This window comes from Eumetopias jubatus, unplaced genomic scaffold, assembly GCF_037043125.1.
Source record: "Eumetopias jubatus isolate StellerSeaLion01/CBP00866 unplaced genomic scaffold, mEumJub1_p1.0 scaffold_4, whole genome shotgun sequence".
NCBI lineage: Eukaryota > Metazoa > Chordata > Mammalia > Carnivora > Otariidae > Eumetopias > Eumetopias jubatus.
In genome coordinates this window covers 104,838,127-104,900,021 of record NW_028274810.1, presented here as the reverse complement: position 1 = coordinate 104,900,021, position 61,895 = coordinate 104,838,127, and the positions used below count along the sequence as shown (strand labels likewise).

Here is a 61,895-nt window from a genome sequence, read left to right as displayed (position 1 = left end):
AAAAAGACAACATAGTCATCGCTTAAGCAGCACGTACGTCCTCACGCACTGAAATAAAGTTCTCAGACAACCATCTGAGCGGCCGTGCAGGACTGCCTCTGCCAGAGGCAGCCTCAGCTGGATTCTGCTCATAGCCTTTATTTTGGTTTTTATCAGAAAAGCCAGGACAGATGCTTCCAAGCGTGGGAAAGGAGTACAAAGGGATGGCAAACATCTTGAAGCAGGCTTGCATTTTACCAGATGACCTGTAGGCACGCAAGGAGGCAGTCATGGGATAAGGGAGGAGCGAGATGTTTGTGCTACTAATCGCCAGGTGCAGGAAGAGGGGATGAGGGTTACATTCTTTCCTAGCTCCTAACCTATGCCCTGCCCCTGGAGATGGTGGGATCCCGTTCCTTCTGGGCCATTGCTTTCAACAGCCAGAGACCAGGAACGCTGCTGACGTTTTCAGCTGCTTCCACACTCATCCCTTAGGGCTTACAATATTCTAAGAATAACTCCACAGTCCCCCTTTTTGTTTAGTGGGATATGGAGGTGGGCTGTTTAAGGGGGTGGCAAGGATCTGTGTGGTCACTACAAGTGTGTTTCGGGTCCTCTAGGCAGAACAGGAGGGGAGGCTTGCCATGATGACTATAACGAGAAAGGAGATTATTAAAAGCAGTATAGCCATGTAAAACCAAGAGTGGAGATTGAGCTCAGAGAACCAGTTTTTTGGATAGAGCCAGGTAGAAATATCATTGAGAGTATTAATGGTAGCTTGTTGACGTTCTTGTTGGAGTTCCTGTGTTTGTGCTTGTTACTTAAGTTTTAGATTTTCAATGGACAGGGATGCCTGGGTGGCTCAGTCGGTTAAGGGTCTGCCTTCGGCTCAGGTCATGATCCCGGGGTCCTGGGATGGAGTCCCTGCTCAGCAGGGAATCTGCTTCTCCCTCTACTCCACCCCCTTGCTTGAGTGTGCACGTGTGCTCTCTCTCTCTCTGACAAATAAGTAAGATCTTTAAAAAATATATTTTCAATGGAGAGATTCAAGGAGGAGGAAAAGGCTTGATTAAGATGAGTTTTCAGGGCGCCTGGGTGGCTCAGTTGGTTAAGCGACTGCCTTCGGCTCAGGTCATGATCCCAGGCTCCTGGGATCGAGTCCCGCATCGGGCTCCCTGCTCAGCAGGGAGTCTGCTTCTCCCTCTTGCCCTACCCCCTCTCATGCTCTCTCTATCTCATTCTCTCTCTCAAATAAATAAATAAAATCTTTAAAAAAAAAAAAAAGATGAGTTTTCAGTTGCCCCCAAGTCTTGTTATAGGGAATCGAAGTAATGAGTAGGAGGTAAACTCCGAGTCGCAAGTTAATTGGGATCTAGTCCACACTGCCTGTTGATGTTCTCCTAACCAAATTTGTTAATTTTGACCTGTTCTTCTAAATCGGTTGTAGTGTTTTGCATATGTGAATGCACTTGTGCCATTTGGAGGGAAGCAGCCAAAGATCAGCAGCGGTTGCCGTGGTAGCGGCTGCAGCCATGATGTCTAAAATAGCTGTGGGCCCTTTGACATCACCCCATGAGATGCCGTTGATAGGTGTTGGTTCATTCTTCCTTTCCTTGGCCGATGGCATGCCGGGTGGTGGGGTTACCGACATCAGGCTGAAGCATGGAAGCGGGCGTTTGAATTCCTCGTGCCAGCTCATGGTGAGGCTTAGTCAGCCAAGCGTGTAGCCACATCGGACCTTGTGGAGAAAGCACAGCAGCGTAACCTCTCCCCCACGTGAGTAAAGGTCCCGGGCCATTCCATTGTGGCCCCCCATTGGGCAGTCTGTACCATACTTGCAGTTTGGGAAGGGGTTCCTCAACCCGAAAATGCTTTGAATGAGCCGAATTAAAATGTTTGTCTAGTTGTGTGTGATTAATAGTAAACAGTGCCTTCATTATTCTCATTTGGGGGGCCTCAATCCCCCCCTTTTCTATGCAGAAGTAGTTTCAAGATACCATTGGCACGTGTGACAATGACTTGACCTGGAGGATTTTGGGGAAATGCCAGGAGAATGTGTGATTCCCCAATCATTTAGGAATTGGGTCATGTGATGGGACACTGGTACAAGCCAGGCCATTGTCCGTTTTCAGTTTTTGGGGGATGCCCATTATGGCAAAGCATTCCAAGAGATGAGTAATGACATGAGAGGAGCCTTCACTGCTCTGAGCGGAGGCCCATAGACATCCAGATTAAGTATCAATAGTAACATGTACCCATTGTAGTCATCCAAATGAGGGGAAGTGGGTCACATCCATTTACCATCGTCGATTTGTGGATAAACCACGGGGATCGACTCCTTCAGGGAGATGAGCAGAAGAAAATTGTTGGCAGCCGGGACAGGAGTATATGATGTGTTTTGCTTGTGAAAGAGAGATAGAAAACTGTGTAGCCAAAGCCCCTGCCCCTTGGTGAAAAAAGGAGTGAGAATCCAAGGCAGAGGAGAATGAAGATCCGGTCAGTAAGGAATCAGCACAATTGTTGCCCTCCGTAAGAGGACCGGGAGATGAGAATGACTGCGCCTGTGAAGGACAAACAACAGGGAGAACCTGTGTTGTAACGATGCCTGAGCTTCAAGAAACATAGATAGTAGAGGGCGATCAGTGTGTGTGTGTGTGTGTGTGTGTGTGTGTGTGTGTGTGTGTGTGTGTGTGTGAAGAGTGGTGGTAGGGAGGTCCGTCAATAATTGTGCCATGAACTGGGAGTCTGTTATTAGATTAATAGGTGTTTGAGAAGAGATCTTTAGAGCAAGAATGGCAGTAGCCAATTCTGCTCTGTGAGTGGGTGTGGTAAAGGCTTATAGGCATATTTTCATGTATTCCCCTGTTTTTATTAGAAGTGAGAGAGTAGGAGAACAGGTGGAAATATTTGAGGTTCTGGATACGTTTATCTGAGGGCAATGAGAAGATAAATTGACCAGTAAAATTAGCCATTGCAATTTGGAACTTTTTGTCATGTATCCATAGATTATCCATTTCTTCTTTGCTGATGCCTAAGTAGATAGATCGGGGATCAAAGCCAGTTAGCTGAATTATTCTTTTCCGATCTCTCGTGGGAGCTGTAATCAGAGAGAGGTGAGAGGCGACCCTATGTTTGGGTTGCGCTGGGACGAAAAGTCATTCAAGAACAAGGTATTTATCAGGCAGGACTTGGCAGATTATCCCCGTAGGGGCGTGAGGGGTGTTCAAGACAAGGAAAGTTATGCTGGCAGAGGGATCTCTGCGGTCTAATGAAGCAGAGGTTAGTCATTGGGATAGGAGATCTAGTTGTTTTTTGCTCGAGGCGTCATTGATCATGTGGACGCAGGGTTTGGATCTCCAAGTTAAAAAGAGAGGTCAATTGGCGAGTAGGAATTTCTAAAGTGGGACACAGCTGATTAATGTGTCCGAGGAATTGCCGCAGTGAGCTAAACGTTAAGTGGCGATGGAAGACGGAAAACGGATAACGATCTATCGAGGGGTGACTGTCTGCAACATGAGCTTGTACCCCAGATGTTTCCATGGAGCTGTTTGTATTTTCTCAGGAGCGATGAGCAAACCGGCGGCAGTGACTGAATCAGTAAGAAATTGTAAAATGTATGGAGAAGGTGTTATTATCTGAAGCAAGCAGGATATCATCCGTGTAGTGGTAGGTATTTGTGGGAATCTATTTCTGGCAGGTCAAAAGGCTGCACTAACAACAGAAGACTGACACGTGGGGAGTGGGGCTCTTCATCATTCCCTGGGGCAGATACTTCCATCGGTGTCTTTGTACTGCTCTGTGATTGTTGATCGTGGGGACAGAGAAGGCAAATTTTTCTTTATCCTCAGGGTGCAAGGGAATAGTAAAGAAGCAATCTTCGAGATCAGTCACAATGAGATTTTGAGTTGAAGGGGGTAGGGAAGGATTTGGAAGACCAAAGTGCAAGGGCCCCGGGGGAATCATTTGAGCGTTAACTGCCCGTAAATCATGTAGCAATCTCCATTTGCCTGATTTTGGGCGGATACAAAAGATAGGAGCATTCCACGGGCTGGTAGAAGGTTCTCTATGCTCACGACTTATTTCCATTAGGGTTAGTAGGTGTTTTAGTTTGTCACCTTTTATAGGCCATTGCTCCACCCAAGCAGGGGGACCTGGTTTTTCCAAGACAGCTTGAGTGAGGGCGGTTTCTGTAGCGATGGCCGTCAGGATAAATTTGTCTGTAGGGGAAGAGTCCATTGCTTTAGTAAGTCTCTTCCCCAGAGAGAAGTGGGGATGTTTAGAACAAAAGGTCTTACGATGGCCCGGTGCCCTTCCAGATCAGCGCATACAACAGGACATTTACTTTGTAGGGGACCGTCTTGGCCCCCTGTTGCGGTAAGAGTTTGTGAACAGGGCACAAGGGGAATTTCTGTTGGCCAATCTTGGGCTCGAATGACAGCTACGTCGGCCCCAGGATCTATTAAGCTTTTAATAGTTCTTTTTGCAGTTGTGATTTGTAAGGTGGGTCATGTGTCCTGTATGGGCCACAGCCCAGAAGGCTTCACGCTTCGCACTGGTACTGCCAAAGCCCTTATCATGTCTTCGTATATTTTGACTATTTGGGGGCCCAATAAGGAAGCAGAAGCAATTGTGCTACTTCAGGCTGTGCCCATATCTCGGCATAAGTAAAGAAAGTCAACATTATTTGGATTTTCCCTCTATAATCGGAATCAATAACCCCGGGGAGAACGAATGTGCCTTTCATAGTTGCGCTAGAGCGCCCCAAAAATCATTCCTACCTTTTTGACAAAGGACCAAATATGCCTGTTGGGGCCCTTTTTACTTCCCCAACAGTATTAAGGGTCACACCACAAGCAAGAGGCAGGTCCATCCTGTGCTGATTGCAGCAGCGGCGACCAAGTCTATCACTCGGTGTCATCTGGGCTGAAGGGGTGGTTGGACATTTTGGGGGTCCATTCCTCTGCGTTGACATTTCACATTTGGGCTTTTGGGTTTGAGGATTGGTTCCGGGCTTGCATCGCTGGTTCCCGCGCCCCTCTTCAAGTTTCCCGACAGCGGGTTTCCCTGCGAGTCGGATTTGGAAGGGCATTGGTTAGTCCAGCGATAATCCCATTTTACATTTGGGGCATTTTTGAGTGGGACTTTTCTGCTCTTGTTGTCGGCATTGTTTCTGAAAACGTCCCTCTTTGTCGCGTTTAAAGTATTTTTGAGGTCTTAAAGCAGAGGTGAGCAATACTGCCTTATGAGACTCTGTGCCCACATTTTGGCAGGCTCGGATCATTTCCGCAATATTGGGGCACTGGCCTCTTCACATTTGGCAGTCCTGATTGGCATTTTCATCAGCCAGTTGAGTAGTTAGAAGTGTTTGTGCATCAGTATTATCCACTTGCCTTGCTATAGCGGTTTGCAATCTCTCTGTAAAAGGTATATAGAGTTCACTGGCTCGTTGCTGAATGGTAGCGAACGAGCCAGATGGGGTAGGAGAATCTGGAATCCGGGACCGTGCCTTAATGGCAGCGTCTGCTATTTGCGGAAATGCCCTTCGATCCATAGCAACTTGGGCGTCCACAGTCCTTAAGGCCCTTCTCCTAATAACTTTTCAATTCCAATAGGTATGTCATTTGTCAAGTTGTCCACGGCAGTTATCTGAACAGCACCTCGATATTCTTGCAGCCGTAAAGAATATCGGACAGTGTTAAGAACCATTTTGACCAATGTTTTCCAGTCCCAAGGGGTCATCTCCTACCCACCGCCGATCCCTTCTGTGATACTCTTTGTGAAAGTACCTGAGAGCCCATTCTCATGGATGCTCCGACAAAGCCCCTTGAGGCCCGGGGACGCTAAGTGATCGTGCCGTGGAGCTTGTCCCTGGTCTCCGAAGACAGGACGTGCTCCAATAAAGCCTTCTTGTTCTTGGGCTTCCTTTTTTTTTGGTATTCCTTTAATATCTTTTCTACCAAGGGAAAGGAGGCACTCTCCTCAACAGCTTTATTTTCTGCCTCTAGGGAGGGTGGAGAGGGAGGAGGCAATTTATCGGGGGGGGGGGGGATATTATTGGAGCCTCCGGCGGGGTGGTAGGGGCTACATTCATGGGGCTGTTGCCGTGACTGGGGAACACGTCGGCGGATCTGAAGGGGGAGGAATGAGGTCTTGCCGATCAACCAGTTTTAGCTGGTTTTTTTCTGTAAAGAGTGGACAGCTATCCGGCAAAGATCCCATGTATGCAAATGAGAATCTGTAACAGGACCCAGTGCATTTTTCAGCCGTCTGCCCACACGTTCCCAGTCCTCAACGAACAGGAGCCCTAGGGCATGTACCATGGGAAATGCTGATCTATTACTGACAACAATTGTATTAAATCCTTATCAGTTACTTTGTATCCTGTACAGTGCAGAAGCACAGGTAGTTGCTCCTTATGGACAACCTGTTGCCTACTTAAAGGTGGTCCCATAACTAACACGTTTATAACAGACAGAAAAACAGATCAGAGAGAAATTCAAAGTAAAATCCTGCACGCCTGAAAGAAAGAAAAATGTGAGTTCAATTGTCACTCCGTCACAGGCATCAAGGGCCGTACTTCCTACCTGGATGAGCGCACGTCCTGTCTCGGGCTTGAGGAGTGACGTGCAGGATATCGAGTCCTGAAAAAGTCCCTGTTCGGGCGCCAAATGTCGTCCCGCACTGAACTCAAGTCCTCAGACAACCATTTGAGCGGCCGTGCAGGACTGCCTCAGCTGGATTCTGCACATGGCTTTTATTTTTTTTATTTTATTTTATTTTATTTTATCAGAAAAGCAAGGACAGATGCCTCCAAGTGTGGGAAAGGAGTACAAAGGGATGGCAAATATCTTGAGGCAGGCTTGCATTTTCTCCAACGACGGGTAGGCACGCAGGGAGGCAGTCATGGGATAAGGGAGGAGCAGGAAGTGGGGGGGGATGAGGGTTACATTCTTTCCTAGCTCCTAACCTATGCCCTGCCCCTGAGGATCGTGGGATCCCGTTCCTTCTGGGCCATTGCTTTCAACAGCCGGAGACCAGGAACGCTGCTGATGTTTTCAGCTGCTTCCACACTCACCCCTTAGGGCTTACAATCTTCTAAGAATAACTCCACACACATATACTAAAAAGAAAATAGCGTTTCATTTAAGAATGTGTATTACTCATTGCATTTTTCCACTTGCATATTGTTTAGTGTATTTTAAATATTTTTATAAATTTTATCCTTGTAACTTAACTATTGCGTGATTAATTATACTCAATCTTTACCTTTATGAATTTACGGTTCATTTAATGTTTGTAATTTGTTTATACATTATTTTAAATGCATTGGACATTAAGTTGCCTTGGTATTTGTAGCATATGAATTGTGAACCATTTTTAGTGAAAATACTGCTTTTATGTGAAATAAACACCGATACGCTACTATTGTTCTTTTTTTTTCTGGTATTGCCATCACTAATCCCTGTTTAACTTTTTCTGCATATCTTCCAGGTGGTGAGCGCCTTTTTGAAAAGCGAAATAGATGTTAGGCGTGTGGTGTTCTTACATGTGTGGTGGGCAGAGTGACGGCCCCCGGAGAGGTCCATGCCCTAGTCTGCAGAACCTGTGAACGCAGTAGGTTTTATGGCACAGGGGACTTGTAGTTGCAGACGGACCTTGAGACGGGGAGACGGTCTTGTGGGCCCAGTGCGATCACAGGGTCCTTACAAGCAGAAGAGGAAGGCAGAGACCGAGGACCAGAGGGATGGCAGCGTGAGAAGTTGGGGCGCGTGGCTGGCCTTGAACAGAGGGGCCCTGAGCTCGGGAAAGTGGGGGCCTCTGGAAGCTGGGATATGTTGAGGAGTGGACTCCCCCCGGGAGCCCTGCACCCAGCTGAGCCCCGATCTTGGTCCCTCCCGTGCGCCATGGGTCCCTGCCCTCGCGGTAACTTGTTGCAGCTGCAGAACGCTGCAGTGCTGTGTTCTGGAATCACTTACCTATTTGCACTCACAAAGCCAGGTTAGAGGCCTGCTTGGCCCTTTCCTAATGATGCGTAGGAATTCCCTGTGTCTTTTGGGTACGAATTCTTTGTTGGTTGCATGTTGTAAATAAACGTGTTCTTCTGGTTTTCTATTTCTGTAAAGGCCTCTTGACGCGCCTTTTGACACAGACTTCATGATTGTAATAGAGTCAAATGATTGATCGTTCAGCTGCTGTGTTTGTGTCTTGTTTCACAAGTTTCTGTCTCATTCAGGAACAGAAAATACAAAACATCTCCAAGTAGGTTACAGATGGCAGTGTTAAAAAGCAAAACTTTTAAAACTTTCAGTAGGAAGAACATGAGTGGTGATTTTTTTCTGTCCCTGGCTCTGCTCCTGGCCGGGCCCCGCCCAGGCCGATGCTTGGAGCTGGACACCTGCAGGCTTGCCCTCCTGCCCCCCCGGCCCAGGGAACCCTCCACCCCCTTCTAGGATCCTGGAATTTGTGTAAACAGCACCCCCAAGCTGCTCCCTACCCCACGGGGAGAGAAAGATCTCTATCCAGAACCCTGGCAGTGGTTCCCACAATGTCCCCCACCTCCAGGCAGGACACTGCACCCCTCCCTTTGCCGGACTGGTCCCAGGACCCTGAGAGGAACCAGGGACGCCTCTCCTGGTGAGTCCACAACCTGCGGGACCAGGGTCACAAAAGGGCGTTGCTTGGGGATGAGCTCCTTCTGTGCACAAGGAAATCCACCCAATGAGGTGTCTGACCTCAGCCCTCCCCACTCTCCCTGCCCCTCCCCTGCAATCCCAGCACTAGCGGGCTCAGGTGGGTGGGCCTGGGGCCTGGGAAGTTGGGTGGAGTTCTGAGGCCTTCTGGGCAGGTGGTGGTCCGTGCCTCAGTCTCCCTGCTCCCTACCCCTTGCAGGTACAGCCTAATAAGGGAGGAAGGGCTGGGGGGCGCCCCTCAGCTTAGGGGCGGGCTCCCTCCCCAAACCTGCAGACCCACTGGCCAGGTCGGGCCTCATCAGCACCTTCTCCTCGGCTCCGCTCCATAGAGGGCAAACTGAGGCAGGGATGAGATGTTGTTCACAGGCCTCCCGGGTCTGTCAGGATCCAGGGTTCTCATCTGGGCCCGCTGCCTTCCAGGGAGCCAGCATCCCTGTCTGCCATTGAGGATAACCTCACTGGCCCCACGTGGTCTTCGTGAGCATTCTGAAGACCCCGAGGGGAGCAGCTCGGAGGGTCACTACTCCAATAGCGTTGCAGATGCAGGGGGCTCAGCCCGCAGCCCAGCTGATGCGGAGGGTGGGTGGAGGCCCCCTGGAGCGGCTGAGAGCCAGGAAGCCTTCTGCGCACACACCACCACACGCTCAGCTTTCTGGAGCGGACCTGGTTTTTAGGAGCAAATACTCATCGGCACAAAGGAACACCCAGCTCCGGCAGCCCGCGGAAGGAAGGGCTCCTCCTCCTCCCGCACCTGGGCAGGGGTGAGGGGAGCGCTTCTCCTTCGTCCTACACGCTGCGGCGCACCTGGCTCCTCCCCCACGCAGGTGCCCTAGTCACCAAACAAGAGAGAACACTCTTAAGTCCTTGTCCCGTCAAAACCGCAGTGCCCTCAGCTTTACGTTACTATGTATTCGTGGACATTACAGCTTCAAAATGGAAGCGATTTTACAATTCCCCAAACTGCTAAAAGCTTAAAGTCACTCCACACATGAACAGAGAAAATCCTGCCTTTTTACTCATTTGAAAGCAAGATCGCCGTCCCTCTGGCCAAGGGGGCCAGGCGTGGAGATGTCCAGTGGGCACCGTGAGGCCGTCTGAGGAACATTCCGGTTTCCTCCCACAGGGTAAAGCTGGGCAACCATTTCCTCCAAGTCACATGGAGCTGACGGTCCTTCAGCTTGTTCAGCAGGAAGGTCATGTCCACACACACCCTGCATCGTGGGGCCGGGCTCTGTCCCTTCCGCGCCTCCCCCGGCCGAGCCCCTAGCCTGTGTGCCAGAGTGGACCGCACTCTGTTTGCCTTTTAATATTAATCTTGAAATAAAAGGGACAAAACGCTCTTTTAGTGATCTTTTTATTATGTTCATATGCTCAGGGTGAAGTGACCCCTAGCCCCAGAAGTAACAACAAAAATATATTAGTTAGATATTATAATTCTGGTACCCGAAATAAAGACAAATAGAAAACTATGTTAAAACATTAAAAAGTTGCAAATTTTCATTAAAAGTATTTACATGTGTATTCTGATGCCAAATTTATACACATTTTTTAAATTAGCTTGATAAAATATTCTGAAATATGAAAATAATAGAAATAAATAGTTAAATATCCACAACATATTCAGTAATGAAAAGTCAATTATTAATTCCTGTTCCAAATTTACATATTTGTTTATAAATGGCCAAGGGATCTTACAGTTCCTTCCAAATTTTTTATCTTTTATTTGTGGTTCCTTAATAGTCTATAACTCTGTAAGGCTTTCAGTGGCCACAAGTCACTGCTAGGGATCATTTCAACATAAATGCACGATTCTTCCGTAACCAACGACGCTAATTGGTCTTAAATGCACCCGATTTTGTCAATCACTAAAATTAAGTATTTTTACAAATATTTTTTTAAGTTACATGTTATAATATATAGAAAATAGGACACAGATATTTGAAAGTTTTGATCGGAGAGGAAGGAATGGTTCCTTCACTAACTCGTGTCACCACTGCTCTGGTTACGGAAGCGGCTGGTCTGCACGTGGAGGACGGGCCGGCAGGTTGAGCCGCTGTTCCCAGGCCAGGAAGGCTCGTGGGTCATCGGTTGGCATCTGCACTCTGCTCTGTCCACTGAAGGTTTATGTTATTTCTCCCCATATACTTTTTATTTTTCAATTGGTTATTGTTTTTAAAGGTAATTCTCTCAGTCTTATTCTTGCTGTGTATGAGAAGGTATTAGTTCGCCCAGGATGGAGAGAGTCGTGCAAATTCACAGTCACGAATGTACTCAGGGAGTACACCACTCAAACAGCTGTTAGGGGTCTTCTAAAATACACTTTGCTGTTTCACACGGTTGGGAACTCAGAATACTTACGCACTAATCATATAGTCCACATTTCATCCATTGCACCCAGTTCTCGCTGGTGTTTGGAGAGCCTGCTGACGCTCGTGAGGCCGCACGGTGGGAAAGGAAGGGCGAGCTGCCTCGGGTCCCCGGGGGAAGCTCGGCGGCGGGGAGTACAGCCCTGCGCGGGGGGACACCGGGGCGCCTCCCGGCAGACTGCTGACGCACACGGGCTGGTTGCCACAGCCGCCTGCAGGGGACGTACGCGGGCCCACTGCCCGGGGGCCCGATGGCTGGCCAGGAGCGAGGTCTGGGTTCCTCATTTGAAGTGGTGTTTGGTGTTTGAAGCATCACAGGACCAACTTACGGTCCCAATTCCAGCGTAGATGTGTGAGGGGCAGCACGACAGGCCCGAGGCAGACGCTCTGCGGTCTGGGCTGGAGGCTCGCTTGTGATGTACATGAAGTAGAAGCTACTCCGTGCCAGAGTCCGCAATGCCACATCTGCCTCTAGGGTTTAGGAGAGGGTTGCTCGACCGAGGTGGTCAGGTGAGCTCAGGACAATTAGGGGACAGTCACTTCATAATTCTGTCTGGGGGCTGCCCACGTGTAGGGGACGTGAGCGCCCTGAGCACAGCCCTGACTCGGAGCCGGGGGGACTGCCGCGGACCCCACGTTCCTCACGGGCCCCGGCACTCCTCACGAGTGCCGCAGGGGGACCCATGCGCGGTGACCTGTGAGAGTGGGGAGCGCGGGCTCCGCGGACATGGGTGAGGCGGTGCGCCGGGCAGGGGCGGGCAGACGGCGCCTGGGGGCGGGGGAAGGCGCCCGATGAGCCTCGTGCACGCCGTCTCTCTCCTGGCCGGTTACCACTGCCGGGGCGCCAAGGCCCGGAGGGCATTCTGCCACGGGTGAGGGAGACCAACATGCACCAGGTTCACAGTGAAGCCTTTATGGAAATGACGGCGAGCACGTGAGGGAGAGCGCTGTGCTCACACTACAGCTTCCGCAACCTGACCCACCCGGGCAAGGGTGTCGGTGCCCTTCAAACACACTGATGCTCTTCTGTTCCCACTGGGCTGGGAGGTCAGACACCTGGCTGCTTGAAGCTGCGGAGGGCTTGGTCCTAGCCCCGGGATGCAGGTTCTTTGGTCGGCTGTGCAGCTGGCGCGACAGGTAAGGACGAGCGGGGCCGAGAGCGGAGGGACAGCGGGGGCGGTGGACGGGTCACCATGTCCAAGGACAGATTTTAGGAGAGATGGTTCACAGTCAGGAAACTTGCTCTGTCCCTTGTGGGGACAAAGGAGACAGAACGCGTGTCATGTCACTGCTTTGTGTATGTCCTGCCAGAGCTTCTGCTCAGTCCCTTCGGGGTTGGGATCTTGCTTCCAACCTTTGATCCTGAGGTCCCTGATTTGGCCGTGGCTGGGCCTTTACCTGCTGGACACACAGACACACAAAACACAGGCCCCGTGTTAGGAGGGAGACAGAGACACGAACAGAGCGTGTGGCCGCGGCGACGGCACAGTGGCCCCTCTGTCCGCAGGGCCCGGGCTGAGCAGGGCAGGCGCGAGGATGGGCCGCACCGGCTGAGGAGGACGTGCACGTGAACCGGCAGAGAGGAAAAAGAAGCTCAGAGGAGGAGCCTGACGTCAGGGATGGAGGGAAGAGAAGGGAGCCGTTCGCCAATTGCTGGCTTCAGAAGCTCAGCTCCAGAAATGAAGAAAGGGGCGGCCGTGAGACTAGAGCTTCGTTTCTGGGCAGAGGAACCCGGGCAGGCCCCTCCAAGTGCCCGTATTCCTGGTTTATGGAAGAGGCTGCTGTGGGGGCGGTGGGGGGGTGGCCCTGTCAGCCGCGCACAGCCCTCGGCACAGCGCCTGCAACGGACGGAGCCCAGTACCCACGTCTCCTCACACTCGTGTTGGTGACTCTCTTGCTTTTACACACCCCAAACATAAAGCTACGCATCCAACAGTGTTTTGGTTGGGAATAATTTTCTAATGAAAAATACCATATTTTCCTCTAAGGCATTCTAAATCTGACATAAAATGTTGAAAATTATGATTTATAAAACAGGTAGTGGCATTGTCTGTGAATCTACATTTAACTTTGTGTTTCTGAGTACTCTGGTTTGGTGATGCAGAAAGAGGCCGAGAACAGGGTCTGCACCCTAAGAACACCTGGGGGGCTGGGTTTGCTGCCTCCATGACGCTGCTGGGGAGCCTCCAGAAAGGGCAGGATCCGTGCAAGCATCTAGTGCTGACAGAGTTCTGGTCAGGCAATGAGCCTCCTCACTAAGAGCCGGAGACAGGACACAAAGACTAAGCGACAACGGAGAGCGGGGACCCCGCCATGCGGGCACCGACGTGCAGGAAGGCGCGGGCCTTACCCGGCAGCAGAACAGGAGCCTTGGGCAGCACGTGGGTCTTACGCAGGTTCATTGTGCAGCCAGCGGGGCCCATGAGGTGAGCTTTCCACGCCTGAAACAAAGGAGGCACACAGTGAGTCAACCAGGCAACCGAGGGAACAATCGAGATGAGCTCCGCCAGAGCCGAAACCAGGGGCAGCTGCAGCTCCTGACCGACCCAGCAGACGGAGTGTTGTCATGGACTGGGTGCCACCGTGTAGGTTTGGGGAGCGCATGGAGCTGTGGGTGGAGTCAGCGTGGCCGACGGGGGGGGGGGGGCGGGGTGAGGGCCCCACACCCAGTGTGGCCTCTGGGTTCCAGACAAGAGACTGCAGGCACCCGAGAGGTGGGATTTCCACACCGTGCCGGGCTCGGCTTCAGTCATGAGAGGGGACCGGCGTGCTGTGGTCTGGCCTAGACGCCATCTGGGGCCCCAGCACGCGGAGGAGCGCAGAGGCCAGACGGAGGCCAGAGCCCCTCACACTCACCCCCCGCCAAGAGCTGAGCCCCCCGCCCCCCCAGAGGGTCCACGGCGCTGCGGGAGGAGGAAAGCACCTGAGCAGGCAGGTAAACAGAGTAACTGTTCGGGCAGCGCTGCCACAGACCGGGGTGCTCCCCGAACACCCCCACCCCCTGCCCACGTCAGGCCCTCACCTCCTCTCCAGGGGAGAAGTTCTCATGGCACAGAGGGCACCGGTTTGCCAGCTTCTCTGGTTTGGCAGCTGAAATGGTGTCAATAAGACAAGATTTAGTTCCTCCTGTGAGACCTGCACGAGGAGCAGGACACACCTGACCGAACACCCCCTCTGCAGCGGGGCCCCCCAGGCCAGGGGCACTAGGGACATGGAGGGCACCGCCTGGGCCCGCACTCACGGTTACACTCCTTCGTTTTTATGTGTCTGGGCAGCTCTTCCTTCAGAACAGCCTCGCTGCAGCGGTAACACTTTCCAAACCCATCCTTCTTGTCGCATTCTGTCAGCAAGTGCTCCGTCAGGCTGGAGATCTCCACCACCTGCATTCCGAAATGCAGAAGGAAGCACGTCTCCGAGAACACTGCAGTGTGTGCTGCCCCTGCCAGCCTGCACGACCCGGGCTCGCGCACCTTCGCTCAGTCCTCACCCCGCTAGCGCAAAGGGCTTGTGCCATCCTTCCTGGTGCTCTGCTTAACACCCTGTGTCCTCTCATCATGTTACTGTGGCAGCGCCTAAAGGCCATGGCTCAGGGTGAGGCTGGAGGAGTGATGGTTAATTCCAGTGGGACACGTGTAGTAAAGCCACAGGACAGCTCAGCCGTGCGGCCCTCTGGGTTCCAAATCCCAGCTCCCTCACGCTTGTAGTGTGCGCAGGAAGAGTGGTAGGAGACTCCCTTGCCACACTGGTACGTTTGGCAGGAGTGACTCATACGCATGACGAAACTTCATGCCACAGACTCACACACCCTGCTGGGGAAGCCAGCACCTCCATCGGGGTCTAGAGTCTGCACTGCCTGCCTGAGGGTATGAAGGGGTCTGCCCACGCGAGAGCTTGCAAGAGCCCCAAGGCAGAGGCAAGAAGTCCCTTCTCTCCGTTCTCCCCCTTTATCAAAAGAAAGGCCACTGCATCAGAGAAGAGATAAAAATCTGGGGGGTAGGAGATTTCTTAAACAAGCTACACGAAGTGTCAACCATGAGAAAGATGGACAAGGTGGACAACGTTAAACTTAAATGACACATTAAGATGACGGACAGGCTGGACCCCAAGCGGGAGAGGCCGGCTATGGCATCTGGGGCTGGCAAAGGACTCCGGTCCAGACACAGCAAGAATGACCACAGATCAGTAGAGCAAGACTGGCAATCTATTTTAAAACGCGAACCAGAGGGCGCCTGGGGGGCTCAGTTGGTGAAGTGTCTGCCTTCGGCTCAGGTCATGATCCCAGGGTCCTGTGTCCGGCTCCCTGCTCAGTGCGGAGCCTGCTTCTCCCTCTGCCCCTGCCCCCCGCTGCCCCCCGCTTTCTCTCTCTCTCCCTCGTAAAAATAAATAAAATCTTAAAAAACAACCCATGAACAAGAGACTAGAAGGTATTTTCTAAAAGAGGGCCGTTGAGCAGCCAGCAGATGGACGGACAGATGGACAGGTGCCGCACCTCACCATCTGCAGAAAGCGTGGAGGTGGTGAGGATGGGGAGCAGCCCCCCATGCCCGGGCTGGTGCGTGGACGTGTGGCCCCTCCGAGCACCACCTGCGTCAGCCCTTCAGCCCAGTGGGGGCGCGCCCAGCCACTCCACCCCCGGGGTACACCCCAAATGCTGCCTTCACAGGTGCACTGGGAGACAGACGCCAGAATTATTCATGGTAGCCTCAAACTGGACACAGCCAATTTCCAAAAACAGTAGGATGGGGGGATAATTGTGGACTGTTCAAACAATGACTGCTACACAGCAGGAAGACTAACATGACATGAAATAATTACAGCTTGTACGATTCCACTTACATAAACTCAAAAAGCAAGAAACACTGACTTGTGGTGCTGGGAATCGGGACGGTGGTGACTCTGGGGGGAGAGGTGGTGGCTTCGAGGCTTGGGGAGCTGGGGGCACAATTCTGTGGGGGTTCAGGGGCTCAAACACTTCTGACTTGTATATGGGCACCTCGTCAATAGCGCATTGTTTACGGCCTGAGGGTTTGTGGCAACTCTGCAGCGGGTGAGGCTGTTGGCGCCATTTTTCCAACAGCATTTGCTCACTGTGTGTCTCTGTGTCACATTTTGGTCGTTCTCACGGTATTTCAAACTTGTCCGTTATAATCACATTGGTTATGGTGACCTGTGGTCAGTGAGTAGGGCTTGCGGAACGCTCAGACGGTGGCTAGCATTTCTTAGCAGTGAAGTATTTTTCAAGTACTTACGTTGTTTTTTGGACGCCACGTGGTCACACACGTATCAGACCACAGTACAGTGCGGACATAACTTGTGTGTGCCCCAAGAAGCCCAAAACGTCACTGACTGGCTTTAGTGCGGTTTTTGTTTTCCTGTGGTGGTCTGCAGCAGAACCCACGCGAACTCTGCGGTGTGTGTGCACGTTTACGTACGCGTTACGTACTTCGGTGAGAATGAGTGAGAACACACCAACTGCACACACAGAGGGGGCTCTCCATTCAGCTATCTTCCCCAGGTCTTTTCCTCTTAGAAGGCGGCAGCTCGGGCTGTCCTTGCAGGGACTGACCTGTTTGCAGTGGGCGCACCTCGTCAGCATGAGACATTGCTTCCAGTAGTGCAGGTCCAGCCCCTCTTCTGTGAAAGACTCACTCCTTTCCCCACAGAAGATACACAAACTGGAACAGAACAGAAGCCAGAGATGAAGGCACGGGGGGTCGTCTAGAAATATGCACACCTCCTCTGTCTGCGGGCGGCCTGGGGTCCGCGGGGGGACAGTGCGCTAGTGCGCAGTAGGAAGAGCGGGTGTTTGTGACAAACTAGCTCAAGGTCCCTTCAAATTCTAAACTGTCAGCATAATCAAGCACAGACACTATTTAAGTCACAAGAACAAAGATATTTTACTGAAATTCCTGTAGATTTGCCGTGGTGGCTGCACAGGGGAAAGTATTTTGCTGTCACAATATTCTGTGCCTTTAACAGCAGTTCTGACAAACGGGCTGCTCACTTCTCTGGGAGTAAAGCGGGGAAGGCATCCTGACTCTCCCAGGGCAGGGGGAGCGCCCGTCGGTCCGGAGGGCCATTCCCTACCTTTACGAATGACCGAGAAGAGCCAGTTAGCTTATATAATCCTGCTGGGCTCGGGAAAATATTTCCTTCGCGGCACCTGCACGCGGCAAGCCCTTCGACCCTCACAGCAAAGGCTAAAGAACCTCTACTCACTTATCCAAATAGTGATTATCTGGGACTTCTGGAGCTGGCGGGGGTGCTGCTTTCCCTCCTTGTGTGTCTGAAACGAAAATAGAAAGCATTTAAAATAACCTTCTGTAAAAATTATTTTCAAATTTTTAGTAATCAGTTTGATGTGAAATACATTTAAAAGCACCCAAGTTGAGGGGCGCCTGGGTGGCTCAGGTGGTTGAGCATCCGACACTTGATCTTGGCTTGGATCATGACCTCGGGGTCGTGGGATGGAGCCCCGTGTTGGGCTCCGCGCTTAGTGGGGAGTGTGCTTCTCCCTGTCCCTCCGCCCCTCCCCCTGCTTGTGTTAATCTTACAATCCCTGGATATTTGCTCAGGGAATGAGGTGGCCGCTGCAGACAGTCCCCATGCCCAGTACCTACCCTGACTCTCCGCCTCCACCGAGGGGCCTTCTTTCCCCTAAGAACAAAAACAGAAAGATCAGGGACAGATGGCTGCACAGTGAGAGTCTGTCCAGGACGCATTCTGATGCCAAAAATAAGTTCTTCTGTTTTCAGACTTTTTACCAGCAAGTAACAGAGCTCTATGAGCCGTTAACGTCTAAATGTGTGTCCTCCCCTCACAAGCCCCACCACGGGCTCCTGCCTCTGCTGCCGCTTCCCAGTAGCTCACCCTCCGCAGCGCCCATGGGCTCTGGGCAACACGTGACCATCACCCTTCTCCATGGATGCCTGGGGCACCCCAGGAGCCCCATTTCCTCGGCCGCCTCCCCGCTCCTGGCTCCTCATGCTAGGCACGCTCTTCCTGGTTCCCGGGCTCACAGCCCCCGGTGCGGATGACCAAGGGTTCAAGCCTTCTCTCCTTGGGGGTCCCAGGACCCAGCTTCTCCTGACCAGGCCGAGCCGCTGCCCCAGCCCGCACCATCGCAGATCAGGCTCCAGAGCCCCAGGCACACGCTGGAGAGACCTCTGACGTCTCACCTTCTCCCCACTCAGCCTCCACCAGCCCGCCAGCAAGTCCCAGGCTGGACTTCGAGCACACCCAGGCCAGGCCTCATCTTGCCGGGTCCGGGGGCCTGCTTCTGGGGGTCCTCCCACGCAGTGGCTGGTGGGCCTGTGAATGCCTCGGCAGGCTGATTTACTTCTGCTTGAGACCCTCAGCCAGCTTCCTAGGTCACCTGTCCCCTCATCTCGAGTCTGCAGCGCCTACTGTGACCTGGCTCCAGCCGTCCCTCCAAAGGCCTGGTGCTCAAGCTCTGGCCCTCTCCTCCTCTTGCCTGGGCTCTCCCCTCGAGAGGCCCTCCAGAGCAAGGTGTCAGCCAGCAGCCCCTCCTGGGCTCCGCACTCACTCGTGTATCTTGATCACCATCCGACGCCCCTGAAAGAGGCGAGCGTCCCCAACGATGGAGACTCTTGTCTGTTCTGTTCTCTGGCGCACACTGTCCCCAGCACGCTTGTGGACTAAACGGGTAACGTGCCATAGCGCTCCCACGCTGAGGCAGCCCTCAGTCTGATGGGCTGGGCCGCGCTCTTCCCGCCAGGCTCCTGCCCTGTGTCAGACACCCTGCGTCTGGGGTGCTAAGGACGGAGGGGAGCGCCAAGCTGTGGAGCAGGCAGAGGGGTCCCTTATGAGCAGCAGAGCGTCCCTGCTGGTGGCAAGCCGTGGCCGGGCTCAGGCCTTCCTGCTGCAGCTCTCCCCCGCCCCAGAGCTCTGGCGGCCGCGTCAGCACGTCTCCTCCCTGGCTCTCTGAACACTGCCATCGTCCCTACAAAGTCCAACTGTGTGGTGAGCGCCTCACAGCACCCCTGAGGACCAACCAGCCCAGCCTGGGGGTGGGGGGTTGAGGGCCTTCCCAGACTTTCAGTTTCAGAGAACAGGGACAGTGGGTGGCCCTACACGTAGCATTTAAGGGATGTGTTACAAACATGGGTACCGTCTGCTGCATTTGTAGAGAATCAAGCTTCATGTCAGAGTAAGTGACTTACGTCACAGCCAAGCACGGAGCAGGGCACACACACCAGAACACAATCTTAGAGCTGGGGAGGGTTAGTAGATTAACATGAAGCTGGCACGGGCATCACACGATTTATGTGCCTACACAGAAAGCAAACTCAGCAGGACTGGATTTCAGGCATCAAAACCTCTTCTTAAGAGAGACGGGTTTGGGGGCACCTGGGTGGCTCAGATGGTTAAGCGTCTGCCTTCGGCTCAGGTCGTGATCTCGGGTCCTGGGATCGAGCCCTGCATCAGGCTCCCTGCTCAGGGGGAAGCCTGCTTCTCCCTCTGCCCCTCCCCCTGCTCATGCTCTCACTGTCTCTCTATCTCTCAAATGAGTAAATAAAATCTTTAAAAAAAAAAAAGAGACAGAGAGATGGGTTTGTGTATTTTGCAGGGAGACAATGTCAACAATGCCAAAAGCTGGATGCTTTGAATAGCTCAGAAAACTGATCAGTAATTTTCAAATCCTTTTTTCTAAAACTCGGGAGCAATCAGGCAATCTAAAAATACTGTCATTCCCAGAAGCTTTGGAGCTGGATGGAGGGCACAGTGCTAGTCCTGTGACTGTACTTAACGGCACAGGATTGCACACTTGAACATGGTTAAACTGGGAAGTATGCTACAAATATTTCACCACAGTAAAAGCAACAAAGAGACTCCATCGTCCTAAGCAATCATTCCAGGACAGCGGGCCCACGTCCGCCCCCCGCCCCACGGCCCACCCTGTGTTGCTCTTTCTTTCACTGTCTCTTCCTCTTAGAGCAGTGGCCCTGTGGGGGTGGGGCGGATAGGACTTGGTGGTGTTCCCTGCTTATTTCCAGAGCCCAGCACAGTGCCTGGCACAGAGCAGGTACTCAGCAAACATGTAATGAATGGAGATGAGCTGGCGAATGCACTCCGGGAAAGCTGGAGGAGGAGGCTACCCAGCACTGTTTCCACAGACATCTATGGGGGGGGGGGGGGCGCGTGGCCTTAGTGACGCCCACAGCATCTGGGGCTGGGCTCACTGCAGCCCGGTGCTGCACTGGGCAGGAGAGAGGGGTTTAGCAGCACAGCCCAGCTGTCTTGGCTTAACCACTGAGAGGTCTGTCCTTGGGGCAAGTCGCCTTAGTTTTAAAAATTTGTTTGCCCACTGGGGCACCTGGGCGGCTCAGTGGGTTAAGCGTCTGACTCTTGATTTTGGCTCAGGTCATGACCTCAGGGTCGTGGGATTGAGCCCTGTGTCGGGCCCTGCACTGGGCGTGGAGCCCGCTTCAGATTCTCTCCCTCTCCCTTCCCTCCTCGCACTCATGCTCTCTGTCTCTCCCTCTCTAAAAAATATAAATAAATAAAATAAATTTGTTTCTCTATTTGTATGACGTCAGGGAAAGTCGAGTACCTGCCGGACCTGCTTTAGCAAGCAGCTGTGAGAACAGGACCCAACATGAATGTCTTAAAGAACCACCCCTGAGGGGCGCCTGGGGGGCTCGGCCGTTCAGCGTCTGCCTTCGGCTCAGGTCATGGTCCCAGGGTCCTGGGATCGAGCCCCGCATCAGGCTCCCTGCTCCGCAGGGGGCCTGCTTCTCCCTCTGCCTCTGCCCCTCCCCCTTTCTCTTGCTCAAAATAAATAAAACCTTAAAAACAAAACAAAACCAAGCCCCCCTTGACTCCGTGGTGTGAGGCCCCACCCCAGGAAACCCTCCACGGCCCTCCGGCTCTGTCCTGTTCGCCGCAGCTGCCAGTACCTCCCAGATCATCACTGTGACTTTGGGCCACAGCCACTGCAACACCCACTCAGTTGTGTTTTCTCTCTCTCTCCGAGCCGTGGCAAGAACGCTCACCGCGAGGTCTACCCTCCTAGCAGCCTGCGGTGGGCAGTGTGGTCCCGTCAACAACAGGCCCGGTGCCGCGCAGCACACTCCGGAACCTTCTCCTCCCGCACCCCTGAAACCTCATGCTCCGTGATGAGCTCCTCCCCACTCCCTCTCCCCTTTTCTTTCAACTGAAGGACGTGAATGACAAAATAAACGTCGTGAAATTGCTGTAAATCCCAGAAACAGGGCAGTCACTCTCTGAACCCCCAGACAGCGTCTCCCAGAGGCTGAGGACCAGGGGCTTCCTGAGGGGGAACATTTCCCTGAAACCTGCCTTCTTCAACGCATGGGAATCAGATCTTCACATACAAGCTATTTTCCTCCTTTGCCTCTGAGGGAGGCTAGGAGCTCCGAAGAGGAAATCTGTCCCCCACCTCCGCCCTGTAGCCCTGGGTTTTCCTAAGCAGCAGCAGCAGCACTCCCTGGCGTCAGTATCTAATTCAAACCAGCTGATGGAAGATTCCTTTTATGTAACCCCAAACCAGTTTTAAAAAAGCAACAAAGCCTACAGATCTCATCTACATAACGCCGTGAAAGGAAAGCAAGCATGCCGTGCATGTGTCTCGTCGGGCGAGCAGTCAGGGCGTCCGCGCACGCGCAGGGGTGAAGGATACAGTAGCTTTCCCAACCTGGGCTTCGGCCTGAATGTCCTTGAGTGCGGCCAACTGCCCTTGTAAAGCTTTAATTTCTTCTTTCTTTCGTTTTTCTGCTTCTTCTGTAGCTGCTTTCTTCTGTGCCTGGTATGAAAATTATTTTTCCATTAGAACAGCTATTTAGGGTAGTCTTAGAAATTGGGAGAACGTTACAGCATATGAGTTATGTTTTTCATAAGTTATGACAGTCACTAAGATTAACAATATAACTGGGATCAAAGTACCTTCACCAAATTAATCTGATAAATGTTTACGGACAGATAGAACCACACATGTCCTCTCGTCTGTCACTATTCCTATTTACAGATGGGGAAACTGAGAGTCTCACAGGCAGAACGTGGAGGAGCTAGGATCTGAACTCAGGGAGACAAGGTTTCCCTGGTTTCCTGCACAGGAAGCTCCTTCAGTAATCTGTCGGTTTATTCGTGACCAAATAACTTCAATAGAGGATTAAGTCATAATTTCATAAAAGTTGACTTACCCTAATTTCAGCTTCTGTAGGTCTGCCATCTATTTTAGCAAATCCCTCAAAAATTGTTTTATAGAGAACATTCTTGCGGATGCTGTTGTCGTCGGGAGGGAGGTACTCTAGAATAAAAGCCCGGTGCTGTTTATACATGTCCAAAATAACTCTAACCGCTGTCTCTCGAACCTCATACACTCTGTGCTCCAGGCTGCTCACTGAAAACTAAACACAAAGTTGGGAGGGGTTCTTGTGGTTACTGATTCTGACAACAACAGAGTTTATTTTTCCCCAGCATAAAAGAAATACAGGCACATTATAAAAATTTGAAAAAGAAAAGAACAACACCCACAGAATTCTGGCTATTACGACACCGAGTTTTTCTCACCATGTTTCCCTCACACACGCAGCGGAGCTCACGTTGGATTATATGTAAGTTTGTGTTTTGCTTTTTTCCATTTAACATGCCAACAAACATTTTTTAGGTTATATCCTTCTGTAGACTTCATATTAAATATTATAAAATATTCCAATCACCGAGAAGAGGAAATAAAAGAAACTTCACGCATCCACCAACCACATTAACCGATGTTATGATTTTGCCATGTTTGTTTTGGATCTCTAAGAAATGAAACACCGTGGTGATGGAGTGAGTCCCAGCAGAAGCCCCCCGGGCCCCACGGTCTTCCCGTGCTCTGAGAGGGCACGGCTCTCCTGAAGCAGGCCTGTGCGCTCCCACCCAGACAGGGGTTTACGTGTGTGTGTGTGTGTGTGTGTGTGTGTGTGTGTGTGCGCGCGTGCTGGGTACACACATGGGGTTTTTGTTTGACGTTCTAAATAGTATACTGTGCTTATCTTTCTGAAACGTTCTTTCCTCCTACTCCACATTTCTTTGTCAAGGACGTTTGTCCATCACGATCCATTTCCGCTGCTCTACAGCGTTGTGCCATGACACGTTCGTCCCAACCCACGCTGTCGATACCACGCTCAGTAAACTGCCATCTGCCTGTGGGGCTTCGGGTGCCGGGCTCTCACTTCCCGCAGCCTCAGCCTGCCATAGGCCATTGGTTTTACCCCAGATGACGGCGCTGCCTCCAGGACTCCCACCCTCTGAGGGTCACCTCCCACCTTTCCCACTTTTTCTAGTACTCCCTCCCCAGATAATTCCTCAACCCCATCGGGGCCTCTGGCGCACTCTGGACCCAACACTGTCTCCTCCTGTCTGTCACCTCGCTCAAGCCTTTCCTGCCCCATGTGTCCATGACTAAGTCACTTCTGGGACCCCTTCTTCCTGTGTAGTCATGTGCCTGCAGCCTTGAGAAGCATGCTGACTGGCCCCATGCCAGACTCGCCATGACAGGTGCCCCGGGGGCTCCGGGCAGTGCACAGTGACCTGACCTGAGGCATTTCTGGCCAGTTCACCTTCTTAGATGTTAAGGGGGCGTTTCATACATCCTTCTTGTCTCTCAAACCTCCATTATCCAGTTGGGCTTTGAGCGGACTTCATCCGTGGAGAGGATGCGTGTTCCCCGCTCTGCGTGCAGCCAGCCCTGCTGCATACACACCAGAGCCCAATCCCACTGGCCACTCAGGGACTTCGCTCCTGCAGTAACCAACCCCTCCAGCACGCAGGCGTGATGTCAAGCACAAATACAGACAAATACAGCTACGTGCTCGACAGGCCGGCTGCTCCCCCCCCCGCCCAGGCACACCTATACCGCCTCCCCTGGCCCCGTGCGCTGAGGTCCAGGGAAGGGTGGGCAGGAGCGGCCCGGCCCATAAAGACCCCCTCACCACCCTCCACTCGCTTCCTCCATTCGGTGATCTCTGAGTCGTGTGAGAAAGCTGGTGGCGTCCTACTGGAAGGAGTTGGAGGCCTGAAGGCTGGCGTGGGGCAGAGCACCCTCTCTCCTTGGTAGCTGCATCGGCCGCGAGGGAGAGTGACCAACGTTCCCTGCGCCTCACCGCTGCAGCAGAGCTCACCGGGACTGACGCCAAGGCTGGCGTCTTGAAGCGGGGCGCCAGGTAATGGGCATTCATGTGTGCGGGGCAGGCTTCATGTTCTGTGCCGGGCAACAAGAAAACTGCACTTGGAGGCAAGACACAGGCTGGTCCATGTGACTGCAGGGCGAGTCAGAAGGGAAAGTCCCCTGGGGAGCTGGCAGTGGCTAACCAGGCAAGCGATGACGGGGGCTGGACCTGCGTGCAGCAGGGAAGCTGGGAGGCTGGTCGGCGTCTGGATATATTCGCAGGAAGAGCCCACGGCATTTGCTGAGCCAACAGAAGAATGGTGTTGCCATTTACTGGTGGCAACAGGGAAGGCTGAGAAGGAGCAGGTCAGAGAGGAGGGCAGGCGCTCCATCTGGACGCGGGGCGGACACGGCTTGCAGGGGGAGTCAGGCGTCCAGGGAGGGCACACACAGAAACTGTCTTCCACGGATGGGTGGGAAGGCGCAGGTGAGGTCAGCGAGGGAAGGTGTGTGCACAGGAGTGAGAAGAGGAGGCCTGGACGCTCCAAAGTTAACGAGATCAGGAGGATGAAGAAGAACCAGAAAAAGGACTGAGACAACGAGGCCAAGCGTGGGGTAAGAGGGGCGCAGAGCTCCAGAAGTCTAGGGAGGGAGTGTCTGAAAGGCTTACTTACTTCAGCGTCTAAATCATTCGTCCGCAGAGAAAACACATGAGTGGAAGTGGCCTGACATGATCCTGCCTTTCCTGATGGCACATTTGATTACGTGAGGACCTGGTCCAGGTCTCCGAGTCGACGCACATGTGGAATCCACGGAGAAGGGAGGCCCTCCCTTCCCAGGGGGACAGGAAGGAATGCGGAGCACTGATGCATGGGCTGCGCCGTAACGCGCCGTTGTGAGGGCGCTGCAGCTCCTCGTCCGGCTGAGACGCCGGCTGTATGCTCAGAGTGCGCTTCTATCACATTCGAAATTAGGGAGGGGGGAATCCTGGCTCTGGCAGACAGCTTCTCTCCCAGGATGTCTGTGGTTTCATCAGGTCGTCCGTTCCTGCTGCTCTACATGTCCAGATACTTGATCCCCAGTGACGCTGCAGCTCTTACCGACCGGATTCTTCCTAGTCTGTCCGCCACCACGGGCCAACGTCCACACGTACGTGCCGACTCGCGGCAGAATGAGGAGCAGGAAGCCTTTGTTAGATGAAACAGTGACTGGTTTTCTGAAGTCATTCACTCACTCGTTCATTCAACGAACACTGACTAGACGCCCACCATGCTCCAGGCTCATCTCAAGTGCTTGGCTCGGCACCAGAGGTGCGCTTACCTTCATCACGTTATCGATGGTGAAGCCCGTGCCCCTGGTGCCCAGGTCTTTCAGAAGCCGGGCCAGGAGGCCTATCTGACTCATCGCCAGATGATTCGAAGAGTTGGCTTTTAATGGCTGCACCAGGTAAGATGGAATAATTTGGAGAGACCTAACTTCTTTGAACAAGGCCATTTCCTATAAAAACCAACATGACTGTGTTAATTTGTACTAGAAAATGCTAGAGGCAACTCAGTATACTTCAGTATAATCCTCAAAGTAAAAATTGAAGGAAAAAATAGGGAATAAAAAATAGCGGTAAAATAATTTATCTCTAATAACCTCATTATTTCTATTTAAGATATAATGATTAAAAACAAAACCCCAAATCATAAAAAACAAAACCATGATCACTCACAGATAAATGAAAGCTTTACAAGAAATGTGATCTAAAACTTAAGATTTCATTTCTCAGGATTTCCCCACTTCAGAAAAAAGGTTTTCTAATTTCTAAAATTCTAGAACAAATGAGTATTGTGTTAGTCTTTATGAGATTGGCCAAGGGGGTAGCCGTGCACAGTTTCTGGCTGACGGGACTGCTGGTGGGCTTACGGGAGAGCATGAAGTCCCACTGCCAACGAGTAAGTCTTTCTATAATTAATGTACTTAGCATTTAAGCAGCGAGACACAGAAAGAGTAACGATAAAATACTGAAGCATATGGGTTGCAATATAGAAAGCAATCAGTTTTGGGGGCGCATGGGTGGCTCGGTTGAGTGTCCGACTCTCGACTGCAGCTCAGCGTCATGGGATCGAGCCCTGCACTGGGCTCCATGCTCAGCGGGGAGTCTGCCTGGGATTCTCTCCCTCTCCCCTCCTCAGCCCTTCCTCTCACTCTCTTCATAAATGACTAAATGAAGGACTGACACACTCTCATTTTCAATGTTCCCTTTGAAAGGTGCCACCTCCCCCAGATCTTGAGCCACACTGAGAGGGAGTATCTTGTAGGACTTGAGCATCACTTACTTTTACCTTCCTGTTAATATAATGTACTGCTTTTTCATTCCCCCCCAGAACTCAGGTGAAAGGAAATGAGATGAGTGGTTCTTCATACTGGAAAAACGACCCCTCTGAGAAACTAGGAAAGCTACGGAGTCCTTCCCAACAGAATGTTGTATAGAATCTGAGGCATCCATAGACTTGCTGAAGCCGAAGCACGGGCCTCACTCAGGGGAAGAGATACCAAGATACCTCTCTTGGTATCCCCACAATACCCGGCCTGGAAGAGGCATGTTTGCTGAACGAACAAAACTATCTAGATCAAGGCCATTACACATTTATTATCTCTTTACCCCTAGTTTTCTATTCTGGTTTAATTTTCCATATATTTTTACTAGAAGTTACTGGCATACGTTGAAGAAGAGAAATACTAGACAAGTCAAATTATACTTTAGTCGAAGGCAAACTTCAGCTCTCGGAGCACCAGGCAAGAATGACAGGGAGTCACGAGGAGCATCAATAACGCTCTTGGGAGAGACAGAACCTGGTAAGGTACTCAGAAAGTCAAATAGCGTAGTAACGGGCTCATTAGTTACTGTTTCAAATTTTATGGTGAAATTTGTACCTGAATAAAGTTTGAAGCTATGACTCGGAGGCGAGCAGAAGAGTCTCCAGTCCTGGTGAGCAGGATGGGGATGGTTCTTTCCACACAGTGAGCGGTTTCAAGCTTACTCAGTTTGTGTTTAGGAATATATTGCGTAATTATCATTTTCAACAATTTCAAAGAAGCCTGAAAAACCTAAGAAAAAAGCGGCAAAAACAGAGGAGCTCCTGTAACTGTATTTCAGCAGCAAAGAAAGCCTGACATTTACCGCCAGTAACAAATGTGAACGTTATGCTGGAGATTCCACACTGCCAGCAGGGCCGGTGAGGGTGAACTGAAGACTGCTTTTCTAAACGCAGCGCCTCGTGTACGGAAGGTGTGTGCTCTCATCTTGAGTGTCAGAAAGAGCCCCATGTTGGCCTGGAGGCCACACCCCGAACACTCCTAACTGCATATGTGCAGGCAGTGTGCACCCGGGGCGTGCTCACTCTTGCGGCCCCTTTCAGAGTCAGGGGAATCCAGGAATAACCTCAAGCCCCTCAGCTTCCATGAAAAATAAAAACAGAAACTGAGCGTTTAATCAGTCCCCATGAGTCGGGCCTCAGTGGACCCTGGCTTCTAGGGCGTGGGGAAGCCGACCCCGTTCAAGGGCAGGGCATGCGGCCAGGTGAGGACAGACTGCGCAGGCTCTTCACTGACCACACTTCTTGCTAGAGAACCTTCTTTCCTAGTGACACACTGTGCTACCCCCGTGGCCACCCGACTTCCTGAGGCACCTCACCCGGGGCCACGGGGGGCAGAGGGGACTCACCGGGGTCACTATGTCTCTGAGGGCTCTTCTCACGAGAAAGACAGACGCGCGCAGCATGCTCTTCAGCTCTTCCTTCGGGGTTCCAGCGGGCGTCTCCATCAGTCGCTTATACAGGGCAAGCAGCGCGTCCTCCCGGTACGACCACGTCTTGGAATAGGCCCCGGCGACCTACCACAGCCCGGAGGCCGGCCTGACTCAGAGCAGGCGCGTCAGTGATGCCACCCCACCACCCAACACCGTGCGACCCGACACATGGAGACAAATCTCTTGTGGGACAGAATAAGTATGCGTGTTTAAGGAAGTGCCTTTCCTAATGTGGAATACCGAAGACCCGTAAGACATGGGGACATGAGAAGTTCCGCCAAGAGAAATGCTGGGAAGCTGGGAACTAGGGAAGAACCCCCTGGGCTCATTCCCACACGGAGACCCTTCCATCTTCTGCTTTGCTTTGCCACCATTTCCCCTGGGATGGGCAGGTGTTCCAGAAAGGGGCAGATTTTCAATCCCAGCTCTGTCAGTACTAGACAGAAACACCCAGTCTTAAATGAACACACGTTCATAAAATCGTAAATTCTAGCTTCTGTTTCTGCTTCTGTTTTGTATAATTAATGATTATTGAAAGACTTCAGCTGAATACTGAGGCCAAAAGGGGAGCCAACAATATCACGGACAAAGCCGAGGGCGCCTCCTTGCCTGCCTCCTCCCCGTTCCGCACACCCGTCCTCGGCACTCGGCCTACCAGGCTCTCTCCCAGCACGTCCACGGCGGGGCCGGCCTCCCTCAGGGCCTTCTCCGTCAAGGGCTCCGGCTCTCCAGCCGCACCTCCTCTGGGAGCCTCGCTGACATCACTGTCACTCTTTTCTGGCTCCAGGGCCACTGCTGGCTGCTTCCGCGAGGCAGGGAGGGGCCGCTCGTCATAGGGCACAGACTGGAGCTGCAGGGCAGGAAGGGCGGCTGCAGAGCTCCCCAGGTCTGTCCGCCTGCCAACACCACATCTACACTGCAGGCCTACTGCTCTGCACGATGGTAGTTGTATTGGATCAGAATAATTTATACAGGAGGATTCAACTGAAAAAATTAGGTCACGGTTTCCATTCCTTTCTAAACTCACCGTAGATCCAATAGAAAAGCGATGTAGATTCGGCCTCGGTTACTATTTACCGCCAGTAATTACAGTTCAGCGGACAGGTAGCTTACAAAGTAAAAGTTATTGCGTTTTTTCTTGACAAGGCTTCTGATTTTTTTCTTAGTTTATGACTTATAAATATCAGGCCTCATTTTAAATGTGTTCATTATCTGGCAGACGTACACTAAAAACAGGCAGCCAAGCTAACGACCCTTCAACAGCCTTCCTGTGCTCTGGGCGGGCAGCTGTCTGTCCCCCCTCAGCCCTGCAGGTGCTCGCCGGGCCCCCTGCCCAAGCAATGGGCGACCCGACAACCCCACCTCCTGGGGCTTCCATCCACACGCAGAGACAGAGATGCACACCTGAACATGTACGCAGGTGGCAAACTTTGGGGAAATTAAGTGAGAAGAGAGACTCCAGAGTCATTTCCCGAGGCAGGTGTCACTGCGACATTCCCATGTAATACCCACTGAGATGTTAAGTGGGCGTATGCTATGTGTGCGAGTGAGGGTCTCATATTCTAAAATCTACTCTGCTATGAAACAAAAGATGCTGACATGCTGACAAAGGAGACGTTAAGACCATTTTAAACCAAAGTACTGAGTATGACTTAAAGCCATGACGTCACAGACAAGATGCTCCCGGCGGGGATGACGGGGACCCCCAAAGCTGTGCACTGGGAGGCCAGCAGCACGAGTGCTGTCCCCTCTGGCTTTCCTGGGCCTCAGGCTGCAGCGGACATGGGCCCGTGCCCACCTGACACCCTGCCTTCCTCCCCAGAGCCCACCGGCCGCACCGCCTTGCCCGCCAGCTGGAGCCCCAGTGAAGCCCTCCTTTGGTCCTCGTCATCACTCAGAGGCCGGCGTGTGACCGGTAACTCAGAATGGGACACGCTTGCCCCTCTCAGGGGACAACGTGCAGACGTGAAGCTGACGGCCACGTGAGAGCTCCAGCTCCAGGGTGACTTGGAATCACAGGAAATGGAGTGGAAAGACAGGAAGAGAGTGGGTGAGGACGACACTGTGAAGCTACTGAACCCTTAAACCTACACGAGCTCTCCAGCCCCGAGGGGCCCTAAGACCAGGAGGCCCCCAGTCTGAGCTAGCTTTTCTGCTACTTACAACACAGCAAACCCTCAAAGCTCAGTAACCATACATGACTCGTATGGAGGCCCTACTGAAGTCAGTTCTGTCACTTTACAAACATGGTCTTATTTATTCCTGGAAACAATCCTTCAAGCAGATATTTGTACATTTTTATAGAAAGGAAAGCAGAGGCTCAGAAGGATGGGGTGTCCCGGACCACTGGCTGATGGGGCAGAAGCAGGCGGGAGGCCTGCACATCTGACTGTAGACAGGGCCTCCCAGGGGGGTGTCATTACCTGCTGGAACATCTGGGCAGGAAGGTTCTGCGGCTGTGTGCCCTGATCCATCCCCTGCACGGGGAAAGCCTTGGCACCGTGTGGGTCCTCCGCATGTGTCTGCTGAATAAACTGCACACAATCTGAAACCGAGTTACCTACATGGGTCTTGAGATGAAGGTCTGTGGCGCGCGGTGACAGGTCCACTGTGGAGTGCTGAGAAGGGCCCAGGGCATGCGCTGGAGGCTTTTCCTGAAGGAAAGGCTCTGCAAACTGGCTTTCTGGCGCCCTGTCTTCTTGCGGGAGGGACGGCACTGGCTGTTGGTGGCGAGGACTGGCAGAGTGAGCAAGGGGCTGGAGGGGCAGGTCGGAAGGCCTTCGCACCTGGGGAAAAATGGGACACTTCACTCCCAGTGCTGTTGCCACACCATTCTGGGGGGGGGGGAACGCGACCATTTAGGAAGGCAGAGAGACAATCTGCATCAACGGTGTCCCCCAGTTCTGTCCCAGCCTTTCAACTACCCCTCCATGGTGGCCATGTGCCCCACAGAGCACACCGGAGTGCCTGCGTGACAGCAAGCACAGCGCCTGCATCACCCAGCGTGGAAACACGCACACATACCTGCCAGCAAAGACATGGTGCGTGGGGTAGGAAGCACCTGGGCGGGACCCCAACCCTGGCGTGGCCGTGTATCCTGTGGCCGCAAAGCAGGCTGTTTTGTGTCATCACGACACAGTTACTGTGGGTCATGGCGGTAAGCGTGCCGGACAGACGCTCTCATTTAATGCACACCCCTTTTACCCCAAAACGGGAGATAGAAACTGAGGCAGAGTGGCTAAGGAATGACCCGGAGATCCCACCGCCAGCAAAGGGGCCAGGTCGGAGCCCAGGCAGTGAGGCTCCGGAGTCCGCACCGTCCCGCACGACTCTGCCACATGGGGTGAGCACCAGCTACCTGTGGGGTGCTAAAGGTGAGCGGCGGAACGTCTCCCAGGACACACGGTCTCAACAAGCCGAGGCCGTTAGGATTAACGGCACACGACCCTCCTGAGGCCATCATGGGGCGAACGTGGGGCAGCGCTGCCTTCAGTTCGTTGTACAAACGGGGAAGCCGAGCCGGGGAGAGGGGGGCGAGATCCGCTCTCTCCTCTGCCCTGATCTGCCTGCAAGTGCGTCCAGCAGCAGGCCCCACAGCTGACGCCACCTGTCTGAACCGGCACCTGCGTGTGACGGAGCCATGCGCACGGCACACACGCACCACGGACACACGGGCGCTGTGGGGCGTCTCCACGGCCCCAAGGACCGCTGCCCGGGTACCTACCGGCTCGGGGTCCACCAGGCTGTGTAGCTGCAGCTGCTCATACACCTGGCTTCGGAACTGCTCCATCTGCTGCTTCTTCTCCTTGGCCAGGTCATAGTCCTCCTTCTCCACCGCACAGCGCTTCTCCACCTCGTACCGCCCGAGCCGCTCTCCGACCTGAAGCACACGAGGTCGCCCTGCTTCAAATGTGCACCCACCCCCAGCCGGTGCAAAGCGAGGCCTGGGTGACGGGGCTGCTGCCCGCGTAGCCTGCTCGGAGGAGGGGCCAAGCTGGGCCACGCAGGGGCGGCTAAGAAACTGCATGAATCCACAGGGACGGTAAACATCTTGTGTTTTTCTACCACTTTGGGCGGCAATGTGGCGTCTGAGGATGACGTCTGAAGAGGCTGAGCGTGTGCCTTCATTTACATTTTATTTAGGGGCTCATCCGTCCATAACTTTATTTTGCTTACCCCCTTGGACCCACGCTATTACCCATAGCTTTTAGTGGTCTACGCCTTGGCTGTACCAGGGCCAGGACCACTGCCTGCCTTCTCACACACTTGAGGGAGGACTGTTCTCTCCAGGAGCAGTACCTTTTGCAAATCAGCAATAGCTTGTTTTAGCTTCTTGGCATAGTCGTAACGTTCCTTTTGGACAGCTTCACGTTTTCTTTCATCTAATTTACGTATAATCTGGGCAACTTCTGGATCTTGGTACATATCAAAAGCTAAGTCATCTAGTGGAGAAATATAGTCAGATTTCCTAAAGGAGAGAAATGAATATTTTAGAGCTGACTTTGCCATAGGTGACAGCGTGGTGGCAGAGGGAGCCCTAGGGGCTCATGATGGAGGTACAGGTGCAGCAATGGCAGCCCCCACACCTGCTCCCGGAGCATTCTTGCCGGAGAAAGTGGAGGCTCAGAAAAATCGGGAATGGGCTTCAGGTCACCCAGCTCTTACGTGCAGGCAGGTCTCTCTGACTCCGCAGCTTGTGCCCCTGCCCATTACTGAAACCGTACTGGGGGCATCTGAGCCTTTGGTGCATTGGTTCTTCCACAAATATTTTGAGTGTGGACTCTGTGCCCAGCTCTGTTCTGGGCACCGGGCACATAACGGTGCCTGTGAATCACTTGTAGACTAGGGGAAGCCCAAGCCAAAGCAGACTGCCAGGCCCCATCTGTAGAGAGGCTGACTTGGTGGGTCCCAGGTGGTCCAGGTGTCCACATTCGACACCAGCGCCACAGGGAGCATGACAAGCACGAAAGATGCAGATGGGCCATGCCGGGGCCTCGGCTCACAGGGTCAGGCTGCACGATACCCCAAGTCCTGGCTGGATCAGAACAATCCCTCCAGGAATGAAAGATCTCTGTAGTGATCTGAGTAACCCGTTCCTGGTCACCACTTCATTCTTTCTTTCAAATTCTACAGCAGGCTGGCAGCTTTGCCCTGGGTCTAACACTTCGAATAAAGCCTAACCACTCAACAAAAATGCTGGCAGAGGACACATTTCAAAGTCTCTGTCTGCCGTATCAGCTACATAAAATAAGCCAGGTGTTAGGTTTGACTTGGGTATTTTTATATACAGGTAAATTTTATTTATTTATTTATTTAGTAAAGATTTTATTTATTTATTTGAGAGAGAGAGAATGAGAGACAGAGAGCACAAGAGGGAAGAGGGTCAGAGGGAGAAGCAGACTCCCCGCTGAGCAGGGAGCCCGATGTGGGACTTGATCCCGGGACTCCAGGACCATGACCTGAGCCAAAGGTAGTCGCTCAACCGACTGAGCCACCCAGGCGCCCTACACAGGTAAATTTTAATGAAAATATTTCTTATCATAAAAAATTTCGTTGTCTAATAATAAATTGAAACAGGACACATGATGACATCACTTTTCAGAATGATCAAACATCCCCCTAACACTTCCCGACTCCTGGAAATCAGGCTGTTTGCTTACAGCACCCCCACCGGGCCTGGGGGTTGGCTCAGCTTTGGCAGCTTTGAACAATATCAATTAATCTCAGTGAGGACCAAACAGCAACACGCTTTGGTACTGGCACAAGGTTAACTATTTTTACCTAAATACATACTATACTTTTAAGTCAAAGTTACTTTGCCTTGAAGTCCTGGAGACGAAAACAAAGAATTTATTATGAAAATGCTACAAAGAAACACATGACGTCATCTGGCGTGGGAGTCACAGCTCCAGGGCTGTGTGTGGGCAGCTTCCTAAGAGCCGGTCTTGCCCTGCCCACGACCGCCCCCCAGCGGTGACCCTGGCTCGGCCCAGCACACAGCCTTCCACAGACGGCTCTCTCTTTACCCTCAGGAAAGCCCTGCAGATGAGTCAGGATAGACAGACCGCGGTCTGCCAGTCCAGGTGGCTAACCTGATAAAGAACTGATTTAAACAGAGTCCAAATAACCCAAAGAACTTCTATGGGAGATCCTAAAACCGACCAGTGGGATTGGCTGCCCATGTTCTACCAGCTGCAGCTTCACTGAGGGCAGAGCCAAAGAGCTGACCCGGGGTTGGTGCCGACGGACAGGGAGAGACAGCGTGGCAGTCCCCACCTGGAAAGGTAAGGGGGGCACTGCCGTTACTGTCAGGCACAGGGAGAGTCTGCGGGAGACCGACGGGCTGCGGAGGGGAGAGGTCACTTTCCTCACTGTTTCATACACATTAAGGGACTGCCTTTACTTTCTAAGCACTCCCTACTGACATCCACCCCGTGACAGCCAGGCTGGAGGCCCAGGGAGGCTCGACAGGAAGCAAGGCAGTCCAAAGCAATGAGAAAGTTCTTCATTCTTAAGCCGGGCTCTTGTGCTTGCATAAAATATGGAGAGAGTCTCTCTGTGGTCACTCAGGAGCCACTTGCTGTGCTAAGTGTGTGCACCAGTGGACAGTGAGCCTTGCTTCTGGTGGAGCCTCCCCTGGACCGGCAGCCTGGGCTTCACGAGGGCCCCAGGCTGAGTGAGGTGGGAGCCACACCATCATGGGGTGGATGAGAGTGGGGAGGGCTTAAAGCAGACATAAGATGAAGGCTCTAGTAACTGATAATCTGGGTCAATTAATTCCTTTAATTCTTACCTACAAAGTTGTCTGTGCCAATAAAATATCAAAGGATGGCCGACAGATCTTTTACCTGCATGTAGGAACTTTCTAGTAATACCTGAACACACAAGAAATGGAGCGGTCTCCAAAGGGCAATAATTAAAGATGTGCTAAGTAAAACAGTGACCTTAATCTTTAAGTGTATTTAAGTCAATCCCATTAGTGGCTTAACTAGCTCAGAACTGAATTTAGAGGCTCTCGAACCCTCAATCCTCTAGAGCTGACTCACACTTTGGCAACTCTGAGGGGAGTCTAGGAGCCGATGGCCTTGTGGGGAGGATTCTTACCCAGTACAAGTTCCTTCCAGAGCTGGGTCCTCACTGTTGTGCCCCAGATAATGATCAATCAGCTTCTCTCTCGAGGTCTTTGGGAGCAAAAAGTTCTGGTTAGTGTCTCAGAGGAAAACAGGAACAACACGAAGCCTTAACTAAGAGGTGGCGCGATATATAGATGTCAGCAGGCTTTGAGAATCTTAGTCTTTTGGAGAGACAGTTAAAATTCTTGAGTAAAAGAAAGTTTAATACACTACAGCTGCTAAAAATTATCTGCTAATTATTCAACAATTTTATAAAGATTTTCAAGATGACACTTTTTGTGACAAAAATAATCAATCCCCTCATTAGAAATACATTTTCTTCTTTAAGAATGAAACGTCCCAAACTTACGATATTGCTTTCATCACTGAAATCTGCAGGGTCTCCAATGATATTTACTGCAACCAGAGCAACCTAAGAAAGAGTTAACCAATCGAAATTAAGTATAAAATGTTTGTGATGACTTCCCCCCTTTATTATAAACTGCTTGCTCTTACTGTCATCAAATGGGACGATGTACACCAAAGCACATTAATTGTAAAATGTCAAGCTATAGAATTATTATTATAGTTTTTGTAAATTATGTAAGTTAATATTCTAATGCCTAATCAAATGGTTATTTTAACGTCCAAAGTACATTAAGACAATAACGGCTAAAAGCTCCACAGTTTTAACACAGCATCACATCAAACCCTTCCCTCATAGTCCAGTACGGGGACCCATCTATTCAATCTTGGTAAACGGGACAATGGACTGAAAGCCTGTGTTAACACAGCTCAGTTTGTCTGGGTCTGTGGCTCTCCCTGAAGGGGGAGGACTCCCCTTCCCACACCCTCTCTCCCTTGAGCATCACTGCGGTGGAACTAAGTGAGGGGGTTTTACTGGTGGGGCCGACGGAGAAAGCGGTTAGCGATCAATCTTCAGGTTCACGGTCAAGCACTACTGTGGTGGACCCAGCCACGGAACTACATCCCAGAGCTCTCCTCAACTCACAGTGGAATGTTCCACTCCTCTTAGAGGGGGTGGGGAGTGTTGTCAATATCCATGCTAATGAAGAGTCCGCTTTGGACACAACTGATTTTTACTACATGAATCACGCCAAAAACAAAACTAAAAGAAAAGACAAGAAAAAGGAACAGAAAGATGGGACGGGAGGGAGGGAGAGAGAAGAATGAGGACTTGAAATCACATCCCCAAGTCCTGCCAGGGGACTTATCCTGCAAAAGTTTAGCGCGTTTATCTAGAAAGAGTGTCACCTAACAGAAACAACACAAGCCAGCTAGATAATTTTAAATTTTCTAGTAGACACAGTAAAAAAAATTGTAAAAAGCAGCAGATGACATTGATTTTTAAACCTAACATCACCACAATATTATCATTTCACTGCTTAACTGATTCTTTTCCTCACACAAAGCCTCTGAGTTGGAGTGTCCAGTTAGCCCGAGCGGCCCATCACACTTGGGTTGGCCAGGTGCCCAGCGCGCTCCCGCTGTGTGGGGTGGTGGCTCCTGATCGCACCGCACGGCTCCCAGAGAGCTTAACGTTCTGCCATAAAAGTTACCATCTTAAAAAAAGATTTGAAATGCCTTTGCCAAGGGGCGCAGGGTCCTGGGATGCTGTGAGGAGGTGGGGAGCAGTCAAGGTGAGGGCGCGCATCTCACCTGATTGTATATGTTGTACTTGTTGACGTGGTTCTCGTGAAAAATCAGCTTCAGGAACTGTCCTACTGCATCCACGTAGACGGACTTCAGCTCCCGGGCTTTGCAGCCTGTCTTCTCATTGTCACAGAGAGAGATGTAGCTGAAAGGGAGAGCACACGCCGGAATCATGCCGACAGAAAACGTGTGCGCAGCAAAACTGAACTCAACGGGTTTTGGTCCGAGTCAAGTCTAGAATGGAAAAACCTTGGGAAAAGCCCAGGAACGGTATTCTAACCCGTTCTCTTGAAACAAGTTGTGCATCTGAGGAGCAGAGGCGAATGGTGCTGACACCCCAACAGTACTGCTTACCGAGCACGTCTCCGCTCAGAGGCAGCGCACCTGACCCCCACGGAAGTCTGACCAGGACCGGGAGCAGGGCGGTCCCTGTGTTCCCACCGCTCAGACACAGGGAGAGTCGGGCCAAAAGTTCCCGTCACGAGCCTTCGGTCTCACCCTTACCCAAGTCTCCGGAACCGCTCCGCCTGGTAGGGCACAAAGTACTCGGGCAGGCTCTCGCTGATGTAGAACTCCACTTTACTTGGGATCATGTACTGGTGGGCGAGCAGCTGCAGCTTCCTGATTCGACACCTCTCCACCATCTGAAGGACGATTTCTTGTGGAAACTGGCAAAATCTGAAAGCAAACACGCGTGTTTGTCACACAGTTACTGCGAGGGTTTCCGGCTGTGTGCATGGCACCCCGCATGCATCGAGGTGGTCTGCAGGGGCTGGCGCCAGCGCCCCACGCTCGGTGGAGCTGAAGCTGCAGTTCGGAGTGCCACCCGATGCTTTTGGCAACTGGAAAATGGTCTGAAATGAAACGGTTTCAAATGAAGTTCAACACAAGATAAAAACATCAATCTTAAGAGGCTGTACTGATGGGAAAGACAGAGCCAAAGGATTTTGCCCAGGAACCCAAATGCTTTAGGAAAGCCACCTGCTCAGGGAATCCGAGTGATGAGTGCCTACCATGCATGCTCAGTGGTCTGCAGGAGAGGCCTACGACTGTCCACAGGGAAGCTTCTAGTTTTTGCCTCCTAAGTGACAGAGCACATTAACCACCTACATGAGAATGGGTTGGAGAACCGCGGCTGCAGGATCTGATCCTGACTGAGCAACAGAGCACAGTGCTCAGACCGCGGATACTACGTACGCTGAGCTGGCAGGCGCTGGGTTACTAGAACGGTGGGGCGTCGAAGGCCCTGGGAGAGGGAAGCAGCCAAGGGTGGAAGAGCTGGAAAGGGCCCGGCGGCCTTGTGGGTGAGCCCACTCCTGCCCACTGGCCATGCTCCAACCCCCTGCCACCTCTCCCAGCAGCCCCCCACTCCACTGAGAAAACAGGCCTCAAATGGGACTGCTCCCCGAAAGGAGCAGCATCCCTGCTGGTGCCCCATCCCCTACTCACTCCCCTGAATGGCACCAGAGCCTGCCTGCCCCCACCCAGGCTTTTCTCTCCCCATCACTCCCAACACACACACTCTAGAACCCCCCATTGTAAGAATCCCCCCTGTGACCCCACATCCTCCTTGGCTCCCACGCCGGCACAGCCCTCTCTCGCACCCCTCCCCCTCCAGGGCGCTCGGCCCATATTTCCACAGCTTACTCTCACCACGGCCACCACTGAGCCCCCGGACGTTGCGTACAAGTGTACCTCCTGGTCCCGGCTTCATCCAGCCCACAGGCCTGAGCCCGGATGACTGTCGGGTGCCCTCCCCTCTGTCCAGGCATGCACTGCCCCTGGCTGGGGTCCAGGCTCCTTCCTCTCCCTACATTCACCATCGGGGAGCCTATCAGACCCTGGGGCTTTAAAAACCTCCCGCTTGTCAAGGAACCCCAACGAGATGTCACCCCAAGTCCAAGCCTATGCTCCAGCTGGTGACGTGACATCTCCCTGCAGACGCCTGACAGGCATTACATACGACAGACAAAACGAACTCCTGACCCCAGCCACCCTCCCCGATCCCTCGGGGCCCATCTCCTCGTCCCCCTGCTCTGCCACCAGCGGGAGGCACCGCCGCCCCCGGGGCCCTGTTCGCACGATTAGTAACGGGGAAGGGAGAGCGCACGGCAATCTGTGTCTAACTGCGGGGGGTGTGCCGGGGTGTTGGCGGAGGGTGTGCGGTGAGGAGGGGCGGGTGGGCTCAGATCAGATGGACTCTCAGCTCGGAGGCGCAGTCGCCCAGAGTCTTCAGAGATGAAAAGCTCGTAAGAGAGGTGCACTTGGGGCAGGAGGGCAGCTATAGGACAGGCTTGCAACACGGACACTCCTCAGTCCCCCATGGCGGGCGAGCGTGGCTCCAGGTGTGTAAGATATTTACTGCTCTCAAATGCCGAGCATGTGGGTTAGGACGCTGGTGAGGTCACTCCAGGCATAGAGACACTTAGTGATCGATCATGAAAAAAACCCCTCCGAAGTGGTTTAAAGAAAAGACAATGGACAAAATTTGGAAGTGTATGTTTTTTTCAAATCCTTCAGAAGATGGGCCTAGGACTGTGTTATTCAAATGTAGTTTATAGAACTCAAGCATGAATCAAAGCTGTCCTTCAGGGATATGAAGAGGTGACAGGATGGTGGGGAGCGTGAGAGGCAGGGACACTGAGAGGGGGCGCGCCGGGGTGGGGAGCCAGCCTCACGGGCAAGAAGCTTGATCAGGCACTTGGGCTCCCGACCCCTTACGACTCTATCTTTGGTGAACACTGAAGACCTCTCAGGAAAAGGCTTAGTTTCAGAAAAATACTAACTACTGTTACGTTATGCAAGTAATGGGCATTTTTAAAGGTATCTTGAATATACAGATATTCAAGGTAATCATTTTGAAAGAGGTGCTCTTGGTTAAAGTTTGGGGTTCACAAAAATCTTACCCACAAGGAGCGCAGCTGTGAAACTAAGGAGCTCGGCACAGAACACGGGTGGGAATGGGGGGCCCAGCAGGCAGCCAGGGAAGACAGCTAAACAACACTGCGTGGGCCCTTCTCCCCCCCTCCTCTGCACACATTTCTTAAGTGAACGTCAGTTAATGCTTTCAGGGAAAAAGGTCCAACAAGTTTTCTTTAAAAACATAAATAGAAGGAAACAACATCCCATCACTGCACAGAAGGTGCGTGGTTCTGAGGCCTGAGTGGTAAGACAAAGCAGAAGCATCAAATGAAGGCAGCCCACGGCCCCAGCCTGGCCCACCTCGGTGACCTCCACCCGCTGACGGTTGGTGCGTGAATCATCAGTTCCCGGGCACTGAAGCCATCTTCATGTCCAGACGAGCTGACGACAACGAAGCCAATCTTGTGGGGCATCCTGGGCGCTGGGCTGTTTATAGGGCAGGAAAGACTTTAAGATAAAGGAACTTGGTAACATTTTACAACATTGAACATGTTAGCTCATGCCTTGCTCATAGACAAAATAATTCACAAGGTATCAGAATTTTCCCATCACTTTGAAAAAATCCAGGTTTTTTTGTTAAGTGTTTCCCCTAGGAGCCTCTAACTCTATTTAAGGTACCATTTATCTTGACTTTTTCCAAATATATGTCCTAAAAGTTTGACCAGTGTTGTGCGTTGGTTTCCCCCCCAAAAGAGGATGAAGTCCTAACTCCCGGTACCCGTGAATATGAACTTTATTGGAAATAGGGTCTTTGCAGATGTAACGGGGTGAAGACGAGGTCGTGCTGGAGTAGGTGGGCCCTGATACGAAAGCACCGGTGTCCATCTGAGGGACACAGACAGGCACACAGACAAGGAGGCCAGCCCAGGAATGCCAAGGATTGCTGTCAGCACCAGACGGTTGGAAGAGGCAGGAATGATCCTCCCGTGGAGCCTTTACAAAGAGCATGGCCCTGCCGACACCTTGATTGTGGGTTTCTAGCCTCCAGAGTACATTTTTGTTGTTCAAAGTCATCCACTTTGTGGCACTTTGTTATGGCAAAACCAAAGAGTTTTGTTAAGATACAAACACCAAGTTTTTTTTTTTTATAATTACTAAGAAACTAATATAATCAGTATGCTAATAAGGTGTACAAAAATAAGGGGAAAAGGGACAGTTTAATCAACAGCATGGTAACTGCTGAACGCAAATGCATGGCTCGAGCAGGGAGGGCAGGACTATAGGGAGATATATGCCAGGGGTGGAGATGTGCACCTGGGGCCCGCTTGAGATATTTATGTATTGGTTGGATGAAATTTTTGTCATTGTTTGGTAAACTGTTCATAGTTGAATATCATTTTGAGGATGGATGTTGTGATGTCTGGTTTTGCCTGTCCTCGTTTGAGAACAGCACCTCAGCTGCAGTTTCTGCCTGCACCGCTCCCGGGCTTGGTCAGTCTGCGGGTTCCACGTCCCTCCTCAGCAGCTGGTTTAGGGGCGGGAACACGAGAGCAGGACCCAGACGGGACCAGTGTGGTCCATCCCTGGACTCTGCTGGGGCTACGGGGAAAGAGAAGCCTTCTTGTTGGGGCTGTAGCCATAGAATATTTCTGGGAGGTTACTGGCGGCCACCGGTGGGGAGGTCCTGCCAAAGAGCTGGCTGACACGGGAAAACAGCCACCTCGGGAACCCTGAGGTTCAGCCACATTTAAGGCCCAAACTACTCATAAACTTCTGGTTATTTCCAGTTCTTGAGCCAGTCAAACTCCCCCTCACTAAGATAGAAAATAAAGAATTCTCCAAAAAGTTCTCTGAGATAGGACATTCTGCCAGCTGTAATCCTGAATAGGAGGTAACATAAACATATTCTGCACGATTTTGCTTATTTTAGTATGCTTGATGCATGATCTAGATCTTTTACTTTCATTCAGAACCTCAAATGACCTACATCAATAAATTAATTATTGGTTGGTACTTGCCAATGCTTCTTTGAATATATGAACAAAAGCATTAGTAACAGAATAAATAAACCATCATTAAAGATTGTAATTTCTGACAGTACATCAGGGGAACACTAAAGTAAACCCACTCAGAGATTCACATGTAATTTCATATGTAATTACATATGTAAAATCAGGATTCATATGTAATTTCAAGGGACCCCAAATAGCCAAAATAATCTTGAGAAAGAACATAGGAGCATCCACAGTTCCTAATTTAAAAACTTACTACAAGGCAACAGTAGTCAAGCACCAACGCTGAGTGTGATTACACGCAGGTGTGATGCAGAACCCCACCTGTGCTCCCCCCAGGGATGGGGTTTGTCCTCCGTACCCTGCAGCTCCTCCCACGGGCTTGGGCTTTCAGCCCGGACGTACCCTGCACCTGCTCCTCCCCACTCCCATCCATCACGTGCCAAGTCTCATTGATCCTGCCTTTCAGATGACTGACTATGATTGAATCCACTCTTTTCCACCCCGCCGTCTTTTACAGAGGATGACCACGGACTGTCACCAGCTCCCCCCACCTGGAGCACTCCCCCCAATTGTCCTGTGTTCCTTCTCAAGTCCAACTGGGGTCATCAGTATCTGTGTCCCAAACTCAGAGCTCTTGATGTGCTCCCTGTCCGGGGCTGAAGGGTCAACTGTGTCCTGACCCAATCTGCTGTTCGAATTCTGAAGTCCAGCCAAACTTAACTAAAGCTTAGTTCTAGCTCCCTGCTCTGAATTTCTCAAGTCCTTCAATCATAAAGGCTTTAAGAGCAGGGCCTGTTACTTCTAGTCCACCTTGAAATTAGTAGGCATCTATTAAATATATTTTTTTAAGATTTTATTTATTTATTTGACAGAGAGAGAGAGAGAGACAGAGAGAGAGGGAACACAAGCAGGGGGAGTGGGAGAGGGAGAAGCGGGCTTCCCGTGGAGCAGGGAGCCCTGCTCGATCCCAGGATCCCGGGATCATGACCTGAGCCGAAGGCAGACACTTAACCGATTAAGCCACCCAGTGGCCCTTATTAGATGTTTTCAACTGAATGTGAATATATCTCGCAATTCTAAAATCTGAAATACCCTTTGTATTGCCCCTCTTGTACTTAGACATGTATTCCTTTACATAGTACTCTTGCCTGCAGATGGACACTACCTTTACAGCACTTACTGTGTGCCAAGGACTGTCCTCAGCCCTAGATACACACCTAAACCTTCGTAACAACTGTGATACAGGTGTGTTGTCACACAACTTTAGAGATACGGAAACTGAGGTACAGAGAGGCCCCTGCTCAAAGTTATACGGCTAGTGAGCCACGGAGCCAGAGTGTTTTTAGCTGGTTGGGTTCCAGAGTCCCTGGTCTTCACCCACCCCCTCTGCCAAGGTTCTAAGCCTTAAAATAGGACCTTTGAAGTCCAAACAAAGGTTGTGTCCATATACTATATTGCCTCAAATATCCAAAACAAAGTACTGGCATTTAGGAACCAGGTAGGACACGTGCTTGGGCACCGTAGAGACAACATTATTACCTCACTTTAAGTAGCTGAAAAGGATTCCTTTTTGGCTACCCTCTTCCGAAGCTCTTCCACCTTGTGCCCGAGCGTCCTCTTTGAGGAAACCCTCCAGGGTGTTACATGACCCTGGCGGTGTCCCTGAAAGACGCTACTATTACACTATAAAAATCACCACGGACATTCTGGGAAAAACCAAGGCCCTGCTGAATACTCAGCTACTGGCGAGCAGGCCTCCAAGCGGCAACTGCTGACCACGGCTGCCGTGCTACGCTAGCCGCCTGCGTGCACCCAGGTGGCTCGGGGGTTCCTTCCCCAGGTCTCTCAATATGTACCTTTCCAGTGACGAATCAGGACCGTTGACATCTATGAATCAAACCGCAACAACTCGGCGACTTCCCAAATTTTGCTACAAGACTAGGAGACAAAAACCTTGTTTCCACTTTTTCTTTTTTTGAAAACCTACATGTTACAAGAGTAAATGACTTTTGGTCAAGTAATCTCAAAGACGGAAAGTGCCACAGAGCCCGTCCGAAACCGAACAGGTACCAAAGTGGGGGCAGGGGCGCAGGGACGCGCGGAGCCCGCACAGGGGCGGAGCCACATCCCCGCCCCGGCTCAGGTAGGGCTCGGGGTCCTCTGTGCGCCCACAACAGGGAGGTCCGGCCGTGCGGAGGGCACCCGCCGCGAAAGCGGGCGCGGGCTGGAGGCCACCGCCGACGCGACCCTGGGCTGTGGCGGGCAGCGCCCACCGCGGCAGGGGCACCCTCCGCACTAGCTCGCCGCCCCCGGCCGGATCCCCCGCCCCGAGATCGCGCCCAGCCCGGCAGGCCCCGCGCCCTGGGCCCAGCCCCCGGCCCCCGACTCTCCCGGCCGCGCCCACACCCACATCCGCCAGGCCCCGCATCGCGGGTCCGCGCGTTGTCGGGGTTCGGGGTACCTGTCAGGACCGAGGGCCCGCCCGGACCTCGGCGCCTGCACGGTCCCCAGGGCCCTCCGCCTCCCCTCGGCAGCGCCTTGCGGAGCTCAGGTGGCGCCTCCTCCGCCGTCCACGGCCGGTCCGCACCCCCGAGCCGCAGCGGCGGCGGCCGCCGAGGAGCAGCCCCGGCCTCCTGCGCCTAGCGCCAGGGCCGCGGCCGCGGCTCTCATGACAACCAGGCCGGCCGGGCCAGGCCGCGCCTGCGTACAAGGCGGGGCAGTGCCTCCGCTTCCCCGGGCCTCTCTGGGTAATGGAGTCTCTGGGGCACAGCGCCTGCGCACAAGGCGGGGCCGCGCCTCCGCTTCCCTGGGCCTTCTGGGTAATGGAGTCTCTGGGGGACGGCGCCTGCGCACAAGGCGGGGCCGCGCCTCCGCTTCCCCGGGCCTTCTGGGTAATGGAGTCTCTAGGGCACAGCGCCTGCGCACAAGGCGGGGCCACGCCTCCGCTTCCCCGGGCCTTCTGGGTAATGGAGTTTCCGGGGCACTCCGCGCGACTTTGGTCCCCGCAAGCAGGGCCCGCAGGGCGCAGGACCCTCGCCGCTCAGCTGATCTCTGCGGCCTGGGCGAGGACCCGCCTGATTGGTCCGCCAAGCAGGTGCCGCCGGCGGGGTCGGAGGCCCTGAGGATGTTTGCCGTGTTCCGGAAGCCCAAGACGTTCAGGCTGCGGGCTCTGCACAGCCAGAAGAAGTTTGGGGTGGCGGGGCGGAGCTGCCCGGAGGTGCTGCAGAAGGGGTGCCTCCACTTTCAGGTGCCTGGCGCGGGGTGGGAGGGGGAGGACCGGGTGCCTCCACGTGCAGCTGCCCGTGGCCAGGGTCCGGGGACCGGGCGCCGCCTCTAACTTCTTCCTCTAGTTACTGAGCCCCATTCAGCGGGACTTTGTGGAGGGGTTCTGGGACAACTCCTCCCTCTTCTGACCACGAGGATCGCTGCAGCTCTGGCCTGAGATTCTGGGACTCCGGTTCTAGCGCACGTCTGCTAATTTGCTGTGTGCTCCAGGACACAGCCCTGTGGCCTCTCTGGGCCTCAGTTTCCCCCTTCTGTAAAATGAAAGACTTGAGCGAAGAGGCCCACGAAAGGCCCTTCTAGCACTATTGTTCCAGCGATTCCAGTCATCATTCCTACTGGATTCTTACTGCATTTGTTTTCTGGGCTGGACTTGGACTTGGAGCAGCGTGGGTTGTGGGTGTGTGTATGTGTTGGGTGCAGGTGCGCGCGGAGTTGCCATCAACGTCCATAAGGCTGATCAGCGTCCAGCAAGTGTTAGCGGACTAGTGGTACCGCATGCTGGTTACGCCTTGTCAGCCAGAGGCCCTGAGTCCTTTTCAGTAAGATGTTCTCCTTAATAAATCATCGACTAGGATGCAGAGTGCGCTGAGTGGGTGTGTCTCCACACCAGTCAGGGGATGTGCGCTCCTGATGGGGTTGTGTTTATGGGCTTAGTGGAAGTGGTCAGTCGTCTTTTCTGCAACAGGCTGGGATTTCCAGTGCCCTTCAGGAGCTCCTGTCGAAAAGGTCTGTGTGGTGAATTCTGCAAAGTCGTCCCCGCTGTGTCTACATTTTTACACGACTTTTGTTTTAGAACGACCTGCAGGAGGTGTCTCTTGCGACACGTGGGTACTTGAGACCCCAGCACTGTCTCAGGTGTTCGTCCACCTGTAGAATGTGGACAGCATCCCGCTCTTGATTCTTTTAAAACGTTTGTGAGGCCCGCAGACGGAAGGGCCTCAGGTTACTGCTCCCAGGGTGGGCCCGCCTGAGACCCAACACAGAGGCGTCCTTCCCTGCCCTCCCTCTCCGCAGCTCCCTGTCGCCGGCTCCCGCCTGTGCCTCTATGAGGATGGCACGGAGCTGACCGGAGATTACTTCTGGAGTGTCCCTGACAACTCGGAGCTGGTGCTTCTCACCTCGGGCCAGACCTGGCAAGGCTGTAAGTGGCGGGGACGTGGGAGCTTGGCGGGGAAGCCAGACTGGCTTTGGAGGTGCTGGGGGCCTGCCATGGACACCAGCCTGGGAAGGGGGGAAGGGGAGGGTCTTCCTGCCCAGAACTCCAAAGGGGGAAGCCCCCGGCATCAGAGGGAGCTGCCCCTCCTCTTGCCCAGGACCCCGGTTGTCCAGCTGGGTGTTTAAGGTGTCTTGTCTTCTTTTCTAAGTTATTTAAATTTTCTGTTCATTGTCCTAGTAACTCCCAAGGGCGGAAGGGAGGGATTGGGGGGTTGGGGCCTGCATGGGTTTGTGGGCAAGGCAGAGCCAGAGGGAGGGACGCCTTTCCATGCGGTTGGGCCGTGTGGCTCCGAGGGTGGCTGGAGCTGCGCTCAGTGTCTGTTCTGTGTTGGTGCTTGCTGGCATGCTCTCACGTTGGGGGCCTTATCAGAGCAATTATTTCCAGGAGTGGTTCCTTAGGGGTGTCTGTATTTAAGCACCAGCTGGACGACAGGTTCCCTACTGTGCAGCCGTAGGCCAGTGGCAAAGCCTGTGTGCTCTTCTCCTAGGAGGGTTGTGTGGCTCTTATGCAAAGTGGCTTACATTTCAGGAGATGCTTCTGGTGCCTGGGGAAGGAAGTGGGAGCCCCGAGGATGGAGATATCTGCCTCCTCGGCCTGAGGGCCAGAAGGACGCCCTAGAGTAGTGTGCGTGTGGCTTTGCCTTGCGGTCGGGACTCTCCTGTCAGCAGTGAGGGGTCACACGTCTAGTGTGTGCTCCGAGGTCGCAAGTGCTCCTTCTCTGTGGGGCCCTGTCCTTCTGGAGGAGGCAGCCAGAAAGCAGAGTCACCGTGATGCCACCTGGGATGGCCTCTTGCAGGAGGTGGGGACTGGGCAGGACAGGGTTGTGGTCCTGAGAATCTTTGGCTGTTCCTTCCCTTTCCCACTTCATGATGTAGTTGAGAGCAGACCAGGCTGGGTTGCTGTCGTCCCCGCTCCCACCTGCCCCCCCTCCTTGTCTCCTCTGTCCCTCCCTCTATCTCTCTCTCCCCTCTCTCCCTCTCTCCCCCTCCCTCTTTCTGTCTGTCTGTCTTTCTCTGGCACTTTATCCCCCTCTCTCCACTGAGATCACTAGTCCTTTTACTTGGTAAACTTCTTTAAAAAAAAAAAAAGTTTAAATTGTTTATTTTGAAATAGTGATAGATTCATAGGAAGTTACAAAGGTAGTGTCCCCTAAAGGGTGCAGATGACATAGTCATAGTGCTGCATCCAAACCAGGAGGCTGACCTTGGTCCAGGGCATGTGTTCTGTGTCGTTTTATCACTGTGTGGGCTTGTGTGTTTGCAGTCAAGGTACAGAAGCAGCCCACCCCCCACCACAAAGTTCTCCCGCACGCTGCCCCTTTATAACCATGCCTGCCCCTCCCAGCCCCGCCGTCCCTCATCCTTGGCAACCACTGATGTGTTTTCCATCTCTGTAGCGTTATCATCTCGAGATCACGAGGGAAATGGAATCACACGGTGTAGGGGCTTTTCTCACTCAGCAGTAAGCCCCTGAGAGCCATCTACGTGGTGTGTGTACCGGCAGTCTGTTCCTTTTTATCACTGAGTGGCATTCCGTGACATGGCTGTGCCACAGTTTGTTTACCCATTCACCTACTGAGAGACGTTTTGGTTTCCAGTTTGGGGCTATTACGTATAAAGCCCACATGGCCCGTCAGGTACAGGTTTTTGTGCGGACACAAGTTTGCATTTCTTTGGAATAAATGTCAGGAGTACAGTTGCTGGGTCGTATCGTAAGTGTGTGTTTAATTTTTTAAAGACAAGGATGTCTACTCTTGTCACTTCTCTTTAACATTGTACTGGAGGTTTTACACAGGGCAGTTAGTCAAGAAGAATAAAGGCATCCAGATTGGAAAGGAAGAAGTAAAACTGTCACTATTTGCAGACACTGTGATCTTGTGTATAGAATATTCTAAGGAATCCACTAAAAAACTCTTAGGACTGATCAGTGGGTTCATCAGCACTGCAGGATACACGATCGATACACAAAACTCAACTTTGTTTCTGTATACTTGCAATGAATAACCTAAAAATGAAATTAAGGGAACAGTTATATTTACAGTAGAATCCAAAAGAATAAAATACTTAGGAATAAATGTAACAAAAGAAGTGCAAAACATAATCTGAAGAGTATAAAATGTTGTTCCAAGAAAATAAGGATTCAAATGAATGGGAAAATATACTGTGTTTATGGGTCAGAAGGTTTAACACTGTTAAGATGTCCATACTCCTCAAATTGATCTGCAGATCATGCCAGTCCTTATTGGAATTCCGGCTGGTTCCTTTGCAGAATCCGACAAGCTGATTCTAATCCCTGACTCATATGTAATTTCAAGGGACCCAAAATAGCCAAAACAATCTTGAGAAAGAACATAGGAGGAGCATCCACAGTTCCTAATTTAAAAACTTACTACAAAGCAACAGTAGTCAAGACATTGGACTAGAAGATAGTCCAGAGATGAACTGATGTGTCTGTGATCAGCTGATGGTGACAAGGGTGCCAAGACCATCCAGTGGGGGAAACAATAATCTCTTTAATAAGTGGTGCTGGGACAATGGGACATCCACATGCCGAAGAGTGCGCCGGGCCCTCACCTGGCACCATATACAAAAATCAACTCAAAATGGGGTAAATGACCCAAATGCAAGAGCTAAAAATCTAAAACCCTCAGCAGAAAACAGGGCAGTCAATCTTCATGACCCTGAATTTGACTAAGGATTTTTATATATGATACCAAAAACGTGAACAACTAAAGAAAAAAGATAGATACATTTGACTTCAGAATGTAAGACTTTTGTGACAGCATCAAGGTGAACAGACAACCCACAGGATGGGCGAAGGAATTCGCGAATCGTGTATCTGGTAAGGGACTTGTATCCAGAGTAAATAAGGAACTCTTACAACCCAACAGTGAAAGACAACCCAATTTAAAAACGGGCAGAAATAGACATTTCTGCAGGGAAGATATTCAGATGGCAAACTAGCACATGGAAAGATGCTCGATATCATTCGTCAACCAGGAAATGCAAATCACACCCACAGTGAGGCAACCCCTCACACCCGCTGGGCTAGTTACATGCTGGTGAGCAGCACGTGGAGGAACCGGAACGCTTGCCCGTTGCTGGAGGGTGTGAAGTGTGCAGCTGCCGTGGGGGACAGGCTGGTGGCCCCCCCGATGAGTCAACAGAATCAGCTGCGACCCTGCAGCCCCACTCCTAGTGCACACCCCAGAGAAACGAAAGCACACGTCCACATGAAGACTTGTGCGTGATTTATAGAAGCTTTATTCATGATGGCCCAAAGGTGGAACCCCAAATAGTGTCCCCTGAGAGACAAATGGGTGAACAAAGTGTGGTGCATTCACACGGTGGAATATATAACCTTTGCCCATCTTTTCACAAACTAGGAAGCACAGGGTTGTACCTTTTGGGTGGGTGAGTTGTGAGGGGTGGGGACCCCATCTCAATCAAGTGGTTTTTTCCCAAACAGAGAAATGGACTGTGTTCCAGAGTGGCGGCACCCGTCCCATGTCCCGCTTCAGGCCGTGTGGCTGTCTTCTGTCCCAGCCACCCTGGTGGGTGTGCAGGGCTGTCTCGGTGTGGCTGCCTTTCCCTGGGCTAGTCGGCCATGCGTCTGTCCTCTCTGGGCAAGTGTCTCTTTGTCCGTTTGTCTGTCTTCTCATTGGAGCTTTTAACTGCTGAGTTTTGGGTTTTTCTCATGATGTGTTCTGGATACGAGTGTTTTGTGAGGTGTGTGGCATGTGGGCATTTCCTCCTCCTCTGTCGCTTGTCTTTGTGTCCCCGGAACAGGCTCTTTGGTGGAGCAGAAGTTTCCCATTTTGATGAAGCCCACGTTGTCCGTGCTTCCTTCCATGCTTGTGCTCTCCAGGTGAACTCTGGAAACTTCTCACCAAGTCCTTGGCCTGGAAAAGTTTATCTGCAGCCTCCTGCATCAGTGGATGTGATCATGGGATTATTTTTCTTTAGCTCATCAAGGGCGGATGATACTGGTTGATTCTCGAGCATTGAACAGTCTTGTCCCTGGAACGGCCCCACTGGGGTGTGGGGCATCATTCAGACTCTGGTTCCACTGGGTCCTCAGTGCTTGCTCGGCCATGAGCAGGGGTGTGTGGGGAGGCTTCTGCGGGGGCAGCACTGTGGCGGGGAGACCCAGAGGGAGGTCTAGAAGGAAGCCCAAGGATGTGGGAGGTTTCGTTTGGGGAAGAGAAGGGCAGCCACTCGCTTGGATGCTGTCCTCTCCATATTCGACCCCGCACCACTTGCGGGGCGGGTACCCAGGCACAGGCCCAGGGGAGCGGCTCACTGGTATCTGGGCAAGGACTGGGGCCCAGGGCATCCCTGAGGTTGGGCAGTTCCAGAAGCGAGGAGGTGCTGGACGTGCGAGAGCCCGTTCTCACGGTCGGCAGCTCCGTGTCATCCCGTGGCGGCCCTCAAAGACTGCTTGCTTTCTGTCGGTCCCCCTTCTGGTGGCAGATGTGAGTGACATTAGTCGCTTCCTCAGCGCGTTCCACAAGCCACACGCAGGGCTCATCCAGGCCGCCCAGCAGCTGCTCTCCGACGAGCAGGCTCCACTGCGGCAGAAGCTGCTGGCCGACCTCCTGCACACCATCAGCGAGAACATCGCGGCCGAGACCAGGGCCGAGGACCCGCCGTGGTTCGAAGGTAGCTAGGGGGCTGGGGGCGGGAGGGCTGGCTCAGAACCACCCTCGCAGGGGGGACCTGATCCCGCTGCAGTTCCTGGGCCAGGCCTTGCCTGGCTACTCTGCTCTTGCAGCCCTGGGGCTGGCCTTTTTATTTCTGAACTGTGGAAAAGTGGACGTAACATAAAATTTTCCATTTTAATGTGTAAGCGCATAGTTTAATGGGGTTGAGCATCTGCAGAACTTTCTCAGGTTCCTCAACTGAAACCGTGGCCTGTTAGACACCAGCCCCCACGTCCGCTCTGCAGCCCCTGGTGCCCGCGCTTACTCGCCCGGTCTCTGATCTGACTCCCATAGGGCCTCACTTGCGATCACACAGGGTGTGTCCCGAGCCTGGCCGGTTTCACTCTGCACCGTGCCCTCGTGGGCCACGTGTGCTGTACCCGTGTGTCACAGCCTCCTTCCTTCCTCAGGCTGGCTCACATTCTCCTGTGTGGCTGGACCACATTTGCTTGTCCGTCACCTGGCCATGGACACGTGGTGCGTCCACCTCGGGGCTGGCCTTTAAGCAGGTTGGAGCAGCTCCGTGGATGAGGGGGCTGGGGGGGGCAGGAGCAGAGGCCCTCGTGGCCTCTAGATGCCTATGCGGGGGGCCAGGGGACCATCTCCAGGCAGAGAGAACCGAAGCCTGCGAGCAGGACACTGCACGTTTCTCAGGTGAGGCCGGCGGTGTGCCCAGCCTGTGGCCGCGGACACCAGAAGGCCCTTGTCTGTTCCTGGCAGGTTTGGAGTCTCGATTCAGGAGTAAGTCTGGGTACCTGAGGTATAGCTGCGAGAGCCGGATCCGGAGCTACCTGAGAGAGGTCGGTGCGCGGGCGTGCGGGCAGAGGGGCGGAGGCCGTGGAGCCCGCCCGACTGTGGGTTTTGGGACATCATGCGCCAGCGTTCAGCCATGGCCCTTGGTTTCTTCCAGGTGAACTCTTACGCCTCCGTGGTCAGCGTGGAGGCTCAGGAGGAGTATTCCCGCATCGTGGACATCATGTGCCGGGAGCTCAGGGCGGCGCAGTACAACGGCAGCTACTTCGACAGAGGCGCCAAGGCAGGTGGCCGGCTCTGCACGCCCGAAGGCTGGTTCTGCTGCCAGGTGCGCCATGGGTCCCAGGGCCACCCAGGCGGCTGCTGAGCCAGCCCTCCCGTGGCTTCCCTCCGGGTGTCGGTGTGAGGGAAGGGTCAGCTCAGCCCGTGGTTCTCTGACTGCAGTGGAATTGGAACCCCCTTCCCCACCCGACGGTTGATATAAGACGCCCTGCTTCCAAGCCCCCAGCTGCTGGTTCAGCAGCCCTTCTGACAGCGTCCCTGGTGGCGCTGCTGGTCTGGGCCCTCCTCTGAGAACCGCTGTTGTGGTGGGAGAGCGCGGTTGCCCCGGGAGTGGAGGCCTCCCCTTGGCTCCTGCTGGGAGGAGGGGGATATGGGCAGATAAGGACAGTTTCACAGCTGCTGAAACGTGTCCCCCTGGGGAAGCTTTCTGGATGGCAGCTCAGATTTCAGGATTTGTGGCCAGATGTGACCTGGTGGGGTCGCAGTGGCTGGAAGCAGCGTTCCGGACCTCCCCCCGGGCACTCGGAGAAATTACAGAGGCACCACTGTCCAACAGGGGCTACCGACCAGGGTCACGAGTCACGGGGCTTGGAGCTGGTGGCCTTTGCAAGGACGGGCAGGGGCTGTTCTGCTGCCCATGCCTCCTTCCTGGCCTCCAGGGCTCCGGCGAGTACCTGGGCCCCTTTGCATTTCCAGTAAAATCTCCTCCCCGCACTGGGGGCCTGAGGGTACAGACCCTGGAGGCCGGCACGGCCTCCCTCCCACAGACGGGCTCCCAGTGCTTTTGCCTGGGCAGTTCCTTCCGTGGGTGATGGGCCCAGACCAGCAGAACACTGCTCCTTCCCAACCAACTGCACATTAGCCTCTGAATGACCTCATGCGTACTCTCCATGAGAGTCGCCTGAGCCCAGGTGTTTCACAGGGGAGGAGCAAAGACAAAAGATTTCACCCTGACATCATCGGGAGGCTCGAGGCCCGAGGCCTGTAAGCGAGTGAGGGCAGTGGGCTTGGAGCTGGGAGGCTGTGCAGGCCCTTGGGGAGCAGGCCAGTCCTGGGTGGGGCGGGCGGGGGGCTTCAAGGAGGAGGTGACGCCTTAGAACAGTGTGGTGGGAGTGGATAAGTGACCCTGCGAGGGGGCCCGAGGGTGGGGAGGGGGGGGCGGTGCGCTCTGTTGGGGAGCTGCGAGCCTTGGGGCGTCTGGAACACAGGACAGTGGGTGGGGGCCACAGCATGTGGCGTGTGCTCAGCAGGCGTTTGTGAGGGAGTGACTGAAGGCGTGGCATGGCCAGGAATGCCGACCGCAGGAAAACCAAAGTTTTCCTGCGGGCAGTCCAGACTATTTGATGTCTCTGATGCCCAGCCTCTGCGTTGGGATTGTAGGGAAATACCGGGAAGGCACGTGGAGCAGATAGGGAGCAGCCAGCATGTGGGCGCCGGCCGTGGGCCTTCATTCCCCACGAGGGCGGGTGATGGTGTGTGCTCGCAGGGCTGGACACAGTGGGTCTGTCGGGGTGTGGAGACCCAGGAGGCGCACGGTCGGGAAGCTGGCTTTCCTAACAATAGCAGGAGCTGGCTTGTCCCCGTGGCCAATGCGGGGTATCATCCTGGGGGTCCCGAGGGAAAAGAGGGGGGACCATTCCAAAGACAGAATTCCTAATAGCCCCAAACAGACTGAATCCCCTACCGGGCGGGACCTTCTTCTCAGCTCCTCTAACTTGATAGGAGACCAGTGGGTAAGAAGTGGGCTCACTTCGTGGACCTCATTCTCTTTTGACCTAGGGTCCTTTTGACGTGGACACCTGTGCATCCAAACACTCCATCAACCCCTACGGTAACAGGGAGAGCCGGGTCCTCTTCAGCACGTGGAACCTGGACCACATGTGAGTACGGGTTCCAGAGAGGTCAGGACTGTTGTTGAGAACTAAGTTCACAGACCCAAAGAGCAGCTGCTGGGGCCTGTCCGTGCCGTGGCATCCGTGGCATGCGTGGCTGGCAGGCTGCCTTGTGTTTCCTGTGCTGAGCTTGTGGGTTATGTACTCAACCATGTTCTGAGTGTGTAGGGTATAGGTCGGCTGCCAGATGCACACTCCTAACCTGTGTGGTTAGGTGTCCTTCACCGTGGCAGGCTCTGACAGGAGCTGGTCCAGATCCCTGTCCACTTCCATGTGACCTGGTGCATGCCCCCTCTATCCCGTCCAGCTCCCATCTGTGGGGCCCAGTGGGCGCACTCAGTGGGGTGGGGGGGGGTCTCCTTCCTCAACCAGGATGAGCTCAGAGCAGGAGCTCTGATTCAGTGTGTAGGGTATTTCCTGCTTTCACCCGGATGAGTGAAGGCCAGCAGGATTGTTTTTCTATGTGTACCAGCTCATTTTAAGAAACGGCAGAAATAAAATTGTGTTATCTTAATGGAGACGCTTTCCTGGAATATAATGACGTCCTTGTCTCTGCTTTATGAAGACAGAGGTCTTCCAATGCCCTTCAAGTGGCCATACCGCTTTTGGGAGTCAGATGGTACTGAGCGCATACAGGACGTTACGGGGACAGTCGAGGCTGCCGTCCCACCCCTTCTGGATCCATTCCCTTCCGCCCACAGGAACTGTTCCTCTGAGGTTTGTGCGTTTCCTTCTGATAGGTATCAGGCTCCAAGCCTTTCCCTGGGAGGTCTGAGTTTGAGAACGGACGTAACAGGGTCACACGTGGTGATGCCACACCGTGCTTCGCCATCCTACGTTATGCTTACGGGGATGAGCTTTGGGACATTTGTGAGCACTTCACTCTGTGAATAGAATGTCTCGGGAACCTGCATTTCTGTACTGGTAGGCGTGTCTCGTCTAAGTTTCCACTGTTTACAGGACAGCCTGGGGTGAGCATGGTCTCCGGTTCTGGGCCATGTAGGTGTGGTCTGTGGGCTGGCAGCTGCATCAGCATCTGCGGCCTGGTCAGGAAGGCAGATTCTCGGGCCCCGCCGGCCATTACCCGGGTGCGGGGGAGGGGGGCGCACCTCCAGGGTACTAGGACTGTCCTGGTGCCTGAGCCGCGGAGTAAGCTCCCCTTTAGGGAGGGCGCAGGGTCTCACCCCTTCTGAAGGGCACCGAGCACCCCAAGATAACCTCTGGCTCTCCAGCTCATCGTCTGCTACTTTCCGTGACTCACTGGGGCATGGGGACATGGATTGAGGGGTGGGTCCCAGCTTTAAAGGGCGGGACAGGCCAGCCTGGAGCAGTGTGCAGACGAGGCAGCAGAAGTGGTGTACCGGTGGCTTCAGTCATATTTTCTCTCTGTAAATATGGCACTGACACCTTCCAGCAACCCGGCTGACTTCTCTGCGCATCTGACCTCCAGCCTCCTTTCTGATTTCAGACGCGTGGCTTTCGTGCGGTCTGTGGGCACTCTGTGCTCTTCCGTCTTGGAAGACGTCCCTGTAGCCTGGACTCTCGTGTGCTTGTTTGGGGCGTCAGGGGTCCCCCTTCAGAACCTGGAAGGTGGGACAGCAGGGTCTCTGGGCGCCGGCTGCTTTCTGCCTCTTCGGTGGCCGCTTTCGAGCGGCTCTCTCTCCGGGAACATGGAGCGTGTGCGGGGGCAGATCTTGCCTTCACATTCTGACTGGGACTTGTCTTCCTTGTTCTGAGCCAACTTCCTCCTGGATTTTGAAGACTCCTAAGCATTTATTAGTCACAACTTCTCGGATTCTTCCTGTCCGGCTCTTCTGGAACTCTCCGCGGCTGCGTGCTGGGCCTTCTCATGATGGCTCCCCCGGGCTGCATCGGCTCAGACTCCAGATCTGCTAGGGTGTTCCTGGCCACGTCCGGCCACGGGCTGAGCTGTGGCCCCACGTTCGTACGTCTAAGCCCTGATGGCCAGCGTGACTGTGTCTGGGGATGGGTCCCCAGGGTGGCTGTGGCGAGGGCAGGCCTGACCCGCCAGACTGTCCTGTGAGTAAAGAGGCCGCCTCTCTGAGCCAGGGACTCTCAGCTCGCCCCAGCCGGCCCCCCAGCCCCCGAACTTGGGGAAATTACGTCTGTTGCTTGGACCCCCAGAGCGTGGTGTCTGTGATGCGCCGGGCCACCTTGGACGCTTGCCTGTCATTCATTCACTTGTTCCCTCTGCAGCTGGGGTGCCTCCCGTCTGTCCACTGAGTCCATATTTCCTTCCTGGAAGTGCTTCAGCGTTCTTTGTAAAACAAGCCTTTCCATACCAATCTGTTTTCAATATATTTTTTATTTATTTTTATTTTATTTTTTTAAAGATTTTATTTTTAAGTAATCTCTACACCCAGTGGGGGGCTTGAACTCACAACCCCAAGACCAAGAGTTGCATGCCCTTCTGACCAAGCAGGCTTTTTCATTATTATTTGTTTTAAATCACTTTATTCATTTTAAGCATATTTGTTTTATGGCTGTAAGGAATTGAGCTGTGTCCAAAGAGAGGTGTGGTCTCGGCCCCTGACCCCTGGGAGGTCACCTCGAAGCCCTCGGAATGTCCTGTAGGGGGTCCTTGCTCCCGAGGGCCATAGTTCACTGTGCGGTCTAGCAGTGTGATTGGGGTGCAGGCTGTGGGTCCCGTGGGGGCCGGAGATGAGGCTCCTCTTTGGGTGGCCAGCCATGCCCGTGTGTCCGAGTCCCGACAGACTGGACACCGAAGCCTGGGGAAGCTTCCCTGCCTGGCGCCACCCCACGCGTGTGCTCACCGCCACTGTGAAGGGGGTCTGTGCCCTCCGTGGGGAGAGGGTGGCGGGAGCTCTGCATCTGGAACTTTCCTGGACTCTACCCCGTGAGTCCCTTCCCTTGGCTGATTTTAATTTGCATCCTCTCATGATTATAAACCACTGCTGTGAGTGTAACAGTGTCCAGGGGCTTCTGAGCCTGTTGAGCAAACTCTCAAACCTGTGGGTGGTCTTGGAGAGCCCTGGACTTTACAGTTGGCGTCGGAAGAGGGGTGGTCTCCAAGAGCCCTGGACTTTACAGTTGGTGTCAGAAGAAGGGGTGGTCTCGGGGAGCCCTGGACTTTACAGTTGGCGTTGGAAGAGGTCTCAGGGAGCCCTGGACTTTACAGTTGGCGTCGGAAGAAGGGGTGGTCTCGGGGAGCCCTGGATTTTACAGTTGGCGTCGGAAGAAGGGGTGGTCTTGGGGAGCCCTGGGCTTTACAGTTGGCGTTGGAAGAAGGGGTGGTCTTGGGGAGCCCTGGACTTTGCAGTTGGTGTTGGAAGAGGTCTCAGGGAGCCCTCCCTAGCTCTTGGCGGTCTGCCTCAGAGGCTGTAGCCCGGGTCCTTCTCGGGGGTCCTTGCCCGTTGCTGTGTGCTCCCGGTGACGTTGGTGTGTCTGGATTCCGAGTTCATCCTCAGCGGGATTGTTTTCTTGTCTTTTCTTTTTTTTTAAAGATTTTATTTATTTATTGGAGTGATACAGAGAGAGAGCTAAAGAGCACAAGTGAGGGAGAGGGAGAAGCAGGCCCCCCACAGAGCAGGGAGCCCGATGCGGGGCTCGATCCCAGGATCCCGGGATCATGACCCGAGCCGAAGGCAGATGCTTAATGACTGAGCCCCCCAGGCGCCCCGTGGGATTGTTTTCTGTGGACGTCCTGTGTGTGCTGGCTTGTCCTTCCCCACAGAGTGGTTTTGCATTTGTTTCTGCCGGACACCCAGGGCTTTCACTGGCTCTGAAACAACTGAGTATTAATTTCTTGCTTGGCTCCCACATGTGTGGCAGCGGGAGGTTGGACTGTGTGTCTGTGAACAGTGAGCTGAGGGTCCTGGCTTTCTGGGTGACAGTGGAAATGGTCATGCTGTTGGTGCTCCCCGAATCATACCTCCCGCTCCCTGCACAGTGTGTGTCCTCCCGACCCCTCCCGTCACTGAATAAGGCTCGGCCACGTGGCTCCAGCAGACTGGATACCAGCGGAGGCCGGACACGTGCTTGCACACTGGGGCCTGTTCTCTGGGCACTTCATCCCCAGGGAGGGGCCTAACCTGGCTCCTTGGGGAGAAAGCCTGGCCCCCAGTTAGCCCTCTGGCCAGTACAGCCACAGGAGTGGGTCAGGGTCAGCAGGAGCCCTGCCACACCGACCCCCACAAACCACTGTTCTTGGCATGCAGCAGTAGGTAGCCGATGGGGTGGCTTTTTCTCCCTCCCCAGAGCCCGGGGCTCCCTGCCACTTCCCTTCCCACACTAATGGCTGCAGTGGGGTCTCCGTCCCACCTCCCCGGCTCTCCCCTTGGGCCCCTTTCTGGACCACAGCCCTAGTGGGCTGCAGGACGGGGGCTCACCCCTGCAGATCAAGCATGGACATCTCTGTTTCTGGCAGGGGGGACCCCCTTCTTTCTTGTGATCTCAAGTATGTACTTCTTTTCCCTTTTATTCAGCATTTCTCTGTGCTGTGGGGACATGAGTCTGTGTGCCTTGGTCCTCCAGCTGTGGTACTTCTGATTCCTTCTTGTCGGTCTGCAAGCTTCCATCCCCATTAGTACACAGGCTTTGAATGGTTTATAAGTGAAACAGGCTTACACAAAGCAGTATGGATGCACACCAGCATGAGGCTAGGGTTGGAAAGACAGACATCAGCCCTCACCACGACACTCTCCAGGGAGGACGAGGGGGAAGGCTTTATTTCTGGGGTTCTGCTGAGGAGGGACTGAGGACGCCGGGCTCCACCCCTTTCCTTCTGCGTACTTCCCAGGACTTAAAGATGTGCACAGCCCCAGCCATCCTTCGGGAGACAAGCCAAGTTGCTTGTACCAGGCCGGGCTGGCAGGCGTGGCCGTGTGCGGTGATGCCCCCGAGAAGGACTGTCACCCAGTCTTCCTCCTGCCGACAGCAAGATGCTGCTCCTTTGGGGTGTTTCCAAGTGTGGCTCCTTTTGAAGTGTGAACCATTGTGCTCGTGTCTTTTCCTGTAAGCCCCCACGTTGGTTCATGGTTCAGCTGCAGCGGCCGAGTGGAAGCCATATGGAGTGTCTCTGTGCTGTCGCAGCAGGCGTCCTGGCAGGTGCCGCGGGACGGCGATGGCGCACAGTGACCGGCTTTCACTTCCTTTGCAGAATAGAAAAGAAGCGCACGGTGGTCCCCGCACTGGCTGAAGCTGTTACAGAGCGAGACGGCAGAGAAGTGGCCTGGGAGTATTTTTACAGCCTGCTCTTCACCTCGGAGAACCTGAAGTTGGTCCACATTGCCTGCCATAAGAAAACCACCCACAAGCTCAGCTGTGACCCATGCAGGATCTACAAACCACAGACGAAGCCAAAGAGGCGGCGGCCGGCCCGCAAGTGCCAGTGACAGGCCGCATGTGCCTCCTCCCCTGGGTGCGTGGGATTCCAGTGGCTGTTATCGATGGCTCCTGGAAACACTTCAGAGATCCTCACTACATTTCTGAATCGGCCTTTGCACCTCTGAGAGCGCAAGCGCCAGGGGACCAGTTTGGTGCACGGCCAGGACGCGTGTGGGTCTGCAGGGACAAGGCCCTGTCCTCAGCTCAGGGGCCCCTCCTGACACGGCGTTGGGCCAGACGTGGCTGCACTGGCTGGAGGGACAAGTAGTCTGTGTCAGCTCTCGGGTGGGTCTCCACTCCCACGACAAATGCAGAGCTCTCTCCTCTGGGCTTTTCTGATTGCTCCCAAGTTACAGCCCATCTGGGGTAAAACGTTTGTATTCCATAAAGCACGTGCAAGGACACGCGCTGCCGTGTCGTTTATGATGGCAGAGAGTGGGAGACCCTCCACATGTGTGTCCGTGGGGGAAGGGCTCTCTGTGGTCTTGTGCTGAACCACAGGAAACTGCTGTTCTTGTAAATCAGAAATGGTCAGATGTCGCGATTCAGTCCTACCCATCGACGTTATGTGAAGCTGTGTAGCAGTTTTGTGTGTTTCAGTATGGAAACGGGGCTGTGCGTCAGGTGCACAAGGCGGTCAGTGGCTTCACCACTTGGAGTGTGACCTGCTGGTTTTATAACTGCCTGTGCGTGTGTCGCACGTGTGTGTTAGTGCACGTGGGACAGTCTGCGAGGAAACGTGCCATCTGGACAGCAATAACCCTGGGGCCGTGGTGGGGGTGCACTGGATTATAAAGGGCTAATTTTCCAAATCATGTATTTCATAAAACTTGAAGTTTTTGAAATAAGCACTTATTTCATAATCTTTTAAAATTTACTTTTTAAAGTCCTACAGATTGTAATATTTGAATTTTTACTTTTGTATAATCGTAAAAACCAATAAAGATTTTTCAGAAGTAGACGTGTCAAAAGTTTGCTGGGAATCATAATAAGGACAAAAATAAAGGGTCAGTGATTTTTAAAAAATGATGCAAATCATTCCATTTTCTTCACTGAAATAGCGATGTCTTAGGATGAGCCAGTCCTGCATATGGGACCTTAGCACGTGGTGTTCACCTGGCCCCGCGGGAAGCGCACCAGTGGCGGGGGCCGGTGGGGGGTCGGGACGTGCGCCCGACACTGTGTCTGCTGAGCTGTCCTGCGGACCGTCCTCCAGCCCAGCAGCAGGGCAGGGGCCGCCCGCCCGGCTGGGCTCTGAGATCTGATCTGCTAGGACTTCTGCTGCCTCCCCCACTGCCCTCTGCTCCTGAGCGAGCTCCTGCTCACCTTTCTGACGGGCACTTACATCCCCTCGGGATGCAGGATGCGGAAATCCAGTCTGACTTGAGCAAGAGCTGTGAGGCTCTCCTGGCTGCGATGCGGTTGAGTTTACTTGTTTCGGGGCCCTTGGCCTGGGTGTTGGGTGACTGTTACAGACGGGAGGGGGTCACCAGGCAGTTATATCCCCCTCAGACTCCCAGGATAGAGTTGGTGGCACAACCTCTTTGCAAAATAGGGGTTCGCAGTCTGTTTTCAACAAAAGAAGGGAAGAAAAATCTAGGAGCTGGGAGTGTAGGGTCTGGTGATCTGCAGGTGCACAACTGCCGTGACATCTGGGCATGAGGTCCCTCGTACTGGCAGGCCCTCCACTTGCCGCAGGCTCTTTGGTCGGCAAGGCTGCAGAGGGAGGACCTCCAGACCCCAGTCCTGCAGCTTACGGGAGGGGGCGGCTGGCAGTCAGCCTTTGATGGCAGCCAGGATGGGGAGCTGGGGCAGGGAAGCGAGAGGAGGGAGCCGGCCACGCAGAGTGGGGGGGGGTCAGTGCCAAAGGAAGCCAGTGAGGGGTGTGAGCAAGGCCGGGGCTGGTGAGGGGAGACCAGGGGGAAAGGGGTTTCAATCCCAGATGGCGCACTCCAAGCCTGTGTGACTGATCCCAGTAAGGCCTGGGGCAGCTTCCCGGGTGGCTGGAGAATGAGGCCCGCGTCTGTGCCACCACTGGGAGACACCGCGGGAGGGCGTCCCTCGGCACTGGGCCCCGTGTGTGCTTTCCCCGTGATAAACGGGACCGTATCGTGGCTTCTCTCCCGAGTCCTGAGAGTTGTAGGAGCGGGTCTGAGGGTCCCCTGCCCAACGGCCGCTGAAGACAGCGCGGCAGGACGGCTCTCCTAGTTCCTACGCTGCTCACCCAGCCACGGGCCCGTCCGTCGTGTGAAGACCCACATTAGAGTGTTTCTAAAAATTCACAGTGTAACGGGGCCTGGAGCTGGCATTCATTTTAAACACTGGCAGACGTCCGAGGCAGGACAGATCACCAAACACTCACAACTAAAGTGGGTGAGAGTTGACAGCTCTTTTAATAGGCTTCCTGAAACTTCATTTTGTCCCCAGGGCTGAACCTGCTTCCTTCCATATGGCCCACGTCACCCCGCACAGGCCTCAGGGTGACATTTCTGTTGTGCTGTCCTGCAGCACGTGAGCTCCGCCGATTGGTGCCGGCTCCGCAGGGGACACCTGCTAACGTCCGCCCTCACCTGGGAGTAACCAGCAGACTTACACACCTGTACCATCTTCCCAACACCAGATGATTCCGTGTGGCATGAGCAGGGGTTGGTCCCCTAGGAGCACGCAGTTTTCACTTTGCATTTTGGTGGGAATGTGGCCACACATCTCCTGCGGGTGTGCTTGCTTCAGGCATATGCTTCTCCCAGAAGCCAGTACGTGGGCACAGAG

General features: G+C 53.4%; 2 protein-coding genes across 7 annotated transcripts; one reads left to right on the top strand and one right to left on the bottom strand.

Annotated features, from left to right (window-relative positions):
• Window positions 1–10,020: 10,020 nt before the first annotated feature.
• Window positions 10,021–44,253, bottom strand: CEP104 (centrosomal protein 104). Of its 3 annotated transcripts, none has more exons than XM_028108282.2 (22): window positions 44,091–44,253; window positions 39,975–40,100; window positions 37,257–37,430; window positions 36,759–36,897; window positions 35,449–35,511; window positions 35,071–35,147; window positions 32,266–32,434; window positions 31,691–31,846; window positions 30,390–30,752; window positions 28,622–28,816; window positions 27,883–28,050; window positions 27,093–27,266; window positions 25,491–25,667; window positions 22,219–22,425; window positions 21,714–21,821; window positions 17,656–17,692; window positions 17,255–17,321; window positions 16,602–16,710; window positions 14,277–14,415; window positions 14,058–14,125; window positions 13,386–13,476; window positions 10,021–12,436 (listed from the first exon to the last, which is right to left on the bottom strand). In XM_028108282.2, the coding sequence occupies exons 2-22, from the start codon at window positions 40,085–40,087 to the stop codon at window positions 12,321–12,323; spliced, it is 2,910 nt and encodes a 969-aa protein (XP_027964083.2). In that variant the 5' UTR covers window positions 40,088–40,100; window positions 44,091–44,253; the 3' UTR covers window positions 10,021–12,320. The 3 variants fall into 3 exon arrangements, with proteins under 3 accessions (XP_027964083.2, XP_027964087.2, XP_027964086.2); XM_028108286.2 differs by having other exon boundaries at window positions 10,021–12,433; window positions 30,531–30,752; XM_028108285.2 differs by having other exon boundaries at window positions 30,531–30,752; window positions 44,091–44,252.
• A 349-nt stretch (window positions 44,254–44,602) lies between these two features.
• Window positions 44,603–60,039, top strand: DFFB (DNA fragmentation factor subunit beta). Of its 4 annotated transcripts, none has more exons than XM_088022633.1 (8): window positions 44,603–44,876; window positions 45,929–46,055; window positions 50,603–50,791; window positions 51,553–51,632; window positions 51,743–51,913; window positions 53,647–53,747; window positions 54,329–54,476; window positions 58,900–59,024. In XM_088022633.1, exons 1-8 carry the CDS (start codon window positions 44,754–44,756, stop codon window positions 58,936–58,938), a joined length of 978 nt encoding a protein of 325 aa, XP_087878759.1. In that variant the 5' UTR covers window positions 44,603–44,753; the 3' UTR covers window positions 58,939–59,024. The 4 variants fall into 4 exon arrangements, with proteins under 4 accessions (XP_087878759.1, XP_087878758.1, XP_027964202.1 ...); XM_088022632.1 differs by lacking the exon at window positions 58,900–59,024 and adding an exon at window positions 55,228–56,877; XM_028108401.2 differs by lacking the exon at window positions 54,329–54,476 and having other exon boundaries at window positions 58,900–60,039.
• Window positions 60,040–61,895: the final 1,856 nt, after the last annotated feature.

Excerpts from the sequence above, each read along its gene's own strand:
- CEP104 (XM_028108282.2), bottom strand. The coding sequence starts at position 40,087 with ATGCCCCACAAGATTGGCTTCGTTGTCGTCAGCTCGTCTGGACATGAA. Across the intron at positions 36,898-37,256 it reads GAGCGGTTCCGGAGACTTGG|CTACATCTCTCTCTGTGACA; the intron begins GTAAGGGTGAGA and ends TCTCCCTTTCAG. Across the intron at positions 17,693-21,713 it reads ACATTCAGGCCGAAGCCCAG|GGGAAAGAAGGCCCCTCGGT; the intron begins GTTGGGAAAGCT and ends TTTTGTTCTTAG.
- DFFB (XM_088022632.1), top strand. The coding sequence starts at position 44,754 with ATGTTTGCCGTGTTCCGGAAGCCCAAGACGTTCAGGCTGCGGGCTCTG. Across the intron at positions 46,056-50,602 it reads GGGCCAGACCTGGCAAGGCT|ATGTGAGTGACATTAGTCGC; the intron begins GTAAGTGGCGGG and ends TTCTGGTGGCAG. Across the intron at positions 50,792-51,552 it reads GGACCCGCCGTGGTTCGAAG|GTTTGGAGTCTCGATTCAGG; the intron begins GTAGCTAGGGGG and ends TGTTCCTGGCAG.